The following is a 71,406-nucleotide window of genomic DNA, read 5'->3' as shown; positions in this document are numbered from 1 at the left end:
ACTCTCTTCAGCCAGAAAGAGAGAGAGCGTATATATTTTATTTTCCTTCCCCACTCATTCGGCCAGCAGATTTAAAAGTTGCCAGTCAATATAATATAAAGCTGAAAAGTTTAATCTGAAAAGTTTCGCATTAACCACGCGAGTGAGAGAGAGAGAGAGAGCTTTACATGCAGATTTGAATTATAAAAACACGGTTTGAGTGCAAATATACAGCAGGCAGGATCGAGTGCATGTCTTTTGTTGTGTGTATATTTCCCGCCGGGATTGTTGCCCGCGGCAACAGCAACTCTCGTCGCCACGACGTGATAATGCTCAAATGCAAATCCGCGGAATTAGATGCAAATCAAATTTATTTCTCCTCTAGATTCACTAGAGTGCCCTGCACAATGGTGCCGCAAAATTTATTAGAATTCATTCAAATTATTCACAAATTAAGTTAGGCAAATTTAGAACTTTACTGAATTTTTTTTAGATATTCTATTTTGAAATACTCTCTTTCAGCGGGGTCCAAATGCGCGATAAAATTGGTTCACACTGCGCAGATCCAAGGTGGCGTCTGAATGTGGGAAACAAAAAGCTCTCTTTGGATTCCCGTACAAGCGTCAAGAGTTTGTTTTTACGATCCAAAAGACAAATTTAGTTCAGAGTAATGCAAATTATATGTCACAAAATACTCGGTTCTTTTCGCGCATTTTCATGTGACCGTTTTTTCGCGCCATCCTCCACCGGACGCCATATCTGCGCGTCGCACGAATCTGGCCCCCGCTGCTCTCTTATAATATTTGGAAATTGATAAAATAAAATTCCTAGATTGCTGTTTAAAATTGATTTATTTCGCTAGTAGAAAATTTAGCTAACAACTCGCTCACCATAGAACAAAACGAATCAAAATGAAGCAAAATATCGTCAAAAATTTCCTTAATTATTTTTAGAAAATTGTCAAAATCTGAAATTGAACTATTAAATGGTCCTGACCTCGTTATTGCACGTTGCAGAGATTAATTGTTGCTAAATTTCACCAAAAAATAAACTTCATGAATCCTGGGCTGTCAAAAACCCGAATTTTCCTGAAAAAATTGGAATTTTCTGCTATTTAATTCTTGCTGTTAATCGTGCAAATGGGACAAAAAATCTTTTGCCTCTAAATTGCAGAAATTAAATAAAATAACCGTCGACACCATTAATCTAAATTATATAAAACTGTATTCTATTTTTTTTCATTTTAAACAAATTATTAACAATGCTTTAGCTAATTTGGTTTTGTAAAATTTTAAAACTTTATTATGCTGGTTGTAAACAGGTTTATAAACATATAGTAACTGTTAAAAAAACAATATGTGCATATCGTAGATTATCCCTTGATTTGATCAGCACAAATTTAAACAATGCAAACCATTCCTGATTTTCTCTTTCTAGATTTCATATTTAAATTCTTTGAAATTCCATACTTTTTTTCCGGATTGGTGAGTAAAACACAAAATAAAATTAGTTCTTGCGACTTTTCGACAGCTTTATTTGTTTTGAAGAGTCACAAAATCAGTAATTCATAAATTCCGAATGATTCTTTTCAGTCTTTTCTCCAGTGATAATTTAAATTAAAAATATTTAAAATTAGTTGCTCTATAATTGACATCTAGTTATTAATTAGTAAATTTAATGATAAGCTGCCACCCTCTTAGAAAATTAAAATAAATTATGAAAGATTTTTAAAAGGTCTGATTATTTAGATTCAAAATATTTATTGTAAATCAGACCTTTTATTCAATTTTTAAATGTTTTAGAATAACAAAAAATATTTCATTAAAAAAAATAAAGATTTAAATGGAATAAATTTTTGGATATTATTTTAAGAACTGAATTTATTTAAATTATTTAGTTATTTAATTTTAAGTTAAGTGTCCCTTGTTGATTTTGAAGAAGGGAAAGCAGTTTCTTCCCAGAATTACGAGCAAAACCCAACACATAATAATAAAACCCGCGATTCGCAGTGTAATAAACTCGTTTTGTAATTGAAAAAAGGCAATTATTCACCTGCAGCGTTTGTTGTATTTATCGAATTAGACGATTTTGACAGCTTGAAATTCAATTTTAATATTTCGCATCCATACTGCGCGGACCATTGGGGATTAAATAACACAAAAGAAAAAGCAGTTTAATAATTTTTTGCGCCTTGCGCATTTAAATTTTATTCCATGGGCGTATAGACATTCAAGAGGAAATGAAACAATTTCCATGACAATGAAACACGTAGAGTGCAGTGCACATTTTTAACAATATAAATAGCACCGGTGTGAAGTGTGAGTGTGAAAAGTATAGAGACTATTCCGCTTTTTATTTTATTTAAATGGTATATGCCGCGCGCTCGCAGCGAATCTCTCAGAGAGCATTATATTCTGAACAAAAGCGAATTCCACTCGGAATTGTGCACCTAGATATTATTGCACAACACTACTGCTAATTCTGCGAGCTAAACTAATCCAATTAAGCTGCAGCATAGTGAGGAATTATTAGCACAATGCATAGCGGGGTGGATTATTGAAAGGGTGCATTTACATCTACCCTGCTGATTGTGAGCTGCTTGATGTATTAATTTATTAAAGTGCGTCGCGAGTCTAGTCAATAGAATTCAAATGAAACTGCAATAATACGAGATAAATGGTGATGTACATTGGAGCTTGGCGGGGAAAGCGAGCGGTTTGCACGCTGGAGCCACGTTGTGAGAGAAAGAGTTAACTTCTCGAATTGCTGATTTGAGCGGTACCGTTTGAGCTCAGTTTAATTCTCCGTCTCGTTTAATCTTCAGAATATTATCAATCCTGTTTCCGTGAGTCTAATTTTTGTTTTGTTAATTAGTGCAAAAGTGTTATTGAAATTTTGTTAGAAGGAAAAAATTGATTTTCAAGTAACTTTTATTAACACCCTTATTTCGAGCCCTATCAAAGCTATTTATTGTTTATTTATGTTCTCATTAATTCAAGAAAGAGAGAAGAGGGCAGCATTTCTGACTAACATCGAGACATTTCTAATTTAATTTTCAGTAATTACAAATTTAATTCCTCTTTTCTAGGACACCATTTCATCTTTTATTGTAAGTAATTGCTCACACGGACGAAAGCACTACTTATTGCTTTTGTGTGCTATATATACGTGAGCCAAAGTGTCAAAATGTCATACCTCGGCGAGAACTCGATAAATTTCTTCTGTGGTCTATTATTTCTCCTAAAGCTAGGAATTTTTATAGGTTCATTGCACGCAATTTTGACTTGTGAGTGTGCCCCTTTTACGGAAATTGTTCCTTCAAGTACAATAATTAAGTGTTCTCCGATAATTCTTCTTGAAACACTCTCCTCGTCCTGCGAATAAATTCTAGAATTTGTAATTATTGAGTGTAACTTTTTTCCTTTTTCCGAGTGCTTAAAATATAGAGCTGATTTTTAAACGAAAGTACTGTTTGTTATCATTTCCACTTTGATAAATTGTTTCTGCTTTCCGGAATTGATGATTGCTGTTTCTTTGTGCCACTTTTTAGCTGTATCAGTCGAACAGCAATGCACTGCTTTCGAAGGAGTGCTCCCAGCAGTGTCAATGTCGCTCGAACGCGATTTTGAACACGAATTTCCAGGTGACAGAATTTCATCTTCATTAATAACTTTCCTTTCTTCCACTGATTTTGCGCGCACAAAAAAGAGAATGAATTCTTATACCTAATATATAAACTAAAAAGAAAGAAATATATTTCCTCTTCAAACTGACGCGCAAAGACCACCGCAAAATACTAATTTTACAGATGTTTTAGTTTTTAGTTCTAATTTTTAATCACTAATGGTTTAGAGTTTTTCTTAAATTATAAGAGAACAGGAGAAGGCTGCCTTTAGAGTGGTTAATAACTCATTTTATTCACCACTCACTGCTGCGGTGGAACGCGTGACCACCAATTGCAGCGGCTAAATGTATTGCAAAAAAAATTATTAAAATATTTAAACAACTTTTTTTAAAAAAATTAATACTTATTAAAATAAATAACAAAAAATAGATTTTCTATTTATTTTTAATGTTTTTAAAACTTTAAATAAATGTTTCATGATTTTTGTATGCCATTGTATTGCTAAATCAAATAAAAATAAATATATATTTTTGTGGCGTATGTTAAGACTTGCGAAGATGTTGACAAACGTCCAGTGGGTACGTGCTCGTTAGTTGAGTGATAGAAATGGGATTATGGTTCTAAAATTTAAATGCTTCGAAAAGTTGATTTTAAATTCTTACCCTCTGATGCAATGTGCAATTAAATTAAAAGTATTTCTGCTTTTAAAGGGGCCTCAGGATTATTAATTGAATTAATCTTTAATTGAAAATTCAAAAAAATAGTATCTCATTTCCCTTGAAGAACAATAAATTTATTAGATAAGTATGAACTGAAATTTTACCTTAAATTAAACCGAACTTTTTTATTTGGAAAACAAGTAAACAATTTCCTGTTGCCTTGTATGAACAAATATGTGCATTTTTTAACAGCGTTTAAGCCGATTTGGCGTTTTAACACTTTCTACATAAATGGTTTGACAGTTTTAGTTCGTTTAAATTGTTTCAAATCTTAAGATTTGTGCTCATTTTAAATTCCCATGACGATTAAAGGAAGCACAAATAATTCGATCGTCTAAAAATCAACAGAACAAGATGAATATTTCAGCACACTCATTCATTTTTAACAAAACAGGCATAATTCTTTTAATTTTAAAAATAAAACTAAATTTATCTCGGTTTATTCCAAAAGCTAGTGTTTAAAAATGATTTAGTGCATAGTTATATTTCATATATTAAAACGAAGAAAAAAATAAATTAACGTGAAAAAGAACCTGCATCCAGATTGAATCGCGTTGCCAACATTGCCGACACGCACGTCAACCTTCTGGACTCGCAACAATAAAGCTTTTGAGTTTGGGAGACCTACGCAGCGAGCAGTCGCCAGCCCTCGCTCGACACAATGATCGATTTGCTTTCTAAAAAACGTCGTCGATCCAGTTTTGCAGCCGTGCGTCAAAGGAGGAGCTTTGCTGACAATGGCATTCCCACACTGGTATTTGCTTAATGAAAAAAAAGGTTGCAAAAACGGCTCATTGCGTAACGAGTGCGCGCTTGTCGAATATGTACGCAAAATGCGGGCGAGCTGGTTTTATCGCCAAAAGCAAATTTTTTTACTTTCCAGGGGAAATTCATGAATTTGACTTTTCAAGTGGAAATTGTTTGCTCTTTGTCTAGGTTTGATTTATTTTTATTTAATAATTTAAGCTATATTTAAGGAGAGTTCTTTTTTAACAATTTGGAAATTTAAATATAATATAATTTTCTTTTGTTAAATCAAGTACTGAATTAATTTATCCATGCCATCGTTTTTAAATTAAAGTGTTCGCTATAAAAATTATTTGAATTTAAGGCCATCTAGGGGTTTTAATTTTAATTGATTTAAGGGTTACTCTGGGGATATGAAGAGTTTTTCCAATGAAAACATTTTCTTCTACTACAATAACCAGACAAATATGACCGTAAAAATCGTTTGAATTTTGTTTTTAAACGAATTATTTTCCACCCTGGTTTATGGATTTTACGGATTTATTTTTTAAAACTTTTCTTTATGGACAAAATCAACAAGGTAATTTAAATTTTGGTGATTAGCAAATTAGATTGTAACGGGACAAAATGTAGTGTGGCTTTTATGAGTCGAAATCCAAAATTGAAAATTTTTGTCTCATCTTGAGTGAAGGTTTTCAATTGGTGTACTGCAAAATTATGAAAATTAATTTTAGCCTTTTTATTTTAAATAAGTCTCTAAAATCGGTGAAGAGCCTAAAATTTGCACAGATTTAGACATTTTAAATTTTTGTGAAAATAATTTTTTAAAATTTGTGATTAAATCAAGCGGTGGGCAGGATTTTCCCAATTAGAAAAATCATAATTTGCCTTTGCAGAACTATTTGATTAGCAAAATTCTATAAATAGATATTTTTAAAGTAAATAGAAAACAATTTTTGTCTTTATAATTTTTATTATTAACTGTATATTTAAATTTAAGCTTTATAGAGCAAAAAAATAAATAAAATCTAAAAATAAATAAAGTTATCGTTCTAATTTAAAAATAGGGTTCTAGCCAAATGATATAAAGTCAAAATGTAATATTTATTTAAAAATTATTTTACTATAGTTTAATAAATTTGCCCTTTAAACCGATCAACAACTTTCGTTTAACTTTCAAATAGAGCGTATTCCAAGACAGGAAACTGAAACAGGAAACAAGAATTCCTGCTTTTTCCTGGAATTCCGGCAGGACAGGAAAATATTTTTCAGGAACAGGACAAGACAAGAATTTTGTTTCAAAACAATTCCATTCTTGGTCTATTTTATATCAAATATACCTCATTTATAGACAGCATTACTTTTCATTTTGATACTGCCTTACAATGTTTACTTTCTTTCATGAACTATAAATATTTTTCCAAAAAAACCTAACAATTATGACGATGTTTACAATTTTGCTCTAAAGCTTGAATTAAAATGCACAACTCTTTAATTATAGTCAGTGGTGTTTGAAAAAACAAGCGTCATACGGAAACAATCAACTGTATCAAAAATTAACATTTTTTTAGGGTTTTTCTGCAATTCTTTTTCATTTTAAGCACTATTTGAAATACTTTTTGTTGGATACTAAATTCTGTGCGGGGTGCATATTATTTTTTCCGTTTTGTTCATAAAGGGGAATTAGATGAATTAGAAATTATATTCTCTATCAAAATTTAAACACTTAGAAAATCTGTCAAATGGAAGTCTCAAATAATTAAAAGCAAAGTGCAAACAAAAAACAGGTATAAATATTAATATGGAAGAATTAGAAGACCATTTTGTAAATTTGAATTAAATTAAAGAAAAAAAAACAGGAAAAAACAGGAACAGGACAGGACCGGAAATCCAATTTTGGAACAGGAACAGGACAGGACAGGAAATTTTTTTCCCGGAACAGGTCAGGACAGGAACAGAAAAACCTTTCTTGAATACGCTCTACTTTCAAACCACAAACTAAAATATCGAGCGATAAACAATAAATCACGCGCGGCTATTAATTATTCTCTCTCATTGCTTTTGGCCTCTGTACGCACGCACGCCGGCTGTCACACGCCGAGAAGGAAATGCAGGGCTGCTTCTGTAAAAATCCAATCCACTTTCTCTCGCAGCCGGAATTTGTGAGCCGCGCGCGAGTGAATATGCTCACAAGTGAACTCAACTGGACGCACTCGGGAAAACGCGCGCGCTCGAGTTTTTTTTATATATAAATTTACATCCTCGAGAAAATTGATTTGCGCGTGCATATATGTTTGTTAAAGCGTGGCGGCGGTGCGCGCGGATCACTTGCCTTTTCGCTCGCATTTTTTCTAAAAGGCGCGTTTTCCTCGCCGACTGGTCAGACGAGTCGACCGACCCGACACACACACACACCGCTCTAGCTCCTCTCTCGCCAGTTCTGATCTTTAATTCATTCTGCCTCGCGCATCGAGAGAGTCCAGTTCTTTCACACCAGCACGCACTTGCCCACTCCACATACTAAATAACATTTTATACTAACTGTTTGTATTTTATCTTATCGTGTACTATGTAAACAACTAAAATGAACAAATCGAGTAACTTAATGTAAAATTTATAATCAAGGCTGTGAATTTATTCAGAAAATCGATGCTTTGCTGTGGGACCATCAAAATGAAATATTAAGCAAATTTCACAGACTTAAAATAAAAATCAACGTGTTTTTAAAAAAAACGATCTGTAATTTGGGATAGAGATACATTTTTCCCAGGCTGCCGTTTTAAATTTCTTGAATATACATAGCTACATAGATTACAATCAGATCACTCTTTCCCAAGTGAAAATCATGATTTTTTTTGCAAATATAATATTAATAAATATTAACTAGTTTAGAGAAAAACAAGAATTAAATTAATTAAATTTCCTTAATATAATACTTTCTTGCTTTTGGATTCGATTGTGATGCGAGAAATCTATATCAAGACTAGAAAAATCATTTGCAAATATAACTGTTTAATTCTGCAAAAAGTATTTATAAACCACACGTTTCTGTTTCAGCCTTGATTGAAATAAAGCTCAATTGTTATATCAAAATTGCAAACGTAAATTTGATCAAAACCTATATAATTGTAGACAAACAATTAAAAAAACTTCAACTGTGACTCTATACATATTAATAAACTTTAAACAGCAAAAGCATCTTATTAATTTTGGCTAATTCTAAGCAAGAATCCTTATACAGCATATAAAAGTGGATATTTTCAATTTTTTTCCCTCGGTTTCTTTTTTGTGGTTTTTTATGCCAAATAATATTTTAGATTATTCTTCAGCTAAAAAAATATACCTTTTGACACCCAGAAAATTGTCTCCGTTTTGGATTAATTGATAATTTTACACAGTTTTAATTTATATTCCACCAAAGACCATACATTTCAAATTATTCACATGGCATCCTGCCACGATTCGGTAAAACCGCTTTAATTTAATTATTTGAATGCATAGGGGACCAGATTCGTGCGACGCGCAGATATGGCGTACGGTGGAGTGTGGCGCGAAAAAATTGTCACGTGAAAATGCGCGAAAAGAAGCAAATTTTGGTCATTTTTGTGATTTAACTAATTGTGTCTTTCGGATCGTAAAAACAAACTCTTGACACTCGTACGGCAATCCAAAAAGAGCTTTTTCTTTCACACATTCAGACGCCATCTTGCATCTGCGCAGTGCGAACCAATTTTACCAAACATTTGGCCCCGCTGTTTGAATGAGCCTAAAATTATTTGTTTAAAGAAAATCCGAGCTATGTTCGTTTTTGTGGCATAAAAATTGACCAAACTAAAAAGAACCCTGGTTAAGAAACAATTAATTTTAGATTTTTTGAAATTCCTTGAAATATTATACGGTTTTGTCAATGATTGTTCAATTGATTTTGATCCCTCCCGTCGCAATCTATTTTAATTTTTAAAGGGATTTTGTCATAAATTTTCGATTATAAGCTTTATTGTAGTAAACAAAGATTGCTATATTTTAATTTTGAAAACTAAGGCACCCTTAAAGGGCCAAATCAGCCATTACCGATCAAATTCTCCTTTAAATCAATTTTTTTAAATTAAATTATAGAGTACTCTTGCGACTTTCCGACTGCTATATATGTTCATTAAATACTCAATTATTTTATCTTGAGCTGCCAAAATTAGCTTCAAGCAAATGAACAACAATTTATGTAAATTTTGAATGAATTTAAAAAGGTCTGATTATTCAGATTAAATTGATTTACTATAAAACAAACTGACATCTTCTTTAATTCTAAATGTTCTCAAACAAAAAACATTTAATTAGAAAAAACCAAATTAATTTAAATTGGTTTTGTTAAATTCTTTTTAAAACAATGCATTATAATATCAAAAATTAAATTAAAGAGGAATGATACTGGAAAAGCCTGGAAAATGCTTGCTGCCAATGCATAAACTCATCCCTTAGGATTCAGTTTAAGCCTAAATTGACCTAAGAAGCACTGTAATTTTTTTAGAAAATTGGCTTTTCAAATGGTAATGGCTGTCTCCTTACTTGAAATCCGATTTAATTTCAAAACCAAGAGTTACCCCAATAAGTGGCATACACAATTGGACAGATCTCGACGAGAGGAATCGGAATATGCCAAGAAAATATGTTCAAACACTGTAAATTTTTTGAGAAAATTGGCAAAATTTGAATTTTTACTGTTGGAAGGTCCTTTTTTATTATTGCAAATTGTTGAACAAATTGTTTATCGGTCAATTGTTTAAGGCATTCAACAATTTAAATAACTTTCAATTGTTACCCAGTATCATTCCACTTTAATTAAATCATTTAATTTAGAGTCATATATCACTCGTTGATTTTGAAAGCAGTTTCTCCCAGGAACTGGCAATCAGGAGCAGGCCGTCCTGAAATCACGTGCAACCCAACATTATAACCCACGCTGCCTCGCAATGTAATAAACTCGTTGGCCGGTATATATGTAATTTCGAGTTACGTGCATTGTAATTGAAGAAAGCAATTATACACCTGCGGCGTTTTGGCTGCTCTTCCGCTCTCCGCGCGCAAGAAGTGCAGCACACGGGCTGCATTTCAATGTTCCGAGCGTTTCGCCGGGCGAATGCCAAATTTCTCATCGAATGTACGTCTGCGCTTTTCCCGCGGCTTTTGCATAAAAACGCAGTTGACGTCAATCGCGCGGCGGCGGCCGCGCGTTTACACGATATATTGCGTGATAAAAATTCATTGTTTCAATTTCTCCCGAGGGTCAGAACAAAATACGCGTTTTTAATTAATGCTTTGCTGTGTGCGAAATTAATTCACGCCGCGGGCCGTGAACCCATTATATTGTGTCATCGGAAAGGTGTTTGTGCACGCCGGCTTAATTAAAGCAAACAAAATAGAATAAGAAACGCGTGTTTTGGCGCTGCAGACCATAGCATTAAATTTGTCACCTTCAGTGCTTTCTACGGTACTTTGCAAGCTCGTTAGGATGGTAATTAGCAACTAATTAGTGTCAAATTTTAATTGCTTTAATAAGGGAGTGCTGAGAAATCTCGTGGAATTAAATTTAATATGATTTTATACAGACGAAAATTATTTTTATGACTTGATTCTTGTTATAAAAAAATGTTTATAATAGTTTTTATGAATTTTTAATAATTATTGAAGATAAAATTTTTAATAAATTAAATTTTCTTTTAATCAGCGAGGTCCGGGTTGCGATCTGTGTTGGTTCCCGTCGGCCAGAAGTCAATATGGCGTCGAAATCTATAATTGTTTGAATATTCGCTCATTTCGAAGCTGCGCAGTAATTTTGTGCGCATCTTAAGCATGCGCAGTAGGTTCAGATCGCTTCTTGATCTCACAGGGAGGCTGAAACTCATCACTGCGCATGCGTGACCCAAATTAAAACCTTCTGCGCAGTCGTAATTCCCACCGGGGATCCAGGTTTCGATCTATGTTGGTTCCCGCCGGTCAGAATTCAAGATGGCGTCGAAACAATGGAGGCCAATCAGGAGACAGTCCAGCGGCCAATCAGAAGCGTCAAAAGAGAGGCGTGCCGACCTAATAATTTCATTCCCGCGTATTTTGTTACATTTCCATTACCCTGATGTGTCATCTAACGATCGATTCGCCAATTACCAGCTAATCAGCTGTTAATAAAGTTAAAAGAACAAAAATATTAATTGTGCTGAAGCTATTTTAATGATAAATTTTCCCGCCTTATTCTACCAGACGCCATATCTGCGCGTTACGTGAATTAGAAGAAAAATAAATTATTTCCTAACCAAAAACTAATTATTATTATTCAAATTTAGTGTGTTGTACAAGATAAGACTTGGTGCAATTTAATGCGGCGCTAATTGTGTGCAGTGTGCATCTAACCAAAAAGGAGGCGAGGCGTGAAAAAGCGCACGTATATACAATCACTCACTTCCTTGCAGCCTTTACCTTAATTACTTTCCCACAATAACAAACAAACAAACAACGCAGCGGTCATAAAGTTAAATAACGCGATGGGATGACTCCATTTCACTTTTCAGAACGATTTTCCATTCCATCCGCGACAAAATGCTTTCGTAATCGCCTTAAACGGAGTTGCATTACACGCGCGTAAGAGACTCTCGATCTCAATAATTAATACGCGATTTGTGAATCGGAGTGCGTGCCAGAGGATGCTGGATGGATGCTGCCTCTGCCCTTTCCCTGAATATGCGGCGCTTTCTACGCGCCTGCTTTTACCCGATCTGCTACTGCACTCGGAAACGTTTGACCAGCTGCGCCTCTTTATGCAACAGGAAATGCCATAATTTATGAAACAATAGATCGCAGCGTCCGATTGCCTTAGTTTTCGAATCTCGTTTCTCGGTACGCACTGTAATTGCTGGTCTTTTTACCCAACTGAGTGTGGCCACCAGCGAAAACTAGCGGAATTAAAATGATAAGTAGTGTTTCATTGCAGAGTAAAAGAAAGCCTTACGATTGCAGTGTTTTAATCTCGCTTGCACTGATTCATTGGAATATTTGGACTTCTATAAAGCTTTGATTTCAACGGTCATTATTTCTTATTTGGTTTTTTAATCATTAAAATTTTTGACAACCGGAGAATAGTAATATAAACTTTTTTTTGTTTTTCGTGTTATCCAAAGAATTTATTTGTAAACCAAATTTCAAATTAAGCCACGCATGACGTAATTAGCAGGCATGAAAAGATAAAAACACCGTCAATTTTTTCTTAAAAATAAATTAAATTGAATAAAAAATTCCTCCATAAGAAAATAAATAAATAAAATAACACGTTTTTGCAAATAAGAAACTTAAATTTAATTTAGGACGGTTTAAAGTCTTGTTTGTCATTTTAAAAATGTGCTTTTGCAAGAAGCTAAGAGACAGAAAAGCAAAATAACAGGGAAATTTACTCAATAAAGAAGAAAACACTGCAAAGAGCCCAGAAAACAATAATTGAATTCCTGTTTTAAATAAGATGAAATTTAACAAATTAAAACGTTTTGCCTTTCAATTATTGAGAAATTTAGATGAATATATTTATTGTATTTTAATTTAAGACTTATTTTCTTTTATTGTCGTTTCCGAGAGAAAATATCGTAAACTTTGACCTCCAGTTAAAATCAGACATCTCATGGGATAAATCAGGAGTGATCAGGAAACTATTTTGAAACACACTGCTGACATTTTATATTAAAAATTAATCAGAAAATTGTCAACATAATGTTATTAAAAAATAATCAATTTCGTAGTTTAATATTTAAATATTAAATGATATTATTAATAAACAAAATGATTTAATTTATGTTGAAAACAAATTAAAAATTAAATTTTATTGGATAATTTTACTCATAACTTCGAAAATGATCTAGTTTTACTATATAATCCAAGTAAATTATTGATAAATTACTGTAAAACTGTGGAGAATGTTTGTTGCTAATGCTTAGAATGCAGTGGAAGCCAAAATTGAGCTAAGTAGCAGGGTAAATTTTTTTTAAAAAAAAGTGGCTAAAAGTTAGCCACTAACCTATCCTATTTTATTTCACAACAAAAATTTTCCCTAAAAGATTTTAAACGCTAATGGACAGATCTCGACTAGAGGAATCGAAAATCTGCCAAGAAAATGTGCTCAAGTGCTGGAAAATATGGAAAAATTTTGAATTTTTACTGTAGCAAAGTCCACTTTTTGATTATTCCAAATTGTTTTTCGATCAAGTGCCAATTTAACAGCAAAAAATCTGTAAGAAAAAAATTAAATTTCTCAAGGATTATTATGTATTTATCATTTTTTTAAATTAATCAGCTTTCATTTTCCTAAAGATAGCAGTTTACAGTAAATGCAATCCGTGTAATGACCTCTCATTCATTCATTGCCGTAATGGCACGTTGCAATTGTCCGCACGGCAATTGCATCTTTTATTAATGAGGCGTCTGCGCCACTGCGTGCACCTCACACTCACGCGCGCAGACACAGAGAGAAGTGGCCTGTTATCTAACGTAAGATGTAAGATGCTCTCTCAGGCTCATAATTAATTTGATGCCATTGCTCACGAAGCGGCGCTAAAATTAAACGCGCGCTCAGAGAGGAAAGTTGCACGGAGAGAGAGAGATACGTCCAGCGTTGTGGGGCCGCTTCCCTGTGTTGCACCTGCATGTGTACAAAATTGCGAAATTGGCCATTAACAGACTGCCAATAGCTGCTCTGCTCACGATTGTAATTGTATCACGCCTGCTGTGTAATGCGAAAAATGTGGCGAAAAATAACTGGTTTTATTTTGTTTCTGGTTTTAACCGGATTTTTTTTTTGCTCAACTGTTGGAAATCCCACAAGTGTTTTTAGTGAGCGTCGAGAAGGTTGATTTGAAATGTAATATAGTCAGATAATAAAATTATTTAAAATAATTAGAGAAAGAGTTGGTGATTTGTTTAAATATTTACATATTTACAGCATTTTTTCCCAAATTACAAAGGGAGTCGGATTCACGCGACGCGCAGACATGGCGGCGGAAAGTTACAAACGTAAAATTAAATTTATCGTGAAAACACCTTCAGAAAAATGAATATTTTTGTTGTTATTTATTTAATAACAGCTGATTAGCCCGGTAATTAGCGAATCGACCGTTAGATTGCACATCAGGCTAATGGAAATGTAACAAAATACGCGGGAATGAAATTATTAGGTCGACACGCCTCTTTTTCGACGCTTCTGATTGGCCGCTGGACTGTCTCCTGATTGGCCTCCATTATTTCGACGCCATATTCACTTCTGACCCGAGGGAACAATCAAAGATCGCCACCCGGCCACCGGTGGGAATTACGACTGCGCAGAAGGTTTTAATTTGTTTCACGCATGCGCAGTAGTGAGTTTCAGTCTCCCTGAGATATGGATAAACGATCTTAATATACTGCGCATGCTTACAATGCGCACAAGCTTACTGCGCATCTTCAAAATGCGCGTATATTCAAACAGCTATAGAAAAAGTCAATTTGAGCACCTTGAAAGAGTAACAAAATACGCGGGATGAAATTATTAGGTCAGCACGCCTCTTTTTCTACTCTTCTGATTGACCGCTGGAGTGTCTCCTGATTGACTTCCATTATTTCGACGCCATATTGACTTCTGACTGGCGGGAAACCAACTCAGATCGCAACCCGGATCCCGGTGTCCCAAATAAAAAAGTTACGTAATAATTTTAGTTATCTTGTGGTAGTTAAAATTGAAAAAGAACTTCATAAAATTCAGAATCACGTGATAGATTTGTATGCAATTGCTGTTTTTATTATTTTACATCGGCTGTAAAATGTACTCGAGGGAACAGAAGCAATATTTTGTACCTCAATGTTTGTTTTATTGTCTTTTTATGAGTATAATATTATATTGTCTCGAATGTTCCTATACAGGTTCGGAATGTCCGGCTCACTACTTTCATTATTGTGTGCAGGAATATAAAAGTCGCATGCATTGTACATACTACATACTCACGCGTGAGAAGACAGGGAAGTGTTCTGCGTGCACGAAATTAGCATAATTAGCAGTCCAAGGAGTATTGATCCAGTTTTTTTTTGCAGATTGTGCAACGCGCTTTGCGAAAATCGTTAGCTGTAAAAAGCAGGCGCATGCAATAAATAAATAGAGGAGAGCAGTATAGTGTCCCAGGGCGTTTTCTTTCACTCTCGCAGGCAGCGAGGAATATTATACATACATAGCTACGAGCGCGGCAACTTTTACTCTCAGGCAATGCGGTAACATCTCGGCTCTCGGCCGGTATTACCCGCTTTAAAGAATGATGATTGATGAAAAAAGCAGGCGACCACGTGGTGCAGAATTCGATACTCGTATACAGAGCTGAAATATGTTTTATCATCATAATTTCTCTAGAGAGAGTATCGATTTGCGAGATGTGCTTCTTCCTGAGTGAAATGAAGAAAAATCACAGACGCTCTAATTGTTTCAATTAATTTAAATTAAAATGCCACCTGGCCTCAGGTTAAATTTATTCAAATGACGAAAATTGTGAATTAATGGTATACAATTTTTAACTGAGACGCTTAAAGACCGTTTTTGACGAAGTTTCTGAGCACACCAATCGATTCCTGAGGGTCGAATTAGGTAAAATGGATGTTTTTCCGACCAAAAAGTGCAGCGTGACGTGCGAACGTTTTTTCCCGCCAAAACAATATGAATGCGAGAAGTGCGCATGCGTCAAAGCTGGTTTGAGCACCAACTGTACGAATGACTTCTTTGTCACATCCAGCCAGCTCTGACGCATGCGCACTTCTCAAATTCATATTGTTTTGGCGGGAAAAAAGGTTCGCACGTCGCGCTGGACGTTTTGTCTGGAAAAATATCAATTATACCTAATTCGACCCTCAGGAATTGATTGGTTGGCTCAAAAACCTCGTCAAAGTCGGTCTTTAATGCTTGATTCGTAAGAATTGAATTGTAGAGTCTCGTTTAACTTTAAATTTGTGTTTGACAGATTTTTTAAAAATTTTGTTTGATTTTATTGACGTCGCGAAGAGAGGAATATTGCATCTAAAGAATGAATAAATGTTAATTTTAGTAAAATTTAACGACCAATGAACAGCAACTATTATTTGTGTTTTAAAAATCATTTAATTATGGTATTACACCAAAATGATAAATATACGTGCAAAGGAAAAATGATGAAAAATATTAAAGGTTTTTTATTCTTATATGTATTAATTAAAACTTTTATTAAAAGCCAAAATAAATTTTAACCAATTTTTTTTGCATTGCAAATCTGTAAAAAATTCTACTTAATTATGCCAATTATTCTCTCTTTCCACGACAGAGTGTCTCGAAAATGTCTCTTTTTTAGCGGATGTTTGTGTCACCTTTCTTAAGCATAATTCGCCTAGATGTCTAATTAGCGCTAGCTGTTTTCACCTATTTTAAAAGACTGACAATGAGCTGCATTCATTCTAACGTGTCAAAATAAACACACACACAGCCAGCCCACTGTATATAGTAAAGCTGCCGAAAGAAATTACGCACCGTGCTCACGCAATCGGCTTCGCCGAAGGAAGGAAGAAGCCATTTATTTATTTCGATCGCGCGCAGCTACCAAGTGCCGAAATCCTCGTTTGTTTGTTTTACGCACGCACTTTGCGACGCCCCAATGACCGCCAATAAAATGTTTATTGCACTATATAGTGGCTTGGATTGTTATTAATAGGCCTGTGTGCAATTTGGACACGATTGGCTATTTATTTTCTAGGCTTTTCGTTTTGTTATTATTAGGAAATTTTTGAACTAAAAATTAACGCTCTAAAAATTGATTTCGCAAACAAATGACATAAATACAGGAGATAATTTAAAATGGAACTGTTTAAAGAATAAATTTAAATCTATATAGTGAAACGGTCCTCGTCGAAAGAAATTTAAATTTATATTTACGCCACGCAAATTTCACTCTTGGTTTTTCTGAAGAAACAAAATCTATTTCTTTTTATAATTAAACTCTCATATTTATTGCACGAATCATAAAAATTATTTTTTTTAAATTAATACAAGACAAATTAAACAAACAGCTTTTGACAAAAGAAGCTAAAAAATAATTCAAAGTTTTTCAATCCATATGAATGATAAATTAAATAAATTAAAAACTCACTTTGTGAGAGACTGTAAGAAATTCTTTAAAGACATTATCGTTGACTGTTTTTAAAATTTAAAAATAAAAACAATAGCAACTCAGCTTTAACCATGATAAAAATTTAAACGAATTTTAATAATAGAGCTTAAAGTGGAATGATACTGGGTAACAATTGAAAATTATTTAAATTGTTGGATGCCTTAAACAATTGACCGATAAACAATTGTTCAACAATTTGCAATAATAACAAAATGTCCTTACGGTAAAAATTCAAATTTTGCCAATTTTCTCCAAAATTTCCAGTGCTTGAACGTATTTTCTTGGCATATTCCGATTCCTCTCGTCGAGATTTGTCCAATTGTGTTTGCCAATTATTGGGGAAACTCTTGCTTTTGAAATTAAATCGGATTTCAAGTAAGGAGACAGCCTTTTTACCATTTGAAAAGCACGCTAACTTTCCAGCCAATTTTCTCATAAAATTAGTACAGCGCTCCTTAGGTCAATTTAGGCTTTAACTGAATCCTAAGGGCCGAGTTTATGCATTGGCAACAAGCATTTTCCAGGATTTTGCAGTATCATTCCTCTTTAATTGAATTATTTTTTATTTCCAACGATCTATTGTTCAGTCCTGATTTTATTATTTTTCATTGTCGGAGTTAAATTTTTGCGTAATTTTGCCAAAAACCAACAATAAAATCAAATCATTGCTTTCCAGATCAAAAATTTCAATGATTTATTAGAATGAACATTTAAGAATGTGCTCTAGAAACTAAACAATCCAAAACGGGCAAATAAATAACGAGAACAGCTAAAAATTCATCTATTTTCCTTTTTAAAAAACTGACAATCTATAAAATTGTAAGCCAACAACTCTTTAAAAGAAAAAAATAATGTAATTTTCACTTTTCATATAATTTCTATTTACTCATATCAGGAGAGTCTAATCAAGTGTCGGTCTCACTCAATACGCACATTTCACGCACCTTGTGTGGTAGGTGGGCGCTCAGGAAAAGAAACCCTGAGCGAGCTGGCGCGCGCGCCCCACCCCGCACGCTTCTCAGTCAGGTATAAAACGGCTGCTCGCTCGGCACACAGCATCAGTCACTCGCTCAGCTGAGTTCAAAGGATTATTTCAGCTCAAACAGCAACCAAACCCCTCAACCTCAAAACAATGGCTTCCGTCAAGTTTGTCGTGAGTACTCGACAATTTAATTATTTTTCCAAGGAAAGGAAATATTTCATTTTGTCGTTTCTGCACCCACAGATCCTCCTGGTCCTCATCGCCGTCGCCATGGTCGCTTCCCTGCCCATGCCCGAACCTCTTTTCTTCGGACCTAAGCAGTAAGTGATTTATTTATTTATTTTTTATTTCGCTCTCATGCTGCATAAAATTTTTACTGTATTTTATTTATAAATTAAATTAATCCTGCCTATTTTTCATTCTCTTAAATAATTGATTAAGTAAATTTTTCTTTTAAAATGGACCAGAAATAATTTTAACCCTTTTTAATAATTAAAATTCCAATTTTCTCTCTTTTAGTGAGCACATCATCGTGCACGTGCCCAAGCACATCCACACCGTGAACCACCACATCGTGCACAAGGTGCCCGTGGCCGTGCCCGTCTACATCGAGAAGGACGTCCACGGTGGCTGGTGGTAAATGCAAACAATTTCCCCGTCGCAACTCCGGTCCACTGGCAGCCCTCGGAAGACAGACTGAACCTCCCTTCGATACGAATGATTCATCCCGAAAATTCTCCCGCAACCATATACACCCATCCTGCTGTAAATTTGCCCTCATCATTGCCAGAAACCAGTCTGATTTATAATTTGTAAATATTCTATTCTGTGAATTATGTGATTTTATAGACATACAAGTATTTTTAATAAAAAAAATTTATGAAAAAGAAATTCACTCTCGTTTCTTTTTTTATCACTTAATGAGAATCGAATGGGCGTTGCAGCTCACGCCTTTTGCGCTACCTGCTATATGCAGAATAAGTTGTTTTGCAACTATAATCTGATTTGCTGCTCACTTTCGTTGCTTGTCAGATTGAGCAGAGAAAGTATAATACTACTATTCATAAAGTGCTAATAATATTTCACTCTTCACTCGCTCTGTCTGAAGTCAAAATTATGCTCAGCACTCTGCAGATTTTAAATTTAAAAGCCGCTAAAGTAGATTCATCTGATTGACTTTTTTATGAAAGCTCTAACAAATTTTCTAGTTCAAAATTATTTTCTATTTGAACCTGTTTTCTTTAATTTTAAAAATTATTCTATTATTTTTAATTTTTTTAATACAATACTTAATAAATGCCTTAGGTAAATGGGACAGACGTTAAGCTTTAAATTCATTTTATTTCGTGTAAATTTATATTTCAGATTTTTTAAGTTAAACCCTAGAGTACAGTATTATCTAATTGATCTAAACCATCGATATACAGTTCCCTATTGTATTAACGACGATTATTTAACTAAAAGATGCAGTTATATTAATTAAATAAGTAAATCAATTTCCTTTCGACGCAGCCTCAAATAATAAAAATTTGAATCGCTGGGTGCGAATCCTCTTTAATATTTTTCGGCGTTGCGTGACGCGGTGCGCGCCCCTAACCGCTTATACCGCACTTTCTCCGCGATTGCCTAATTCTGCGGTCCCTCGTGGACGGATTATCTTGGCAGGTGCTTGTTAAAATAAAATAAGAGTGCAATTTTGTGGGTGTTCTCCGGACATACATCATTGTTATGCTTTTATTAAATAGATGATTCGCGGCAAATACAGACTTCAAAATAAAACATTAATAAAACTTAACACAATAATTAAGGTTTGATCGAACTGGTCATGAAAATTAAAAACATGTCTTGATAAAGAAAGCATAAAAAGTTCTTCAGTCCTACAAAAAAAATCACCAAATAATTGAATTTTCCACTTTCACCTCCCAAAATAGTATTAAAACTAATTAAAATAGATTCACAAGATTGGCTTGAATTTAAGAGAGCTTATTTTAAAATCACCATTTTAACAACTCAAATAAATCAACAATTAATTATAACTGCGAGCAACAAGGAATCAACAAGGTTTGGAACTTGAGACAATCGATTGTTACGTGCAAACAAAATAAACTAAAACCAACTTAAAGTGGTAAACAGGGTAACAATAGAACAAATTCATCAATTAAAATTGTTGGCTATATTATTTTCTTGGCTATGATTTCCATTTATTTCATTCCAACTGTTTGCCACTTTTTTGGGAAATAAAATAAGAATTCAAGTGCAGAGACAGGCCTCACCATTCAGAAAATAATATGCTAACATTACAGAAAATTTGCTTAAAAATTTAGTGTCAATTTTTTAGTTAGGGTTTTTTATGGTTGACGAGGATTTTGCAGGGGCTTGCAGTCACTCTTTAAAAAAAAACACTTCCATCTCATCTAAATAGAGTTTATGGCACCTTTTGAGCCTTCTAATCAGTCTGCCTACTCAATAAATAATAAAAATTTGGAACTGTTTCTTAATTTGGGAATTAAAGATAAATAAATTATAGCTGTTTTAGTCAGGTTATCTGGTTACAATTGTCGCTCAGAGATGCGATTTTTCTTTAACTCATTCTGAGGACCAAATTAAAACTTTGAATTTGTCTAGGTAGCGGAAAAATGCGCATAACTGAAAAAAATCACGAATTTCCTAATTGCAAGGAAAGGGCAACATTCAAACCAACAGGGAAAATTTGGTTGTTTGTTTGTTGAGCGATGCGTAATTTTAACTTTACAACAAAATTTTTAAGAGCTTTTATAAAAACAGCTAAAAATTCATTTTAGCAACGGATTTGTGTAAAACTATAAGAGTCTTTTGCAGAGCTTATATAGTTAGAGAACAATATAATTTAATTGTTTAATGAAATAAAATTCCCAAGAACCAACAAAAAATAGAGCAAAAAATAATGAAGTCCTGTCTCAAGGTTCCAAACACAGACATCAACCTGATCTCTACTAATTATTATAAATTTATAAACTATAACCGTGGTAACCAGATTCGCGCAAGTACGGCGTCTCCTGGGGTTCAGCGCTTACGGAATTAAACCTCCGAAAATACTGTGTTAAAATTAGCGTTTCAGAGTGGAAAAACACTCGTGACACTTTTACAGGGAGCAAAAGGCCGCCCAATTCCTGATCTGACGCGAATCTGGCACCAATTTCTCTATAAACTGTGATTTCTTCCGTCTCCCAAATACATTTAAAATATCTCTATACGTTAGCTATACACACCTTCAGAACAAACTGGTTGCGGTAATGGTTTGTGTGTGGTGTGCGTCTGAGGAATTAAATTGGGAGATTGATTGATTGATTGATTGATTTTGAACGTGGTCCTTTGGCTAAGTGCAGCAGCTTCTTGGTTCTTTCTAGCACATAAAACATCACATGCAGATTTATTTAAACTTTATAGATTGTCTCTTCAGTTTTTCACTCCCATGCTGGTGAGGATCTCCTTGGCTTCCTTAGTGGCCTGCAAAATGAATTAATTCAATAAAACCAACATTTTTTAATATTAAAATTCCTCTCACATTAATATCATCATCAGTCAGCGGAATATAGTCTCTAGCTCTTTTCAAAAATTCAACAGCCTTGTCCTTCTGGCCTAGTTTGTCGTATATCTTGCCAATGAGAAGGAGATTCAGGCTGGAAATAAATTATTTAAGAATAATTTCATAAATTCAGTGGAGAATCTAGTACCTGTAAAAGTTTGGAGATATTTTCTCTGCTCGCTCGCAGAACGAAAGGGCCTCCTCGTACGAGGAATCAGGGGGCTTGGCAAAAATGGTTGAGGCGATTTTCCTTTGGTACCAGGGCAGGACTGTCACTTCGTAGCACCACAGGCCAAGCATGTACAGCGTTGTTGAGTCTTTTGGATCGAGCTCCACGGCTTTCTGTTGAAATAATTAATTTATAATTTATTAGTTTATTTACTTGATGCAAACATTTAAAATAATTGAAATCACCACTGTCCTTGTGGCGAAAATTTAATTATTTTTGAAGAAAATATCCAAGCATAGAAGGTTCTTACCGATGGCCAATGGGGCCACGGACCCAACCGCCCTATCTTCCACCAAAAACGTGAATTTCGGAGCTAAATCAAATTAGTTGACACCTTTTGGTACATAATGAAGGAAAATAAATTTAAAATCGGCCTCCGGCCCAATGTTTCATTTTAAAAAATGAAGAAAAATGGGAATTTTGCATATTTTGGGGGCTTTTGGGGTAGAGGGGGCGGACGGGGGCCGCCTTTGGGTTCATTAGACGCAGAATTTTACGGCGAGTCAAACGAACTTTGGTTTTTCGCTCTACGATCCATAGGAGCAGAGTTATTAATTTTAAAGGTGAAAAAACGTGTTATGGATAATACAAAATTTCAGTGTTCGGGGCCCAGCCCAGGCCCCATGGGCCGGAGAACGGCGTTCAGGCACCATTCGATGCCCCTCGGTGGGACACGTCCCCCAGTGTTCAGTTTTCCAAGATCTGACCATTGTTCGAATTGCTACGATTTTTTTAATGTCCAATTTCCGGAAAAGCTCAAAATTTTAAAAAAAGTCTTTAACCAAAGCCCGAGTTATCCCCGGTATTGCCGCCTAGCCATCTCGGATAGGTATCGAATAAACAACATTTTACAGGATTTTTATCAAAAAAGAAATAAGTTTTCTATTTCAATAGAAATTATTCGTTTTTTGGGGTGTTTTCGGACCAATTTTTTTCCACCAAGACAAAAATTAAAAAAATCCACAACACGGGAACTCTGAACTATTTAATTTCACGTCTTTTAACACTAAATTGAACCATTTATCTTGAAAGTTGAGGAACTAGGAGTTCAAAAAACGTGGTTTTCGGACATTCTCAGGCGAAATTGGTTTAATTTTTGTTTAAATTCGACGGATTGATGATGAGTCACACCACTTTAAACAAAAGGTCTCACCAAGCCCTCCCACCTGACCTGCCCTGACGACCTTTTTCAGGGTAGCTCAACCTGATATCGCGATTTTTCCGACGCCACCACCCCTTTAAACTTTTTACTGACTGTTTTTCGTCAAAAACCACCAACCACACTTTTAAAATTTAGACATTTAAATTAAACTTTTCAAATTTGAGGATTTAATAATGAAAATAAACTCACAAGCATGTGCTCCTTGACTTTTTCAGTGACGGTGATTCTGGCTTTGGTGCCCTCAAAGTGGCTCTTGGCGTCGAGCAAGATGCTGTACCACTTGTGCACCGGGGAGACCTTTGCGCCTCGCTGCAACGCCCTCTCGACTACCGCAAAAGCCTCATACACCAGGTTCTTCTTATCGGTTTCGTTTGCAGCCACCTTCGAACGCTTGTACAGGGCCCTGGCGTACCTCCAGAGGAATTCCACATTGTCTCCGTCCTTTCGAAATAAAATTATAAATTTCATTTCATTAAACAATTTAAATTTAAAAATACGAACTTTGTGTGGAGCAAGTCGTTGGCAGATTTCCTCGAATTTATTCTGGTCGAAGAGTTCGTCGAGTGCCTTAATATTTGGCTCGTTGGACTGCTGCCTCGACCAGCTGAAAGTGTGCACCGTTGTCACAGTCGGAATCCAGAGCAGCAAATTCTTATTTCGGCCAGCACCAAGAAAGGCCGAGAATAGGGCCGGGATATTTTTTGCCTTAAAAATAAATACAAATTTTTATTAATCTTTAAAAACACGTTGCTTGAAATAAAAATTCTTGACAGGAAAAAACAATAAAAATCGATAAGCCGTCGACCGACCTTTGGTCTTTGGCTGGCGACTATCGAGGCCAGACTAATTATCCGCCAAAATTAAGGCCCAATTATTGATTTTTCGGGGGTTGTCGTGGCCAATTCGTGATTTCTGACTTACCGCATTGACTTGGCTGCGATACTGTCGAAAAACGTGGGCAAAAGCGCCTCGCAAGTGTCTCAAAATCATGACCTGATCGGCGGCACGTCTGCAGTCTCGTCTCACTTCTTGATTTGACAGTCACTGTGTTATGTGTGCAAAAATATAAACAAATAATATAACAAGTTTGTTATGTAAGTTCTGACCAATCAGAAAGATCAGAAATCAGATTGAACGATTTCACTTGACCTTCGTTAGGTGTCTCTCTATGCATCTTTACGGCGTAGTTTGTTGAAAGAGGAGTAGAACAAGGAGTAATAGAAACTTCATGCTAAAAAAGGGCCAGTTATGCGAAAAACAAATTTAATTATCAAATTTTACATTTTAAAACAATATATTACATAAATTTTAATCGTTTTGATTGTTTAAAACTTATAAAACACCCCTTAACATGAAGTTTATTTCACTCCTTGTCCTACCATCCTTACAGTGCAGTTCCCAGACCCCTCAAAGATGGCGCCTAATGTGAGAATTTCAACTAAACCTCATCTGTTCAGGCACATTGCTGTTGTTTTGATCGCGATTTTGCCGGTTTGGCCCAATTTTTTGACAAGAACTGCGGCGGCATGAGTTGTCAAAGGGCAGTTTTGACTCTGCTGGTTCGCTCGGGAACCGTTTTGCGGGCTGGCACCGTCTGCCAGTCGCAGAAAATCCTCCTGCGGCCGCAACTGCCAACGACCTTCTCGGTGCTGACCAGATTTTACGCCAAAGGCAAGGGCAAAGGCGGCTCCGACGGCAAGCACAAGAAAAAAGGCGCCGTCGCCGTCAATGAAAATGAATTGGCCGAAATTTTGGATGTCGACGCCATGAAGGCCCAGATGCAGAAGGCCCTCGTCGTCCTTAAGGACGAGTTTGTTAAAAATTTGTCTCTTCGTTCAACGACAGGTAATTTTAAACAAAATAATGTCTGATTTTTTTATTTTAATAATTTTTTCGAGTGTTTTAAATAATTATTTAAAGCTTTCCATCAGTTAAAAAATTATTAATCGACAATAAATAAATTATTGCGAGCTGTATTAAAAATTTACAGTTTGCTGTAAAACATTTCAAAGTTTCTTTCATTCATGACCAATGATTTGTACTGTATTAAATTACCTTCTTAGAACATTTAATCATTTATTTCAGGTTCCATCGAAACGATCAAGGTAAAATTCGACGGAAAAGACCACGCCCTGAACGAGCTGGCTCAGGTGGTGCGGAAAAACCCAAAAACGCTGGTTGTGAATTGCACGTCGGTGCCGCAGTCGATTCCCAACATTCTGCAGGCGATCAAACAGTCAGGAATGAATCTGAACCCTCAGCAGGATGGCACGACCCTTTTCATCCCCATCCCCGTGTAAGTCCGAGCCGAGAGGAGCGAAATAATATTTCCGTGGACAATTATTATTATTGCAGAGTGACCAAAGAACACAGAGAGGGGCTGGCGAAAAACGCAAAGGCGCTTTTTATCAAGGGTAGAGACGCCATCAAAGACGTGCAGAATAAACACATTCGAAGCCTAAAAAAGGCGTCCAACGTGCCTGAAGACACCGTTTTCGCAGCTCAGCAACAGGTGCGTTTTGTTGATGAAATAAATTTAATTTTAATGTGGTTGTAATGAATGTGTCTCCAGATTACTGCGATGGCGGATAAATACGTAGGAGAGGCGGAAAAAATGTTGCAAGTCAAACAAGCCGAGCTGATTGGCAAATAGATTTATGTAGAAGTGATGAAAGTAAATAAATAAAACGCTTAATTTTTACTAAATCTATTTAGTGTCGTACATTTACGCAGTCCCGCTTTACGCTCAGGTCGAGCAGGAAGACTAATTTACAGGCGTTCCTAAATTACGTATTTTTAATAGGAAATTTCAACTTCTCCCCTCTGTGACTTGGCGAAGCAGTAAAAATTTGTGCCTCTGATTGAATTAGTTAAATGGAAGGAGACGCTCTTAAAAATTTTACTGCCTTGACTGTAAAGTCGCAATTAGTCAATTTCGTTGTGCTAAATGAGCGGAGCTGTAAAAATACAGCTGAGTTCAAATTTTTATACAGCCTTCTCTTGCCTAAGATTTGAGTGTGCGACACGCAGAACTTAATTATTATGTAAAACAATAATATAATATTTATAGTTTGTTTGTTTCTTAAAATAAAATATTTTTTAACAGCTTAAAATCGAATTACTTTAATATAAAATCAGTTAATAATTTTACTTTAAATTTAAATGAATATTAAATAATTTTTAAGTTATTAAAATTAGTTTATTGCATTTTACTAAGAATAATGTTATTTAATTAATTTTACTAGCCCAGATTAACTATTAAATTTCTAATTATATAAAGGATTTGGTGTCATTTGTAGCGATAGCTAAATTAATGATTTTACAAAATTATCTTACTCGGAGATGTCATCTTCTGTTTGTCTGCGCCTTGAGGGTTGAAGATATGATCACAATGAAACTTAGCCAATCCAAATCAAATTTGATTTTATCACTAGGGAATTCATCTTCTTTTTAAAGAGGATTAATGCAGGGCGACAATTGCAAATTATTTGAATTATTGAAAGAATTTGTCCTACAATTTGCAACAATCAAAAAAGGACCTTGCCACAGTAAAAAATCCAATTTTAGGTTTCCGCAGTCTAAGCTAAATGAGCAATTTTAATTTTAACAAAACACGAAGACAGTTTTAAAAATTCTGGAAATTCTAGCCAAAAAAGAGATTTTAAAGTACTCGTGTTGCTAAAAATATTATTTTTTTTTAAAGAGGAATGATACTGGAAAAGCCTGGAAAATGCATAAACTCGTCCCCTAGGATTCAGTCAAAGCCTAAATTGACCTAAGAAGCACTGTAATTTTTTGAGAAAATTGGCTGGAAAGTTAGCGTGCTTTTCAAATGGTAATGGCTGTCTCCTTACTTGAAATCCGATTTAATTTCAAAAGCAAGAGTTTCCCCAATAAGTGGCATACACACACAATTGGACAGATCTCGACGAGAGGAATCGGAATATGCCAAGAAAATATGTTCAAGCTCTCTAAATTTTGGAGAAAATTGGCAAAATTTTAATTTTTATTGTTGGAAGGCCCTTTTTAATATTTTAAATTGTTGAACAAATTGTTTAAGGCATCCAACAATTTAAATAATTTTCAATTGTTGCCCAGTATCATTCCACTTTAATAAAATATGCAAAAAATATTCTGAAATTTCCCAGTGGTGTTTAACTGCTAGTATTAATGACCAAAAAGGGGTTAGAATACGATCAAATTAGGTCCAGGTTTAGTTTCCTCGCGATTAAAAGCATTTCAAACGAAGCCAGGAACGGAAAATTTCGCCACCGGGTGGCAGGACGTGGTTCTTATTCTCCAACCATGACCTCGAAAAGTCATTTCAATCAAACCATTTATTTTCAATCAAATTTGGGTGAAAGTCTGGATATATTTCCAAAAAAATCATCATTTTCATGTGCCAAAATTAACACAGTTTTCAACCTTGAAATTCGTTTCCTAAAAAAAGGTATATGAGCCACGCATTTTTGCTATTTCACCATTTAGTTGGTCACTACGGACAATTTGTAATCATCAGTATTATAATTAATTTAAAAATCTCAATTCTTGTGCAATGATTAATTATTCTTTGGCGACCAGGGACATAAATAAACACACATCAAATAATTTTTAACACAATTCTGCATTTGATCTATATCCCAGTAAAATTTTCTCCTTTCTAAAATAAATAAGAATTATTTAAAAATATATAAAAAAAATCGCAATCTTTGAGCGCCGCTGTAAAATAGGAAATTTCAGGAATTTCGGTCAAATATTTTAGGGTGCGCGCTACATAGGGTTACTAGGACAACCACTTCAGCATATTTATCGAACAAATCTGAGAATCCATGCCAACAGCAGGGTGTCAACAATGTTTCTTTCAAACCTTTAAGAGAAATTATGCTGCAAAATGCAGGAAAATGCCTGTTGCCAATGCATGAACTCATCCCCTAGGATTCATTTGAAGCCAAAATTGACCTAATTAGCAGCGTAAATTTTTTAGAAAGGTGGCTGCAAAGTTAGCACTGTCTCCTTACTTGAAATCCTATTTTATTTCACAACAAAGGGTTTCTCTAAAAGGTTTCACACGCTGTTGGACAGATCTCAACCAGAGGAATCGAAATCTGCAAAGAAAATGTGGTCAAACGCTGGGAATTTTGGAGAAAATTTGAATTTTTAATGTAGCAAAAGTTCCTTTTTTATTATGGCAACTTGTTTATTGCATCCAACAATATTTCAAATAATTTTAAATTGTCACCCCTGAATAAATCTAACTTAATCAGCTTCTTTCTGCATATTTTTCCCAGAAGATTTTCAAGAAACTCCAATTGAAGTGATCAGCGAAATCAAATGTTTATGAATGGTTGTCAAAAATCGGTCTGTGTTTGGAAAAGCGGCGCGCGGCGAGTGGTGCGTCGGCGGCGGCGGCGGCGTTTCTTGTGCGGCGCCTGCGAGAAAGGGGCGCCTATTTATTGCCGAGGCGTGGTTTGGGGTGAGAGTCGCCGCCCCCCGCGGCGCGGGCTGACATGATGGCGAGCTCAAGATGCGGGCAGGGGTGCAGTGGCGAGGCGAAGCGAGGGCGCACGCAGCATAAGGAGCGGCGGCGACGGCGACGGCGCCCAAGATGCTTTGATTTAAGCGCCTCGCTCTCACTCACACGCACGCATCCTCATCATTCACGCCCGCTCTTAATTTTCGGGCACGCATGCAAATGAGTGCGGCTGCTGGTGTCGTCGCCGCATCCACTCTTTGATCTGCACACCACGCGCGCTTATCTCGACGCCAACATTTCGCTGCAGCTGATCAAAAGGTGAGTTCAGACTGATTTTACGCCTGAGTTATCTCCTCTGAAACTGTCATGTCGGAATTAACACTAATTTGTCTGTTAATTCTTTTAAAAGATTAATTTCCAATTGACATTGTTGTTGCTTTTATTTTGTTGGCCAGAAGAACAGAGACATCACCGATAATTAAGAATGCGTTATTTGAATTAAATAAATAGATGTATTTTTCTCAAAATCGGGCTAGAAATTAAATTGTAACTATTAGATCCATTTTTATTGTTGCACTTTTTAAAGGTGACTTTTCATTTCTACTAGATTTCATATAGCATTGAAAAAAGGGTTTAATTGGGATCAAAATGCTTATAAACGTAGATTTTTCCCGATTTTCTTGGATTTTTTAAGGACCACTGATATAGTCGCTGATTTTTATCAGATTTTCCATTTATTTTCCATTTTCTTTTTTAACTAAAAACATTATTTTCTGTTGGCAGGTAGAGCCGAGTGCTCTTCACATTTTGAACAAATTTCTCAGCAACCTGGATGAATTTTTCAACAGTAGTTATTTTGTGTTGTTGCATTGTTTTGTATAATTATATTTGTTTGTTATAATCGAATTATTAGTCGTTTTTCTATAAACTTATAAAATGGCCGTGTTAAAAATTAATCTTCGGAAATTAACAATCGGTTGATCGGGAATTGAGCCAGCAAATAAATTTTTTGAAACCTCAACAATTGGAGGGTCAGAAAAATTATTGACATTTTTAATAGAAAAAAATAGAACAATTTTCATTCTATTTTCAAATTTTGTTTCTGGGAAAAATTACAAATTAAGTTCCCGCAGGTGCAAAAGCCTCATCTTAGTGTTCGAAACCGCTAATAGATGGCGCCTGCAGTTAATGCACTTTATCGATTGATTCGTTTCCACTGATTTTACATCAACAAAAGGTATAGGGAATAAATAGGATCAAATGCTTATTAAAGTAGAGGTTTATCAATTTTCTCGAATTTCTTTCAATCTTACATGGTTTTTCGGCCGATTTGTTCCTAATCTTCCATCATCCCTTAACAATTTTTTATTATTTCAAATAAATTATTTATTTTCTGTTGGCAGGTAGATCTGATTGTGAGTGCTCTACTCATTTTGTGGAAATTTTCTCAGGACTTTAAAGCTATGATTAAAATTTAAGTCGCCTTTATTCTTAATCTAAAAACAATATTAAAAAATATCTGAGTTTAATTTATTCTTTGGGAAATTAACTGAGATAGCGAGCGCTGGAGCACTCCCCGCGCCACTTCATTTTTATATTTTTCGTTTCCTTGCTCTCGTCTCCCTCCGGAGCCACATATATACTCATTTTAATTCAATATCAGCTTATCTTTCTCTTGTACACTTTCTCTTACATTAACAATCAGTGAGTGTTCTTAATCTGAACGAAAATTTAGCTATAGCACATTGATTTTTAATTAAAACCTGCTCTCTGAAAGAAGAAAATAATTGGGGGCTCAGAAAAAACTTAATTAAAAAATTCAATCAGAAAATTATTGACAATTTTAGGAAAATATCAAGATTGTCAATTTATTACCACATTTTAGCGATAAATTCGTCTCTCGCCATTCCCCAGTTGTGAAAGCCTCTTATTGTTAGTGTTTGAAACCGCTAACAGATGGCTCCTGCGGTTAATCCACTTTTATCGGTTGTGCGTTATGTTAAAAAAATTACTCCTTTTGGTGAGTTTGAAACAAAAACTGGTTCATCCAATTGCCGTAAAAACGACACCAAAGATTTTGTTATTTAAAAGAAAAAATCTACGCCGATTTTGATTTAAATAGCTAGAAATAAAAAGTAACCAGTGGCGCCAACTGTTGGTTGCACCAGACACTAAAAGCATTTTGCAATGGCGAGTTTTTATTTTTTAAGGAAACACTTGCTGTCTAAGGAGCTAAAAAATTCCGATATTTGACTGAAAAATAGCTTCAATAACTGATATTAATTGGCTATGCATTTTTGGTTACATTTTGTAAACAATTTAAAGAGAAACCAAGGCTATTCTTGGGGACACAAATTTAAATGTCTTTGCTGTGCGCGTTAAATGCTAGGTTCCTTAATTTAAATTTACAAAATTTACTATTTATTAATTTAAACTCTTCATTAAATAATGTTTCTACATGAAAAATAAAATATATAAACATCTAGCTTTAAAAAATACACATTTAATTGTTAAATAAATTTCAATAAATATCCAATTTTCTAATCCTAAAGGAAACCTGCCCATAATTTATCATAACAAAATTCAAAATATCGAATAAACATGATTAAATCTGAGTTTGCAGCTGCACAAAAATGCAAATTGAGAGATAACAAAACAGCAAAATCGCTGTTTTACATGCAAACTTGAGTTGACTCGCGCGCGCATACAAATTAACAATTGTCAGCGCGGTGTGTGCATGTGTTTGCGCGCGTCCGATCCGCGTTTAATTGGCTGGCTCTCTCTCTCTCTCTCTCTCTCTCTCTCTCTCTCTCTCTCTCTCTCTCTCTCGTCATGTCGCAAAAAAGCAGCGACAGACTAATGAAAACAGTTCGTTGATGCACAACATACATACACACACACACACGTGTCCAATAAAGTGAGCGGGGCGACTGACTGACTGGCTGGCTGACTGGATGGCTGACTGGCGCAGAGTGTATAAATATATTGAAATCGCGACGTCGCTCATCTGCAACGCGTGTGTATAATCAAACCGATGCACTTCACTCTCATCAAAAGCCAGTTTTAATGAAAAACTCGCGTGCGGTCACACAAACCCGCCTGGTTTTTTTGTCTGCGTTTAATCAATTTCTCATTTAATGAATTAGAGGGGCATTTTTCTTTTTTATGTAAAACAAAATCTGTTGTAGTGTGCAGAAAAATTTAAAACATTTAATAATTTTGTTTAATAATTTAAAGTCTTTAATTAAAAGGAAAAATTTGTAATTTATAATTTTTAATTTATTTAAACAAACTTTTTATTTAATTTCAAAAACTTGTAAAATAATTTATGGCATTTTTGTAAATGAAAAGTAATTTATTTAGACTTTAATACTAAAATTTTAAATAAATATATTCACTTAGTAAATACCATAGTATCAAACACACTTAATAATACATTAACTCCGAAATCGTGCTTCGTGCTGTTCTTTTCTAGTTATCATCGTTAGGAATATTTCCCTGCAATTTGTATACATTCAGTTAGTTTATACGAAAAATTAAAATACAGCTATTTAAAACTCTAATTTTCATGCAGTTTTCAATTCTACTTAATCTATATTTTAATTATATTATGATCGCTGTAGAAATAATTAATCAAACGAAAGCTATCAGTTTAATTAGTTCATTCCAAGCAGAAATTACTTATAAAATTAAGACATAATTAATGTCGCTTAACAAATCACTGAATGGTGGAAAATAAATCCCTTTGTTTCTTGAGCAGACTATAATTTATTTATTAATTAAATTAAGCAAAATTGCAGAAAAACACAGAAAAATATAGTTTTTTTTTGCAATCCAGTGGGTTTCGCCGGTAAAAATCGGGTTTATGTGAACCCTGATTACTTAATATTGTTAATTTTCCCTTGGTAAAGTAGCCAAATAATTAATAATTAGATTAAAACCGACACAGTTTATCAAAGGAATTCACCAGTTGTATAAATCCTTAGTGTTCGAAGCTGCCAACAGATGGCGCCACCATATACTTCCGTAATAAATTTAATTTTAAGGCAAATTCGCAGCGATTTCAGACTCCATCCTGCTATTGTGCATTTTCCACTTAATATGCTTCCTTTTGACGTGCTGGAAACCAAAATTAGTCCAGCCATTCGCCGTAAAAACTTTGGAAGTGATTTTCCATTTCAAAAAATAGTTTTCACGTTTTTACGGCGTTTGGCTAAACCGATTTTGGTTTCCAACACGTCAAAAGAAAGAAAATTAAGTGGAGAATGCGCAGTGGCAGGAATGAGACTAAAATCACGGCGGAAATGACTTAAAATTGAATTTATTATGAAAGTATACGGTAGCGCCATCTGTTGGCGGCTTCTAATACTAAGTGTTTATACAACTGGTGAATAATGACAAGACTATATGGCCCAAGAATGTCAATTTTTGTTTATTTGGTTTGAAAATTAAATTTCAGAAAATAAAATTTGAGATTTTTCTGAATTAATTACAAATTTTTTCCGCCTTTCCCAATTTTTAAATAATCTGGTGTTCGTCCTTATTCAGGGCGAAATTTTATTGATTAATTTCCAATTAAATTAGTAAGAAAGTGCCAACACGCCAATGAAAAACACATCAATTTCCAACTTAAACATCGAATTTTTGCCGCTTTCGGATATTTCTGCTTTTCCCCGAGGAGCGATGAAATTCAAGTGTGCGCCGGGTCGCGCGGTGGGGCTGAGATGTCAACGCGGGTCAGCTGCTTGCTCGCTCGCTGACTGCCCTGCCCCCGAGGGGTTGTTTGTCAGCAATCAGACGTGGCGGGTCGCGGCGTTTATTTTAGCTGGCGCGACACGCGCCCTCCAGTAAATAAACGCGCGCGCGCGGCCGCGCGCGCTATCTGTCTTTTCATGCTCTCGCGCTGTGCAAACACGTGGCCGGCAAATGAGCAGTTATTCCGAATTATTTTCCGCCGCGCTGCTTTATTTACTTTCTCGCGCGCGCACTATATGTCACTGCACTGTCGCCACAAAGGAATGGAAACCGTGAGAAATTGCCTCGGGTGTTTTGTGTTTTGCCACCGTGTTTTCCCCGTCAAAAAAAATCAATTCGGAATTTGTTGCTCTTTGAAATTTCTTAATATAAATTAATCCTAAAAATAAATATAAAATGAAAGATTAATAGCTAATAACCAGGAAAAGAATAAAGAAGTTACATTTGGAGCTATTTAGTCTCCTGCTTTCATTTTCGATTGAAAAGCTTCTTCTAAACTTGTTCGATATTTCTACAAATTAAAATTATAAATTTTAAGGACTAATTTTTATAGAATATCGGAACGAGGGAATAAAGGATGGGACCCCAAACGATTGATAAAACTCTGAAATTATTAATTTATTTTGAAGGTTAAACTACCAAACTGATCATTTTCAACAATATTGCTATAGCAAAAGCTTAAAATAAATAATCTAAAAGCCCTTAATTCTACAAAAAAATGGCTTCTTATAATTAATTATATTCATAAGTGTTGAAGAAATATTATTTGCGCCTAAAACTCAACTCTTAATAGTAAAATTAATTTAATCACAATTTCCTGAATGGGTTTTTGTTAGATCCCTTAAATTTGTTCAAATTAAAATCAATTTCAAAGTAGAAAGCACAACAAGATGTTGTAGGGTTAAGATAAACCAACGAGAAAAATATTTTTTCTGAACTTTGTCAATGAAATAGACTACGCAATTTGAAATTTACCAGAAGTGTCGAATTGTCATATTTTGTGAAAGTAGGGCAGCTTTCCTAGAATTTTGAACTCCGCTAAGAAACTATTAGTTTTATTGTGCTTCTAATTTATTTACGTAAAATAAATGTTAAACATTTAGCTTTTTAAATTTAACGAGTTTAATTTTTAAACATTTATTAATATTTATAAATAATAAAGCATATTATTATTATTATTTATGTTTATTTTTGAAAAATTCAATGAACTGCGTGGAAACAGGTTATAATATGTTTTTTTATCATGCAGTTTATTCTTAATAAATAAATAAATAAATGCTGATCAAATATCTTTACGTTAACGGTTACTGTAATCATTTAGTCCGCAATTAGTTTTTCCGACCTGTGTCTATGTAGTTCAAAATTTTAGCAATAAATAATATTAAACTTTCAACCAAATTTTATTATTATTAAATGCTGAAAATTGAAAAAATTCAATGGGTGAAAAATAAATCAGCTGGTTTTACTTCATCTGACTAGATTTTAGGATTTTTTTAATTTATTATATTAACCCTCTAATAGCGATCAACTCGCGATAACACATATATTATGGGCTCACGGGCCTCATTGGAGGAAGCTCTGTCCAGAAATGGGCCAGCTCCTGTTGCTTCCCCTGCACCGAGTTTTTTTTTTGCAACGCTAGACATTCATCCCGTGAAACTAAATCACGCATGCGGAAAAGGTGTAAATAACCAGCAAGTAGTGAGTCGGAAACCTTTCGCAATCAGGGTTCGCGAATAAAAACCCGAAACACATGCATTTTTTATTCAAAGTAAAATATTCGCATGATGAATGACTGAATGACCGTGCAAAAATAGGGATTTTTACAAAATCTGTGTAAATACCACTATGGTTTCATATAGAGACCAAAATTTTAACACTTTTATGGTAATTTCTGACCTTTTAGCGCAAGTTTTCACTTTTTTGAGGTTATAAATTCGAAAAAAAAATGCCAAAAATCTAAAAACTGGCGGTTTTTTGCACGTGTGGTGCATTTTGAGCTTTCCAAAATTGGCGAACCCTCTTCGCAATCATGCCAATTCTGTATGTACTCATCACTGTATTTCAAAATAATCAAATTTAAGCACCAATCAGCCCGCACTCGACCGCAAACATCCGCTCAGATTCTCACGCAAAGCAGCATAAAACTAAATTAAAATAAATCTTGAAAAACCTCTTCAATATCCAATAAATCATAAAAGCAAAAATACTGTATTAATTTAGGGCTGTGAAAATGAGGTTATTTTGTGCAAAATATTTAACTCAGACAATTCATTATCAGTTCTTGGTTTGGAGTAACTGTGGCACAAGAGGTATTTTAATTTCCAGGCAGAATAAGTTTTCAAAATTGACAATGTTTGGTAAATTCTGTGAGAGAAAATAGAGTTTATACAAATTAATCAGAAATATTTTGTGAGCTTCATATAATATTCTTGTCTCGAGATAGACTTTGCTGTTTAATTTATTTTCATAAAATAAAATTGACTTTACAATTGCTGTCAAGGATTTTTAAACAGAAATAAATAAAGAGAAAAAGAGTGCCATACAGAATGGAAGGATTTAAAGTAATTTTAAAAACCAAACAGATAAAAATTAATTTAAAATAAAAATCATTATAAATTGGGTTGATACCTTGGATCAATAAGATATTTTGACCATTACTGAACACAATTCTGTTATATTTTCTAAAATGTTAAATATAATCAACTTTTTTATTTCCACTGGAAGGATTTAGACGGTTTTATTGGAAGCTCGGGAAAGAAAAAATATTCGATCGTGTAAATTTCCCAGCCCTGAAGGCTTGGGTGAAATTCAGCAGAGGCAGGAAGGTAACACACACGCACGGCTGACAGGGCGACACCTCTCGTCTCATTCCTACTTTGTGGTGGTGCGGCTGGCTCACACTCCTACACTCACACACGCGCATCACACTTGCATACGCGCGCGTCTTGCACCCTACTTGGGGCTGCTATCTTTTGCTCTTCCCTTTGGCATTTAAGCGAGCGAGCGAGCGGGAGAGCGTGCCTGCTGCGCTCTGCAAAGGGCCTATATACGTATACGTACAATATGGACTGTCACGTCATCATAATGGCATTTTTGGCATTGCGATGTGTCGACTCAGCCAGCCGTCAGATGCTGCACAGCACGCTTAAAACGCCCCCGAACCGACGGCGCCCACCCCATCCCCTCGCTCGACCCTGCGTTTCGGGGCCAGCAGAACGGACGGGAGAGGCGCAAAAATCGCTGCGAAGGAAAATAATCGAGATACAAATGATCTAACTGGGGAAATTGATTAATTTTTTGAAATTTGTTGCATTTTTATGCGAAAAAATGTATTTTTGGAGTGGAATTGTAGAATATATTACAAAATTGTGCTCAATAATGGTCAAAATATCTTATTGAACCAAATTATCAACCCGATTTACATTTATTTTTTTATGTGTTTGGTTTTTAAAATTATTTTCAAAATCCTTCCATTCTCTAAGGCACTCTAAATTTTCTTTTTTTTTCTTTAATCACTTATTTATTTCTGTGTAAAAATGCTAGCTAGCCATTGTTAAGTAAATTATTGTAATTTATGGCAATGAATTCAAAACTAAATTGATCTCGAGACAAAAACGAAGCCCTTTGAAACTCAAAAAATATTTCTGATTAATTTATTACCTCTATTTTTTACAGAATTTTGCAAACATTGACATTTTTGAAAACGTTTGCCTGGAAATATCAAAATTATTAAAAGAAATAAGAGCATCATATTAAATAAAATAAGTAAAACTGCTCTTCATCAGGTGCACTGATTACTGATTGTTTTTTTTTTACTGTCTGAGTTCATGTTTTCGTTATCCAAACAAGGATTTTTTCGTTAAATGAATTGAGTCCTTACATTCAACATTTTAAGCTTTTCTTTTGGTAATTTATAATTTGGAAACAAAGCTGAAAGGCTTTTAACGGTTTTTTAAACTCATGTAATTCATAAATTCAGCATTACTAACACGTATTAAATATAAAAATATATTTTATAATTATTTCAATTGTAATTTCTGTTTATTGTTACCAAAAATTTATTTAATAAATCAATTGAATAAAATTTGAAGTAATTAAATAAATAATAAAAACATAACAAATTAAATAAAATAATAAATTTATTTGTAAAAGTTTGTAAGTAATTAAAAAATTTATTTATTTTTTAATTTTAAATTTCTTTTTACAATGTTAAATAAAAAATAAATGTTTCAAATATTTGTCTACGGTTTTGTAGTTGAATTATAATGTATTAATGTCGTATTGCAAATTAAAAATCACTCTTTCAGGCATTGAAATTGCCAGATTTTATTTTAGAAAAAATGGCTTACTGTAAAAAACACCTATCAACAAATTTAATTTAAAGCCCTTATTTAAAATAAAAACCACTTCCAAAATATCCGATTTTTGCGCCTCTCTCTGTTGCCAATTGTGCCGCATCCTTCAGCCTGTTGTGCTGTTGTGCTGCTGCTGTGCTGCTGGGGTGGCCGGGCCGGCGCGGCGCGATCTTTGCCTCTGCGCTGATGTTTGTAATCGGATAGGGGTGCACGCGGACACGCAGCCAGCAGCTTATTTATTGCAAGATCTGATTCGGATTAACTCGGGCATGATTAATTGATTCACAACGAGCCGTGTAATATCATAGACACAGCGAGCGAGCGGGAGAGCGAGCGGGAGAGCGTTCAGTACAGGTGTCACCACCCTCTTCCCCCCCTTCCACCCTTGGTTCTCTTTTGTGCGAGATGGACACGCTTTTTGTGACGCCGGAAAACAGCTTTAATTACACTACTCATTCGATCCCCCAAAGGGGATGCGTTTCCTTTCAATTTGGCCTGTTTTGACACACATTTTGCACGCACTTCCGCATCCCTTTCTAGTCTGCGTTCCACTTAAGGAAAGGGTTGGAGTGGCCTTTTGGGGGCTCTCAAATGCTCAGCTGTTTTGCGAAATTTTACTAAATTTAAACCGGTTTGAGAGAATGCGTGGGAATAATTGGGATTGGAATATAATAAAATGAAGCGATCGATATATTTGGACAATTTCAATATATGATATATTATTTTACTCTTGTATACTGAGATTTAAGACAGCAAATTGTAGTTATTTGTTAGAATGAAAAACGTTACATTAATACTTTGATTATATAACGTATTAATTTTTTATGATAACCATTTATAAACATTTAAATTATTTTATTTTAAATTCAGAGATTGATAAATTTATTTAAAATTAAATAAAAGTTTATTCTATTTGTTTTAATCTTTTGTTTGTAGTATAAACAATTGTTTTCTTTTTAATTATAAATTTTTGCAAAACAAATTAAGTAACACTTTGTCTGCAAATAATTTTGCACCTGACTTGACTTTCTAATATAAAAAAATTCGTGATTCAGACATTCAGAGATAGCAAAATATTTTAAAACAATTTCTACGTACATGAAATACATATAATTAATTTAAAATGATAGAATAAAATTAAGAAAACATACACAGGCCCTAGCAAACAATTCGCTGGAACTATGGAATCAAATTTAAAATGAATTTTTAACGTGGTGCTACAAGTAACCTATTTTCATTATTTGTTTTTAGGAATGATAGTGAATTTCTTAGCAAAATCCATTAACGAACATACAGATTTTAGATCTTAAGGATCATGCATAACAGTTAAAAAATACAAAGTGCGCGCCCTTCCCGGTCCTTAGACAGGGATAATAAGAAAAACAAATAAATTTTCTGAAAATAAATTAGTTTAATTTAATTTTGACTTTTCCCAAACAAATTTTAAAGGTTCTTTAACGGCGAGTTAAAGTTTTCAAACGAAAATAGTTAATTTGAGAAAAAACTGCTCAATAGGAAAAAAACTGGAAATTTAATCAGCTTTCTGAATTTATGCAGTTTTTGACGCTACCTAAAATTGGTGAATTTTAATAAGGCCAAACACACACCCCTTTCAAAAATCTGCAATTTTTGAAATAAAATAATAAATTACTTTCAAGACTTAAAAGTTCTATTTTTTATCTTCTCACTATTAAATTTTCATAATTTTTCTCACCCCTGAACAAATTCCTTTGCTAAAAAAGTGAGCGTTCGAAAAATTGGATTTTGGGCCACTTTTGGTCAGAAGAAAATAAAAAAAAATTGCCGGTCAGGGTTAAATTTTCATGTTATATCATTTTCTTTTATTTTAATAAAATAACTACCATTAAACAGTTGAAGTCCTAATAAATAGAGTGCACAAATTTTAATTCCGAATAAACTGCGGTACACGTTTCTCCCTTTCTCCCTCTCGCTCGCATATTACTCGAGGGATTGAGCGGCTGCGGCGGGAGTGTCTGTCTGCTCCATGGGTGTGGGGCCGCGCCGGTTGCCGTAGATCAGAAATAATAATAGTAGTTTTGCCAAGACTGTGAGCTGGAATGTTCGTTCACCTTCTCGGCCGGGTCTTAACAGACTGCGGGCCCGTCGTTTAATATCATTTCGCTGCGCCGCAATAATTTCTACTCAAATACCCTGCTTCCCTGGCGAGAGCCAGACAACGTCCCAGCTATTTCGGCTCTATTATATTATATTATGTGTGTGTGAGTGTGTGTGTTCCCCGATCCTGCTTAGCATGCCGAGAGCACAGGGAATTCCGTTCTCTATCTCTCGCGCTGTCTGCATCAGCTCCACCAGGAATTCAAACCGGGATTTCTCCAGCATTTCGTGTATGTTTTAAATTGCGAAAAAATAACGACAGCAGTTGTTTTAATTTATTTACAAATTTATTTTAAAAAATGAGCTGAGACAATTCACCAGTTGCATAAACCGTAAGTTTTTGAAGCCGCCAACAGATGGCGCCACCGTAGGCTTTCGATTTTAAGGCACTTCCGCTGCGATTTCAGACTCAATCTAGCTACTGTGCATTCTTCAATTAATTTGCTATTTTTTGACGTGCTGAAAACCAAAATCAGTTCAGCCAATCGCCGTAGAATCGTGAAAAACTATTTTTTGAAATAAAAAAATCTTTTTCAACGTTTCTACGGCGAATTGCTGAACCGATTTTGGTTTTCAGCACGTCAAAAAAAATCAAATTAATTAAAAAAAAGCAAAATAGCTAGATTGAGTCTGAAATCGCAGCGGAAATGCCTTAAAACCGCTTAAAACAAAATTTTTAAGAAAGTCTGTGGTTGCGTCATCTGTTGGCGCCTTCAATAACTAAGGGTTTATGCAACTGGTCAATTCGCTAGATTAGATAATAATAACAAAAGCGGTTATTTTAACGATTTCCTAACTTGTGTCTACACAGTGGAGATTTATTTTAAAGAGAGAAAATACAAAATGCAGAGATAGGAAAATAATTGGAATAAACAAGCACGTGCTCTTATAAATTAAACAAAAATTAATTATTAAAGTTTATAAAATATTTATCTGCATTTTTTATAGAAATGCCAATAGAATCAATTATTTAATCATGCAAATCTAGCATTAACTTTTTGCTTTTTGTTTTCAGGGCTGGGATGGTGGAGGACCGTCTGCAGTTGCCTGGAGAGTGTGCCGCGTGCCGGCGCAGCATCTGCGACCGGTACATAATGCGAGTGGCGGACGCCAACTACCACGAACGCTGCCTTCTGTGTTGCGCGTGCGGCTCGCGCCTCGCTCACTCGTGCTTCACCAAAGACGCCAAACTCTACTGCCGCATCGACTATGACAGGTAAAAACCCAAAAAATAATAAATAGTGCGATTGAAAATTCGTAGAAAAATATTCCCCGTCAGTTTTCGTAAATTTTTTTGCTTGAAAATTCAAAATAGTTTGACCTGAAGACGACAATGATAGAAAAAAATCCGAGAGAACAGTTTTAACTAGTTTGCTTCTTGATTTTTTCATTGACATAGATTTCTAAGTTTTCAAAAATTGTTTGTAAGACTCTAGAATGATTTTTTGCAACATTTTTGCAAAGCACATTTTCACATATTTCTAATAAAACCTCCGTTCAACTTGTGAAATTTTGATGCCATCTGAAATAAAAATAAAACATTTAATTATTTTATTGAATTAAATTTTTATTAATTGACCAGTTGCATAAACCCTTAGTTATTGAAGCCGCCAACAGATGGCGCAACCACAGACTTTCTTAAAAATGTTGTTTTAAGCGGTTTTAAAGCATTTCCGCTGCGATTTCAGACTCAATCTAGCTATTTTGCTTTTTTTAATTAATTTGCTTTTTTTTGACGTGCTGAAAACCAAAATCGGTTCAGCCATTCACCGTAGAAACGTTGGAAAATATTTTTTATTTCAAGAAATAGTTTTTCACGATTCTACGGCGATTGGCCGAACCGATTTTGGTTTTCAGCACGTCAAAAAATAGCAAATTAATTGAAGAATGCACAGTAGCTAGATTGAGTCTGAAATCGCAGCGGAAGTGCCTTAAAATCGAAAGTCTACGGTGGCGCCATCTGTTGGCGGCTTCAAACACTTAGGGTTTAAGCAACTGGAGAATTAAATTATATATTTTTTCACATTAATTTACTAGTTTTGACATGCAAACTCATATTTTAGATTAAAATATAAATTAAAAAAGTAGCATTCGATTATGTACTCAGATGAATTGTAAAAACTTTGCATAATATTGTGTCTAGTATGGTCTCTATAAAAAATATATTTTTAAGTTAACATGTCTAATATTTTTGCTGGCGAAAAACATTTTTGTTTCAAATTTTAAATAAATAGATAATCTGGAAGGTTTTAATCACTTCAATTTTATTCTAAATGGAAGAAAACTATTAAAATCAAATTTTATGGGTTGTAAAAATCATAATAAATGTCCCGTAAATTTAAAAAAACAACTTCATTGCTCAATTTAATAAAAAATAATCGTTCCTGAGACCAGTTAAACTTGTGCATTTTTTTTTATTAATTTGCTAGGAATACGAGTAAAATTAGTATAAAATTCCTATCGTTTAGATCAAACAAATTTTTTTACCATACAGACCAAATTAAAATGCTTTTCAAATGGTGAGGACGGTCTCCTTACTTGAAATCCCATTTTATTTCACAACAAAGAGTTTCCCTAAAACGCTGTTGGACAGATCTCGACCAGACGAATCGAAATCTGCCAAGAAAATGTGGTCAAGCGCTGAAAAAATTGAATTTTTACTGTAGCGAGGTCTATTTTTCAATATTTTTATTAATAATTAATTTTTTTGCCATGGACAAAATTGCAAAACAGCGCAAAAAGCTAATTATTCCACGTGTCCGAGAGCGCAGATGTGCGCGCGTTGTGAAAGGGGAGCGGCAGTTTAAAGGGTTGTTGGACAAAAACGAAAGTGGTCCGTCATCGTCATCGTGTCGCGGCATAAATTTCGGCTGCACCTGCATATAAGAGCTACTACAATGTTATTTGGGGCCGCAAAAAGCTGTTTAAAGCGGGCCGCGCGGCGCATGAAGTCATCTAAATAACAAAGAGAGAAGCGGACAAAAAGTGTTAGTTGCCATCTTGTTTTTGCCGCGCGCGCGTTCAGCTTTTAATTCCGCGCGCGGTGCATATGTGCGGTCGGTTGTGCGCTAAATGGCCCGGAATAATGTATTAATACATTATAAGCGCCCCACTCGCTCACTCGCGTGCTGCATCAATGATGTGCGGTATTTATATCAATTTATTATCCATTTGCCGTCGACGGCGCGTTTATAAAACGCATGACTGCCCGCTTTCACCCTTTATGCCCTGTGCATACGCGCCATTTAGCCGGTGCGCGAGCGATTTTCAAAGCATTGCATGCGCATCAAGTGCGCCCTAATTGTTTTCCGCCCAGTGACTCGTGCAAACAAGTGAACTGGCCGCCGCACCCGCCAGTGCAATCCGAATGACGGATAGTTTTTTTTAAAATAAGTATCCGCGTTTCTGCCACTTGACATTGTTCGTCGTGCGCACATTCACATTTGCTTTTTAAAGAGGAATGATACTGGAAAAGCCTGGAAAATGCTTGTTGCCAATGCATAAACGCATCCCTTAGGATTCAGTTGAAGCCTAAATTGACCTAAAAAGCGCTGTAATTTTTTCGAGGAAATTGGCTGGAAAGTTGGCGTGCTTTTCAAATGGTAATGGCTGTCTCCTTACTTGAAATCCGATTTAATTTCAAAACCAAGAGTTTCCCCAATAAGTGGCAAACACAATTGGACAGATCTCGACGAGAGGAATCGGAATATGCCAAGAAAATATATTCAAGCACTGTAAATTTTGGAGAAAATTGGCAAAATTTGAATTTTTACTGTAGGAAGATCCTTTTTTATTATTGCAAATTGTTGAACAAATTTTTTATCGATCAATTGTTTAAGGCATCCAACAATTTAAATAATTTTCAATTGTTGCCCAGTATCATTCCACTTTAAGGGATACAAATTTTGACAGAAACAAATAATTAAAGTAATGATTCTTCAAAGCTCTACAACACCAAGTTTTTTTTCCTCTCATGTCTTGAGTTGAAGCCGCGATAGACTTTATAAGCATGCAAATTGCTTGCCAGCGATAATTCAATTTCGCAATCTAGCCAAAGCCAAGAAGTTTAGGTCGCGGTCGCTTTCATCTCCGCAGCATCCTCTCTCCGCTTTCAATGGCTGAAACTCGAAACTGCTTTAGCAGAATATATCCATCCCGCACGGAGCCCCAACCGCAAATATGGCTCGGCAGCGAAGCGATTTCAAGGAAGAGCAATAACAGTTGTCTTTGTGCACAAGCAGCCAATCAGTCATTCCTCAAAGGCGGCGTGTAATAATAATAATAGTAATAATATTGCCAATCAATCCGCGAGCGAGCGCATGTGTGCAAATTTTGCAGATTGCGTTTCGTTGCAAATTCTCTGAAGCCGAGAGCCGAGTTGTGTGTCAGCCCCGACGCTGCCGCCGCTGCTGCTGCCGCTGTGGGGGTTGGATATTGATCTGTGGCCGAGGTTATTGGCTCACGTTTAAAGATCCGACCCTTGCGGCCAATGTTTGCCAAGAACTGCACGGCACACGCGTTTCCCTCCGAGCCGGCAGGAAAACGCGCCGAGCTGCACCAGCCGCTACATCGAATGAGAGCAGGCAAAGAGAGATTTGAACCCGAGTCTCTTTATCCCCCGCACCGACACGTTCTCATTGCAATTTTTTATACCTCGACTTACGGATTGAAGCCAAAGAATTTCACAGATTTTTCTGGACTGGTTTTTAAATAAATTATTTCTTTGTAATGTAGATGATTATCTGAACATGAAATATTCTACATGATCTTGAAGTGGATCGATACAAGGTGACAATAAAAAATTATTCGAATTATTGGATGAAATAAACAATTTTTTAAATTAAAAATTGACCGGACGTCTGTAAAATTTTAAAATTTTCTCGAAAATTTACTGCGCTTGAGCACATTTTCTTGGCAGATTTCGATTCCTCTCGTCGAGATCTGTCCAACAGCGTGTGAAACCTTTCAGGAAACTCTTTGTTGTGAAATAAAACAGGATTTCAAATTAGGAGACAGTCCTCACCATTTGCAGCCACTTTGCTAAAAAAAAATGCAGCACAATTTTTGCGTTAATTAAATCCTGAAGAGATTTTCCAGGGTTTTGCAGTATCAATCGTCTTTAAAACAAATATTTTTACATCTAAATTAACTCTGAAGTCCTTAATCGATAAGATATTTATGTTATATTTCTGAAAACAGTGGTAATCCTTAATAACCTTTTTGTTTTTTCATATGAAAGGTTCTGTTTTTTCTACAAATTATATATTCCGAAATTTTTAAAATACCCTAACGATATTTGGTATAATGTCCAAAAATGAGTAAATTTATTGATTTTAAATTTTCAAAATGAAAAATGCATTTTCAAGATATTTTTAATGGAATAAATTATTTTAAAAATCCTCCTCAAGCCAATATAATGAAACTAAATTAACAGACGATAAAGCAAAAACAAAACACGTTCTGAGTTAGAATTAATGATCAAACAAAAAAAACCGTCTAAATTGGCTCAATATTGACTATTTTATTCACAAACAAACATCTAAAATTAATCAGATCGAAAAATTCATTATATTCATCGTTCATTTAGCCCTCTGATTTTACCTGCTATGCGATATTTGACTCCAAATCTCGAGTCGTAACCAACAGAATTGCTAAAACTTAAAACTGCACACCGTTTTTGTGACCAGCTGAAGGGTTTAGAGGGTACCCTTTCAACCACCCTCTGTTAGAGTTTTAATTTAAATTCTAAACATTTCCTCGGGGCTTTAAAATGTTTTACATTATCATAAACTCACCATCCCATATAATTAAATGAAAACAGTTTATATGAATTCAAGCGCATAAAATAGTTTTCCTTTGTTCAAAGGGGATTAATTTAAATTATATTTTAATTTGGTGGTAAAGGTTAAGCATCCCTGAACCCACCAAATAGTCAGAGGAGGTCCACGCGAGTCTAAAGATGTGTATTTTTTGCTAATCTGTTGGTTTAGAATCTAAGATTTAAAGTTGGCAATATTTGCAAAACTCAGAAGAGTAAAAACGTTTTTTTTTTTCAATTAGAAATCTAAATTAGCAGTAGTTTTGACCTTGGTGCTACCGGGCTCGGTGAAAGATATTCCAAATCTTATATTTATTTTCATTTTTCGTCACTCGGAGATTTCAAAATGTTCAAAAACTTTGTAAATTTGAGAGCAATTTCTTATAACATTTTTTAATGCAGTTAAACAAAGTGTTTTAAATAAAACTTACGTTAATTTTGTAGTTTAACTCGACAAATTTTGATTTTAATTCAAATTAATGCAAAATATAGTTAATGATTTTAATAAATTTATTTTTATTTATTAAACTATGTATATAAATATTTTTGTTTTACATTAATTTACTAATTTTGATATGCAAATGGTGGGAAATTTATATTTTATTTAAAATTTAAAATAAAAAGTGTAGTACGCACTGTTATTCTTATGCATCGAATAAACTTTTCATTATTGACTTTGCGGATCTCTATAAATTTCATAACTCTTAACACCTAATTACTAATGAACTGAATCAAACTAAATTTCTAACGGTGAAAAGCGAGACTTAATTCCATAGCTTTTCCTCTCTTCTCATTGATTTTGTTTGTTTCTCAGCACAATCAGAATAAAAAAAGCAGAAGCCCACTCTTGATGCTTGGTATGAAACGTTGAAAAATGATTTTCTGGCTCGCGTGAAGTGTTTATTCTGCACTCTATTAACACCTGTAAGGGGCACGTGCTAATCTCGCACGCACCACGATTGATTGAATTGGTGTTGACAAACTGCGCTTATCGCTCGGCGAGCCGTGCAGGGAAGTGCTATTATATAAATATATATATATATTTATTTATTCGCGGCTATAGCCATTATCAAACTGCAATTATTTGCCTAGCAAGGTGGCGGCGGGTGGCTGAAAAAAAGATATCGCCGCGATTTATTGAAAAAGTCGTGTTCCAGAAAAAAATAATCAACACTCCGGCTTATCTCTCTCTGTGTGTATACCCGAATTTAAATGAGCTCTGGCTGCATTAACGCGAGTTAATCGATGCAAATTGCTTCCTCCCCGCGGATTTGTAAAAATGCCGCGATAAAGAGGCGCGCGATAAAATCGGTCATCAATCAATTCGGCGCCTGACACTTTGTGTCGCAAATAAAAATAGGCGCGAGAGAGCATATGGCCCGCGCGGATTAACTGCGGCTTACGCTGTCACTCAATCCGGCGAATATAATATAATTATCTCTCTGCTCAATCCTGCGTGTTCTCTGTTATCGCGCCGGGGGCAGGTTGTACGCCAAGAAGTGCCTCGGCTGCTCGGAGAAGGTGAGTCCCGAGGAGCTGGTGATGCGGGCGCTCGACAGCGTCTTCCACCTGCGCTGCTTCGTCTGCGTCGTCTGCGGCGGACGCCTCCAGAAGGGCGACCAGTTCGTCATCAAGCAGGGACAGCTCTTCTGCCGACCCGACTACGAGAAGGAGGTGGAAATGCTCCAGGGATACGCACCAGGTATGGTAAAATATTTAAATTTACTTCAGATTGATTTTAAAAGGATGGGGATTTCGATATTTTTCTTCTGTTGCCCTGATTTTTTATTCCTTGCCGATTTTCTGGTTTAATTAGCATGAATAACAAAGGGAAATCCAACTAGCAGCTTTACAATCGCTTCAAAAATTGAGTCATCCTTATCTGATATATCCTAAGTAGTGCGGTGACGTCACACAGATCTTCAGAATTTACATCTCCGTCTGAGAAAAATATTTCTGATTTTAAGAACATGTTCTTCAACACAAGATCTATTCGATTTCAATATTTTTATAAAAAAAATCATCGTCAGCGACTGAGAGCTGCAAAATTAATTTTTAAACCTCATTTTTAGCCCATATTCCATGCTAAAACTGACAAAATTATGCTTTAAAAAGTGTGGTTTTAGCAAATCAAAAGAAATGATTTTTATTGCATAATGCTTGGCAGCGGAAATGAGTCCTCAAACACAGCAGGAGTGCCTTAAAATCGTTATTATATGGTGGAGCCATCTATTAGCAGCTTTAAAATCTAAGATTGGTTTATATTTGCATTAATTTTCCCTTAAAATAGTTAATTTTTTATTATTTTTGTGCACTGGAGGCCGGGTTTTGGTCTGTGTTGGTTCCCGCCGGTCAGAAGTCAAAATGGTGCCGAAATAATGGAGAATTTCAAGGTGCTTAAATTGACTTTTTTATAGTTGTTTGAATATTCACCCATTTTGAAGCTGCGCAGTAAACTTGTGCGCATCTTAAGCATGCGCAGTATGTTCAGATCGCTTCTTCGTCTCACAGAGAAGCAGAAACTCGTCACTGCGCATGCGTGACCCAATTTAAAACCTTCTGCGCAGTCGTAATTCCCACCGGGGACCGGATTGCGATCTGTGTTAGTTCCCACCGGTCAGAATTCAAGATGGCTTCGAAATAATGGAGGCCAATCAGGAGACAGTCCAGCGGCCAATCAGAAGCGTTGAAAAAGAGGCGTGCCGACCTAATAATTTCATTCCTGCACATTTTGTTACATTTCCATTAACCTGATATGCCATCTAACGGTTAATTCACCAATTACCGGGCTAATCAGCTGTTACTAAAGAAATTACAACAATTTACGTTTGTAACTTTCCCGCCGTACTCTACCAAACGCCATATCTGCGCGTCGCGTAAATCCGGCCCCCTGTGATATATATCTTAAAACTGTAGGGATTTATGTATATCAATGAAACTGTTTTAAAAGATCCAAATAATTAGTAGAAAATTGAAAATTTTAATGTAAAGTGGGACAAACTGAAGTTATTTTTTAAGCATTTCTGTCCTATTAAACGGCTTAAGTTGGCACTCAACCGCGATCGTTCGTTGCACCTCCTCCATTCGCTTGACGAGCTGTTGCTGAAAGTCCCACATGCGTCTGTCCTGCACGGTGGTCGCGTTGCAAAACGTAGAGTCAAAGTCGCAGAAGCGATAATGCCGGTTGGACGCTTCTTTCTCGTCCACCTCGGCCTCCATCTTGAAATTCCCGATGGCGTGGTACAAATTGTGGTTTCCCACCTGCTCAGTCACGTCGGCCCGAACGACGTACTTGGAACGCACGTGCATCGCTAGGAAGTTCTGGTTGCGTGTCGTTTTCCTCAGGGTAATCAGGTCGAAAGGCCCCTTGTAGTCGGGGTCATCGGGCCGGTGCGTGAAGTAGAAACTGTTCTTGAAGATGAAGGCGGCAGTGTCGTTGTGCCTGGCCTCCAGTTTCTCCATGAACTTTGTCAGGGTTAAATTTTCCTGGGGCACCAGGAACTCGTCCACGTCGTGGAAGGCGAGGTATCGGAACTTGTACATTCCTCTGTAGAGACACTCGTTCAGGGCGGCGAACAGGTTCATTATCCTGATATTCCGTTCGTGACGTTCGAGCATTAGGACCTCCTGGTTTTCATGCCAGTCGAGGATCGTCACCAAGCCCTGTTTGGCGTAATTGTTCAAAACGCAGCTCACGTTTTTCGCAGTGCTGTACACGTATAGGTGAAAGTGGTCATAGCCTAGAAGTCTGTTCACTTCGATCCACTCTATCAGGGTCCAGGGCTGGAATAAAAAAAACTGGGTTTATAGCCTTTAAAGTCGGCGCCGAGAAAGTTGAAGGAGTTCAGTGGCGGCTACAATCTCCACCACTGGCCCCCTTCAATTATTGGTGACTGACTGACGTCAGTGTGACGTCAGAACCCTTAACTGCAAAGATGCACAAAATTGTATGGTTCTAGAAATTTGAAACTAATTAAAAGACTTTCTTTGACCAAACTTTCAGAGCTGTTTTAAGCACTTGCAGAGAGACCGCCTGTACGAATGAATTCTTTGTCAGAGCTCAGACGCATGCGCAGTTCTCGCATATACGTTCATCATAGTTTTGGCGGGAAAAAAAGTTCGCACGTCGCGCGGGACTTTTAGGTCGGGAAAAATATCCCCTTTACCTAATTCTACCCTCAAGAATCGATTGGTGCGCTCAGAAACTTCGCCAAAGACAGTCTTTAAGCGATATTTTCTATTCTAGCTAAGGAAAAGTATTGATTTACATTGCTGTAGTTGTAAAGTGGTGCAACACACGCTGCCAATTTCGGAGCTCCAGTTTGTACGACCCTTTCGCTCTCCAGCCTGTTCTGAACCTTGATCTTGGGAAATTTATCCATATTTCTGTGAAAACTAGAGACGTTTTGACTGAAGGTGGTGTAGAGGGACACGCTTGAAGGGATGGTGGTCAGGTTTTTCAGCGGGCAGAGAAAGTAGCTCGCTGAGTATACGCGGCCCCAGTTTTCTTGAATCAGATCTTTCTCAGCTTCAACCACCTCGAACCTGTGATAGAGATTTTTTTTATCATTTTTTTGTACTTTTGACTTGGATTTTTATAAAAAATTGAATTGTAGTTTTTCAAAACAACCACGGGAATGCTTTTTAATTGATGCTGCAAACGAGGATATTGGGACGTCATTGATGTTGGAGCTTGTCAAGATTATCTGTTGGTTTCATTCCAACAGTTTAAATCAAAATTACAGAGTGATAGATAAAAAGGATGACTTCAAACTTGAGTGGCAGCTTCCTCTTTCATATTCAAACTATATTATCTGCTGTAAATTTTCTAGCCTCTTTGAAATAAAGTTTTAAACGGAAAATTTTCGCACCTTCCAACGCCATCATCTTCAAACCAAAGTTTGCAGAAAATCTGGTCAGTTTTGTCCCTGTGTGACGTGCCAATCAGTCTAATTTCCGCTCCCCCTTTCCTGCTCTCAACGTAGGCCGAGTAAATTAAATAGTGTCTGCAAAATAATTAATCAAACAAGTTTCAATCCTTCAAACTATAATATTATACTCTGATCCAAAAACCGGCTTCCAAACAGCATCAGTGACGACCAACGTAGAAATATTCAGTTTCGAATCAAAATTCACGACAAAATAAAGCGGAGCAATCGTTAAGAACGCGAGCGTAATAATCACGGTGGAAAACGCGATGAAGTTGAGCAGGGAGCACATTTTAAAACTAAATCAGCTAGCAATAAAGCGAACTCCAGCATGATACTGAATTTAATTGGTACAAATGTGACGAAACAGGATGTTATTCCAGTTGCACTGCGCGCACGGTCGGTGATATTCATTTAACGGAGAGAATATATGAAATTTCAACAGGTGAGTTTCCATGTGACGATTTGATCACCACGTCGGCTCGTCCGCACGATGGACGCCGCGGACCCAAGCGACCGCGGACCATCCTCACCACGCAGCAACGGCGGGCGTTCAAGGCCTCGTTCGAGCTCAGTCCCAAGCCGTGCAGAAAAGTGCGAGAAACTTTGGCCAAGGACACGGGTCTCAGCGTCAGAATTGTCCAGGTAATGCCTTTTTCTTTTCCTTCAAATTGTTTTTAATGCAGGTTTAATACACGTAGATTTAAATGGAAATAATAATTTCTAGCGATGGATTAAATTATCCGAATTTTTGCAAATGAAATGTATCGTTTTATTGATTTTATTTTGCAAATTTTTGGTCTACGTTAGAAATGAGATATTACTTGCTTGTCAACGTATCAAACCTCTATTTGTAATTAAAATGGAAAAATCTCTTTGGCCAGCATTCACGTTAATATGATATTTTTTAATAAAATAGCCACATTTACTAGTTAATTAATTTTATTTTTTTACAACAAATTAATCAGGGTCTTTCTTAAAATTTTAATTATTACTTTTATTTAAAATAAATCTTAATTCCGTCATAAGCAGTCTCATAGCTGGTCGCTCTCTTCTTCAAAAAGTATTATTCGATACTTATAAAAATGAATTTTTTGTACCGAAAGCTCGGATTGTTATAGGCAGAATTGCAAAAATTACATCTCATTTAATTCGTCTTTTACCTCTTATGATTAACAGGGTATTTCTCACCCCAACCCCTAAAAAATGAAATTATCAACCACCTTTAATATAGAAGAAAATGTAAATTATAATGGCTTTGTTGCTATTTTTGGTTCCAAATAAATTCATATTTTGGAGAAACGAATTATTGTTAGTGATTTTAACCATTATCTCAGCAGTAAGTTAATTTTTTGTGGTTGAAACATTCAAAGAGAATTGATGAATATGCAGCCAAAAATGAAGTAATATTCAGAAATCCATTGGTTTTTAAAACAAAATTTAATATCATGTTTAATTCATCAAATTCAGAGAAAAAAGCAGCCCGTGTCTAATCTCAGTGATTTTTTGCGCAAAAATTATACTTTGATTGAAATTTGGTGCATGATAAAATTGTATCTTCAATATTTTGTCCCGTTATTGAAGGTGTGGTTCCAAAATCAGCGTGCAAAAATGAAGAAAATGCAGAAAAAGGCGCGGCAGGACGGCAAAATCCTGAAAGACAGCGAGGACTCCGAGCCGGGAAACTCGAGCAGCACGAAAAGCTGCAAAATCAAAGAGGAGGATCAGAGTGAGTGCCTTTATTGAAATGTTTTCTCGACAATTATCGGGAGGCCGCACACGCACGCACGCACGCATCTCCCGGGGGATCGTTTCATGCTACCCCTATTCATTTGCGGATAAATTCCTCTCTCGTGAGTAGTCGACCCAGAGCGGAGAGACGGACGGACCCCTTGTCAGCATATATTGAATATTCGCCCCGCGCACTGTTGCGTTTCTCCTCTTCTTTTATAATATATTTAAATATGGATTAAATCAAATATGCATGACTTTAGGGGTGGGATTTTTAGACAATCGATTTTTGCTCCGCGTCTCATTCACTTTTAGACACCGGATGCGCACAAATAATGAAAATTAAGGACTTGGGAGGTGCTAAAATTTATAAATATCAACCCTTATTTTAATCTCAAAAAGAAAAATATGCATAAAATCAATAAATTCCAAGTGCAATAATTTTTTTTATCGCAAACTTGAATTTTTTGGATGATTTCCGTTGGTTAAAAAAATTTTATACAAAATTTCATTGAAAGAGGCAAATTTTAACCCCTTTTGGTTTTTTGGTGGGAGGTCCTTGTGCACCCCAAGGGTGGTTTTTAGGCGTAACTTCGCGAAAAATTATGCAAATAATTTTAAGTTAATTATTTTGGACCCGCGTGTAGGATTTTAATGTTTAAATTCACCCCTTGCTATTTCCTCCCTCTTCACCACCCCCTTTTTATAGTTAAAAACGATGGAATTTAATTAATTTTTTTAAGAAAAAATTGATTCTCAAGTCTAATTCTATATATTTACATAATTTACAGCATATTTAAATCTGAGGGATGAATTTCGTGTTTATTCCAACCCCCTTATCAATTTCACCCCTTCGAAATCCACCCCATGAAAGAATTTCTTTTAATTTTTTATATTCCGGGGTGATTTTATTTTTTAATAAATCATAAGAGCTGCAATTTTTATTATGTGGAATCATCCCCTGTAAATCCCCAAAAATCAACCCTTTAACTATTTTTGAGGCACATTAATGCCTCTTGTCTGTAGCTCTTTTAATTAATTTGTTCCATATTATCGCCCAAATTTTATTTCCTACATAAAAATCATTTTTCAACACAAATCCACCCCCTGAAAACCATCCCTTAGAAAGAATTTCTAGTGTCCGTTTATTTTCATCATAATTTCTTCAAATAAAACATGACATTGGTAGCCTGGACTAATTTTACCGAACCAGATTCGGTAATTCAACCCCCATTTTTATCTCAGAAATAAATTTATTCAATCAATTCGCAATTCAAGATGTTATTTTATTAAAAAACGATATGCAAATAGTCTTTTTTGTCGAAAATCCCACCCCTTTGAATGCGTTGCTGACCGAAGCGAAATTCCCAAGACCACTATGAGGGGTCGCAATGAGACTGAATTAATTTGCGTTTGCACTACGCTCTGGAATTCTTCAAGGTCCGCAAGGGGTGGGCTACTTGAACGAGTGCAGCAGCGACACGGAGGCCGGAAGCCTGGCCATCGAGGGCTACGGCGCTGAAGTTGATGGAGCGTCTCATTATTTGCCCCTGAAAGAAGACCCGCCCGGCACGCCTGACCCCGGCGAAGTTGCTTCCCTCTTCTTCAAACACCAAGAATTCGCTGCCGCCCAAGGTAAAATCATCGCGCTCGTCTCGCATGCTTACTCTCACTTAACACCTCCAGCAACTTGCGCATAATTTACGTGCCCCCGCACTTCATTTGACTTGAAACTTCTCACTCAGATGAGTTTATTGTTTCCTGCAAGAGCGGGAATTTCCATACAAGTTGAAATGTGCTGGACATTCCTCTTGTTGGAGGTCGACTTCTATTTACCTTCTATGTTTTGGCAGCCCTATTTCTTCGCAGGGTTTTTTAAAACCAGCATTTTTCAGGAAAAAACCGAATGCATTGCAAAATAAAACCTTTTTTGCAAGTTTTTCTGTAATTTTGTGAATTTTTCTGATATTTTTTCATCATTTGCATAAATCTTCAGTGTTCGAAGCCGCCATCGCATAATTTCGTAATAATTTTAAGGCAATTCCGCTGCGATTTCAAACTCAATCCTGCCACTGTGAATTTTTCACTTTATATGCTTTCTTTTGACGAGCTGAAAACCAAAATCGGTTAAGCCAATCGCCGTAGAATCATGAAAAACTATTTTTTGAAATAAAAATTCTTTTCCGACGATTCTACGGCGAATTACTGGATTGATTTTGGTTTTCAGCACGTCAAAAGAAAGCATAATAAGTGAAGAACGCACAGTGGCAGGATTGAGACTGAAATCGCAGCGGAAGTAATTTAATTTCGGACGGGAGGGAATTTCACTGGTGCGCGATTCGGAAAGAAAACGAATTCAATCCGAGGTCAGGATAATCAGGGATATATAGAGATCAACGTTTACTGCTTTTTTTCGTTTGCTACTTCAGACGGGGCTAAATTCTTCTGATATCAGTCTAGGACATAAATAGTATAACTAAACTTTTAATACTGGGAAAATTAGCATTCGCCGCATTCACAATCCTAACTTACGACAGAGGCCCCTTTTTACAAATAAAAAATTGGAATAGTCCTTGTTCCGTAAATTTATTTGAAAATTAAATAGCAATATTTTAATACAAAGTATTGAACATGAAATCAGTTAGTTAATTATTAAAAAAAAACTCTTCTCGCTTAATATAAGTCAGAATCATGGATTTTTAGTGCAAAAAGGGTTCATTTAAATCAATTCTTTAAATAAAACATTTTTCATGTAGAGTTGAAATGCCAGTCATCTTCAAATTTCTGGCAGAAAGTCGGTAGCGCATCAAAGGTAAAAGAAAAATTTCAAATTTAAAAAATAGATCTTTATCAGACTCTCCAGAAAAATATATTTTTTCAGTCGATTTGAAAATGAAGAGTAGATATTTCTTAATTTTAAAGCAATATTTTACGAGTTATACGCAGCTATTTCAGATCCCCTGCGTTCTTTTCCCGATTTGACGGGGTGTTTACTTCTCGATTCCGGGAACATTATTGAGATTTAAGAGTGGCTCGGCGGGCGAGAACGGAAAAATGATTTGTTCCCGGTGCGTGAGAGCGGCTTGGCTTTTCTCGGCTGGCTCGGCTGGGGTGCATATCATGTGTGTATGATATGTGTACCCACTAGTGTGGTAAAACGCGCATTTATCACTCTCTCGGCGCGCGTGTTTGCTCTCTTGCAGGCGAACGGGATAAGCAGCAGCAGCGCCTGCACAGCCTGCAACATTATCCGGAAATTTCCCCGATATTTTCCTTTTTTCTTCCTCCTCCCCGGCGAACGCACGCAGTGTGTTGCAAATCGCTTAATGTCCGCGCGCAAATCCCTGCAGAAAATGGTGAATCGATGGCCCGCCGACAAACGATTTTTATTTTATGTCTTCCTCATCGCATTCCCTTTTTTTATCTCCCATCGAAGAGCCCATTTGGTTTAATTGAGCCATTCATATCGGATCTCGCGCGCGCATCTGCGGAGCTCAAATCGTGCCTATTATTGTTTCACTAAATTACTTGTGCAAATGAACAGCACGCCCTGCTTCTTGGTTTTCCGGCTCGGAAATTGGAAAATATTTTGCCGTGTATAATTCGCAAGCACAGTGTGTATTTGCATGGATATTAAATTCGATACTGTTGTGAGCACGCAGATAGGAATTTCACCGCCATAAAATCTCAGACTGCTCGTTTCGCGCAATACACACACACAATAGAAGTTCTGCAATTGCCTTTTAACGGGAATTTTCTCGCTAGTCTACAATGCCAGAATGGATTTGTGCGTTTCATTAAATTGTGCGAAAAAGAGTACTGCGTGGAAAATTTTTCTTTTTCTTTTTTACAATTCACCAGTTGCATAAAGCCTAAGTGTTCGAAGCCGCCAACAGATGGCGCCACCGTAGACTTTCGATTTTAAGGCACTTCCGCTGCGATTTCAGACTCAATCTAGCTACTGTGCATTCTTCAATTAATTTGCTTTTTTTGACGTGCTGAAAACCAAAATCGGTTCAGCCAATCGCCGTAGAATCGTGAAAAACTATTTTTTGAAATAAAAAATCTTTTCCAACGTTTCTACGGCGAATGGCTGAACCGATTTTGGTTTTCAGCACGTCAAAAAATAGCAAATTAATTAAAAAAAGCAAAATAGCTCGATTGAGTCTGAAATCGCAGCGGAAATGCCTTAAAACCGATTAAAACAAAAGTTTTAAGAAAGTCTGTGGTTGCGCTATCTGTTGGAGGCTTCAATAACTAAGGGTTTATGCAACTGGTCAATTTAAAAAAAATATTTTTCTGGCCTATGCGGATGAAAATGTAATTTTCGCATTAATTTTATAAAAATATTTTATACTAAAGTTCAACATTCAGGCCAAAGTGATTTTTATTCACTTGATTAAGCTTTCCATCCACACCATAATATATTGAAAATAAAAATTAAAAAAAAAACTGCTTGAAATTTGGGTGACATTTATGTTTCAGTTGGGCCGCACCACCACGCCAAGCTGGCGGGGAACAACGGTCCCTTCATGTCGGCCTTCCCGTACGGCAGCTGCCCCCCGGAGGCGGCGATGGCCGGGGGTGGGCCGCCGGCGGGCATGTTCGGCGGCGGCCACCAGCACCCGATGACGCCGTCGCTGAATCCGATCGACCGTCTCTACTCGATGCAAAACTCGTACTTCTGCGGAGAGGACGGCCCCACCCTCGCCGACCAGTGAAGCCGTGCTGCACCCTGCACTGCACCCTGCTCTGCACCGCGCGCTTCACAAAGACTGACCAACCAAAATGATTGATTTCGCCCTCGATCCGAGCTTTCTTGTTTCGCCGCGCGACGAAATTTAAAAAAAATAAAACGGTAGATCGATGGTTCTAGTCATTTAGTGAGATATATAAATACATAAATTGGATTGGCGCGTGTCTCAGCGTGCGGACCCGTTGATGTCGATAATATGGATTTTTGAATGTTGCTCTCGTAGGAGGAAGTTTCGTGTCTTGGCTCTTCGCTACCTTGATGTCACTGTCAACGCAGCCCAAGGGTTGAATAAATGTTGAGAAGCAAACAAGAAAAACTTTTGGTGTGTTTATTCATTTTATTGCTACAGTTCCTCAACCTCACCAAAAATTAAATTGTGAAAATTTCTAAAGGCCAAAAAATTATAAGTTTAGTATTTTGTTCAGAAATATATCAGTCCAAAAACCATTTAAATTTTAACGAAATTTAACATTTAATCTTTTTATAGATTATTTATACATTAATTTATTTCTCTACTGTTTTTTTAAACATTAATCCACTTTTAAATATTTTTTATATAAATTAGTAATTTTATTTTAGTGCATCTGTATTATTTTATATTGTTTTCAGAAAGTTGTCATTTACTATAAATTTTATCACTTGCATTATGGATCAATGTTAAATTAATCAATAATTCTCTCTTGAGATGGTATTTTTAGCCAATGTACATAAAATAATTAAAATTGGTGGTCCCCTATTTTTAAATAATTTCTATACTCAGTACATTACAAATAAAAAATTGATATAAATTTTATTTTAGACAGTCCTTTTTGACCTATCTTAAAGTCTAAAATTAAGCTTCCAATCCAATCGGTTCTCAAATGAAAAAAAAAAATTGTGCAAGCTTAATTTAGCTATAGATCATTTATTTAATTTGTTGATTATCAATAAAAAATTATATATTGCTAACAATCCTAACTGAAACATAATGAAATTAAATTTCACTCCCTCACTGTGTTTTGAAAGCATTTTATTTAAAAATTGTTGGTTTAATTATTTTAATTGGTTTAAATTTTAATCTCAAATACTTCAACAAATTCAACTAAATATTATCGGTTCAATTTTGTGAAATATTAAATAAAATTAAACTAGATTTGCTTTACTTTTATTTATTTTTGTAAAATATTCATTTTTACAAACCAATATAAATTTTGTTACACGCAATCATTTTCAAAGCTACAAGAACAGCGTTCAGATTAAGTTTTAAATTATTGTAAACTGATTATTTCTCCCTGTTTAAACTTTCAAAATTCAATTCAATACAAACAATAGAAAAAAATTTATATTTTAATACAGTCCTTTTAAGACCTATCTCGTTCTTTAAAGTACGGTTCAAACAGCATAAAATTGCATGATTCATGCTCATTTGATGGTTCCGCTATGATTTGAAGCTAAAAAAATAGTCAATCGTCTAAAATTCTCCACTGAGTGAGGCGGTTTCGCGTTAAGCCACTTTTAAACTTCACCCTCGCCTTCAAGAAATATAGTTTTTTACGGAATTTAAAATTTTTTAAGAATTAAACGCTGTTTTAAATAATTTCATCAAAGCAAAACGGTGTTCATTAATTGTACTCGGCGTCATGAATTCTTGATGCAGACAATTAGCCGGCGTCGGGAAGTGGAGCGATTAACGAAACATGCAACAAACTTATGCTCACTCACTCAGCGCACAACAGCAGTCGAAACATAAAGACAAATGCGCGACAGGGTGCTGACACGAGGAGTGGCGCCCGCCGCTGCATGCAGAAAGCAAAAGGCAAAAAGCCAAGGGTGGTGTTGCTTTCCTTTCCGTGTAATATTCCGCTCTGCCGAGGGGGAAAGGAGAAATGCTGCTGCTGCCGGGGTGCTGCGGGGGTGGCGAAATTCGGCGAACGACCAAACAAGGGCGGCATTTTCTCCACTTTATGACGACGAGGGTGGGTGGCGCGCACGAGCCGCCAAAGCGAAAGCAGCAAAAACAAGCGCAGCAGCCAGCGAAATGTTTGTACACGCACACATAAATATACTCGCTCGCTGCAACACTAAATAGCTGAAACGCGTTGTCTGCAAACGCCCATAGTCAGCCGAGCGAGAAAGCGAGCGAGCGTGTGTCGTTCTCTTCTCTCAGCCTGTCGTAAACTTGTGTGTTTGTTGCACGGACAAAAATTCACGCACCCTTGCAACGGCAGTAGGGGCTAGTTTGCTCCACTTTTATTTTTTCCAGGTTCGGCTTTCTCGTGTACTGAAAATGTCAAAGTTTTACTTTTTTGCTTAGTAATTTATTTAAAGGAAAATCCATTTAGGTAATTTTTTAACTTTTTTTTATTTTTGATCTTTAAGATAGTAAGGTTTAATAATTAAAATTTAAACAAATAAAAATAATGAAACCAATTTTTTTAAAATAATTGCAAAACTCAGTGAAGAAGCTTCACTAGTGAAAATTCAATTCTATGATTCCTGGTTTAGCTCTATGGCAATATTAAATTTTTCTATTTAAAAATTGAATGATCAATATTTAAATCATGTAAAAAATTAAATGATAGATTATTTAAATTGTAAACTTTAAAAAGTTAAATTTTAGACTTAGACCGTCTAAAGCTGCCAAAATCATCTAATAACCGTCTAAAATTGACTATTAAGTGTTAAAAATTAACCAACGGTGGGTAGTTTTTTCAATTCTGAGGGTTCGAACCAAAGATTTGGCAATGATAATATTTGCAAAAAATAAATCTTTCGAATTTTTGCCAACATTTCAATCGCTAAATCTCGGGTTCTAATTGTCAGATTTGCAAAAACTACGCATCATTCGATTTGTCTTAACCTCGTCTACATAGTCAATGGAATTTGGGGCAGATTTTTTAATTAAATCGCGTTTTGAACAGTGAATAATTTTGCTGAAAGTGCAAAACGACGCGATTTTTCTCGTTACTTTAATACACAGGGTGGAAGGGGGATGAGGGTTGATCAACCTTAAAACATTTTGGCTATCTAGGGAAGGTTAAGACGAGTTGAACGGTAGGCAGTTTTTTTAGTTCTGACAATTACAACCCGAGATTTGAGGTTGTAAAAATAACGATATATTTGATAATGATAATTTCCTATTTTCCCTGCGTGCGGCGCTATTATTTAGAAAGTTTTGAGCATTTTAATATAGTACATGCAGTGGAAAATAGAATTAAAATAAATTTATCCAAAAATCCGTCCTCTATTTTCTCGAAAGTAACTGTCTAAAATTTACAAACGGAGGACGCTAATTTTGACAACATGCTAAATGTTGGCTTAATACTAAAGAGCTCTAAATAATTTGTCTGCGGCTCTAGCTAAAAAATTGGGCAAAAAAGGCTCGCTCGTACCTCTAGGCAAATGCAAACGCCAACAATAAAATTCATCAAACTATTTCAAAAAAGCTTTAATTGCAAATACAAAGCTCATTAAGGGATTTATTCTCTCAGCTAATGTGTTTTTAAACAAAAATTAAGTATGACGAAATAATATTCCCCTGGTTAAATTTGGTTTTCAAAAACACCATTCATCTCACAAACAGAAGCATCGATATCACCGAGTTGAGTCGTTTGGCGTGCCAGGAGTGGGTCTTCATATTTATATCTACTACCGAATCTGCAAAAAGAAAAATGTTTTCATCACAGTACGATCAAAAAATCAACCTGCCACTTGCTTGAAATCAGTTAATTTCGGGAGAAAGGCACACGCACTCTTCAAAACATTAGCCAAAGATTTCAATTTGCCAGCTTCGTCGATGGGATGAGTAAAAAAGACGTGTAAAGTGTAAAGCTTATTTAAAATTCGCTTTTCTTGAATCAATGAGTTGAGAGTCAAAAGATCATTTTCGTTGAAAATCTTCGCTTCCAATTTGACCTTTTCAAGTTTTGGCGCTGGTAAAATGATGGACAAATCCATGCGTTCTAGACAAGGTATTCCACCAAGAAAGTCGTCGTAACTATATATTTACAAAATCGGTTTAGTATTTAAAGAGCCTGTCTGATACTTACTCGAGATTTGCCCATTCGAGTTCCTTCAGCTCCGCGAAAAATTCAATTTTTGATGATGGCTTTTGTAAACACACGTTGAGCAGTGACAGTTTTTCAAGTTTCGGACAGCACTTAAAAATCGATTCCAAATTTACTGTTGAATTTTCAAAACTGTTTCCCAAATAAAGTGATTGTAGGTTTTTTCCGTAAGCGATCAAATACTTCTCAACTTTTTCAATGTCGTAAGGATCCAACAAATGAAGTTGACTAATATTGTCGAATTTTGGCATCACATTCTCTTCCAAAGATGGCGTCATAATATTCTTAACCTTTATTGAAATAAAAAATACTGTTTAAAGACCGTCTTTGACGAAGATTCCGAGCACACCAATCGATTCCTGAGGGTCGGATTAGGAAAAGAAAATATTTTTCCGACCAAAAAGTGCAGCGCGACGTGCGAACGTTTTTCCCGCCAAAACAATATGAATGCGAGGAGTGCGCATGCGTCAGAGTAGGCTGGATCTTACAAATAAGTTATTCGTCTCTCTGAGTGCTCAAACCAGCTCTCACGCATGCGCAGTTCTCGCATTCAAATTGTTTTGGCGGGAAAAAACGTTCGCACGTCGCGCTGCACTTTTTGGTCGGAAAAATATCCGCTTTACCTAATTCGACCCTCAAGAATCGATTGGTGTGCTCAGAAACTAAATTAGGAATAAAAATAAAAGAACAATCCAAAATTTCCAAATATACTTACCATGAGACAGGTGACTTTTGGAAACAAATTGGGCATTGCTTTAACTTCTTTTGCTTTATCCTTTGATGGGTCCAGACAAATATTTCGTAGATTTGAGGTTCCAGGGAATTCCAAACTACGATATCTATCGGCATCCATTTTCGTTAAGCCAATAAACTCCGTTATTTGGTTTGGATCACATTCAACAACTTCGATGTTTGGAAGATTTCTGGTGCACAAAGAACCCAACCATTCATTAAAGGGGAATTCGAAAATAAATTCCTTCAGGTTGCAAAAACTGCTTGATACGTCTTTAGGGGTTGGCTGGTTTTTGCTCCTGTGACATATTAACCCGACATTGAGGTACTGTAGTCTCGGAAGTTTGTTGCATATTTTAAACAAATCGTTTAAATTGAAGCAATACAAGCTGACGTTTAGCCTGTTTAACCTTTGCATTTTCATCAGTGACTGCACCATATCCTGATTGAACTCGACATTTGTTCCATACCAGAAATAAATCTTAGTGTAAAATTTTTGGGTTCGTTTTATAATGAGAGTCTCCACTTGCGGTGCCCGCGTTTCTATTTGTTTTAAAAGTTCGACGCACCATTGTGTCACCTATAATTAAATGTTTATATTTTCACTTAACGGTTATGAATGTGATAATAATAATAATACCTTGTCAATTTCGCCGTCTTTATAGCGGTAAGGACAAAAGGACAAAATGCCATTCAACTCGATGTAGCGGGTTCTTGAGCTCAGCAGCAATGGGAAGATTTCTTTCAAATTTTCAAACTCAATTTCCCGTCTCTGCACATCGAAACCCTTCTTTTTCATTAACACCTGCAAAATTTTGTCTCGCAAAACGGCAGCTGCAAAAGATTAACTGATTTCGATCCGTTCTTGAAACATTCGAATCAAAACGAGCACTCACGCAAACTTTTCAGTTTCTCCAGCTCATCAGGATGTGTTCTATAAAAAGTCAGTTGATTCGAAATCGCTCGAGCAGCGAGTTGCTGCAATCCGAGGCTTCTACTTCGCAGATTTTGCAGCCGCTTCTTGGTCAGCTGCAACTTGTCCACCGTAGACATCGTAGCGAATGCCACACAGTAACAGAGAGTTCAAAAGAATTCAAAAGAAATGTGTTATTTAATTTCCATTTAAACGTTTTTCCCCTGCCACATGATTACTTATTTTCATGAACATTTTAAGTACCCAAACTTATTATTTAAATAGCTAAATTTGTTCTAAATATATTTTTAAGTTTTTAATTACATTTGTATTAAATGAGTTATTTTTATAAATTACGTACAAGAGGAATATATATTCCTGTGCTATCCAGCGGGGGCCAGATTGGTGCGACGCGCAGATATGGCGTCCGGTGGAGTACGGTCAAGTGAAAATGCGCGAAAAGAAGCAAGTTTTGGTCATTTGCATTACTCTTAACTAATTGTGTCTTTTGGATCGTAAAATCAAACTCTTGACACTCGTACGGCAATCCAAACGAGAGCTTTTTGTTTCCCACAAAACGCCATCTTGGATCTGCGCAGTGCGAACCAATTTTACTACACATCTGGCCCCCGCTGGGACTAGATTTATCTTATTTATTTTAATCATTTCAAAATTTAGTTAAAAATTTCTAATTCAAGGCCTAAAACTGTTATAAAATATTTTCAATCTAAAAGTGGCTTGCTCTTGTTAGGATATTACAGCTGAAGGGTCAACCAGGCTCGCTGAAGGGTAGCTACCGACCGCTCTCTCAATTAAAATAAATTGGTGAAAAGAGAGCGAGGCGTGCGGCTTGTTTTCATGGAGCGGCGGCGTTGGCGTTGGCGGCGAGAGGGATGGTGCGTGCACTCCACTCGAAAAAGAACAATAATTTATTACCTGTGTGTGCGCTGGCAAGCAGCAAGCAGGCAGGCAGCCCGCACAACTTTTCAAGGGCTTTTTTCGGCCATTAACGCTAAGCTCTGCGGCGGCGGTGGCAGCAGCAATTTCATCATCCGATTTTCATTTCTTCGGCCTGCTTTTTTACCTGCCACAAACGCAGCGATGACACGAGAGAGAGAGAGCGAGCACTCTCTGCTCTGCACACACGATATTTTAGCAAAATTAAAAGCAATTCATCAGCAGCAGCAGCATAGCACGGTCGAGAGACCTGCTTGTTGCGCGTTTTATTTTATATCACGTGTGTAATTTAATGAAAGCAGCAGACAGTGAAAAGCAGGCGAGCACCGTGTTTTTTTATTATTTTTATTATTATCTTCTGCTCACGGTGCAATATTAAACTTGATAATTCGATAACATATTGATTTACAAATTAAAATTAAATAGGAGATTATTAATTCTGAGCTCTTGATCGATCTGAGGTCATCAAAGGAGTAAAATTCGTTTGATGTAACTAGATTTTGTCAAAAAAAAATTTTTTTTAATAAGCAGCATGATTTTTGGACAGTTGGATATTCTTTAAAGGCTATAGGAGTTTTATTTATATTTTTAACTCTTCTCTGGACTTAAAGACCCTCTTAAATCACATTTTCATACGTTCCAATCGATTCCTGAGGGTTGAAATAGGTGGGTAATTAATTTTTCCGACCGAAAAATGTTTTTGACGTGCGAGCAGCAGCGCAAAGCAAAACGCACGTTCCTTTGGCGCGCAAAACGTTTGAATCTTTCGGTTGCTACTGCGCATGCACCACCCCTATGACGTCACAGCTCTCTCAGCTGCCAATGGCAAGCACGAAGCATGGCTGTGACGTCAGAGGGGCGACGATTGCGCAGTAGCGACCAAAAGATTCAAACGTTTTGCGCGCCAAAGCAACGTGCCTTTTGCTTTGCGCCTCTCCTCGCATGTCACAAAATGGTTTTTGAACTGAAAAATAATTTACCCCACCTATTTCGACCCTCAGGAATCGATTGAAACTTTCAGAAATGTGGTTTCAGTGGGTCTTTAAAATTTTGAAAATATTTTTTTAATTTCTCGCGCCCGTTGGGAAGTCAAACAAATTAAATGTAGGCTAAATATTATTTTATTTTTAATTTTCTTCAAAAATAATAATAACTATTGAGTTAAATCATAAAATCAAGCTTTTTTCATTCAATTTCAACATGCTATTTAAGGAAAAAGTAAAGATACAAAAATTTGGAGTTATTAAAACGGTTGACTGAAAATTAAAGCTCACCCGAAATTTAGCGCTTGAAATGTATAGATAAAATGTGTTGGTGCGGCTGCAAGACTGCAGTTGGGCCGGGCGTGCTCACTCAGAAAAGCGATAATTCCTCTCCTTTTTTATAGCACGGAAAATTCCTGCGGCTGAAAGTTTTATGGGTTTGCAGCAGCAACTGCAGTAAAACTGCTGGAGAAAATACCGATCATTTTTCATATTATAAACCGTCGGCGCGCGCGTGTGTGCCGCCGCTGCTGCTGCAGATAAATAAATAAATAAACACACACACACACAAACATTCGCCAGGCGCCATGCAGCAGCGTGATATCGGCACCCCGAGTTTTTGCGGTCTCTAATAAAAATTACCGCGTGCCAACGCCGGCCCTTTAGCATTTATTTATAGTTGCGAGGGAAAACTGTGTGAAAATGCTGCTGTTTTGCCGCAAAATCATGCGCAAAATGAGTTATAAAAAGAGGGCACATTCCCCCTCGATGCATGTGGTTTTCAGCTTCAGAGAATTTCCGTAAAAAGTGAAATTATAAACACTATCGGGTTAAATTAAATTTGGTCCTATTTCAACGGAGTTTTATTGAAATTGTAAGGGTGAATTTACTCAAGAGTGCTTTCAGGGATAAAAGAGCGACGCTTTTCCTTATACTTATTTAACTGCTTGCAATTTTTCTATTAGTTTTGAAGCTACATCCATTTACTTCCAATATCATTTAGGTTTCCAATGCAGAGGATTTATGTATTACATTTACTTCAGATCCCACAGCGAAAGGGGAATAATTTGTACAATTTTAAAATTCATTCACGCAAACCAAATATTATATATTCTTTATTTAAAAAAAATTAGTTGTTATAAAATGTAGAAATACACACAGTAATAATTAATAGACTTAAAATAGGTTAAAAATAAAATAAATTTAGTTATATAAATTTGTTAAATAAATAAAAACTTTGTTAAAAGTAAAAAATTAATGTTAAAAATTAATTGGTAGAATAATTTTAATTTTGTTTACATAAACTTGCTTATTTTATTAACGAGGAATTAAATGCCAAGTAAATTTTCCGGCCGAACCAGTTTCATAATTATAGATGAAAGGTAGAATTTCTTTGATTTATTTTTACTTTCTCAAAGTAATCGCAATCAAATAAAAAATACTAATTTCCTGAACATTAGAATTAGAGTGAAATTATCTTCCTGGCCATGGGAGTGTGATTTGGACTTTGTTTAGCGTGCTATCAACAGTTAATTAAGTGTTTTTTTCCAACAATTTTTCACTCTGATAAAATAATTATTTTCTACCTTATTACCACTTTCTCGTTTATTCCAATCCTTTTTAATCCTTTGAGTAGATTGGAACGAAACTACTTTGACTTAGAGAGTAATTAAATAAGGCGTTCCATTTTACAATATTATAGTTTAATTTAAAACAATCTGAATAATATTATAAAAGTTGCAATTATTAATGGATTTTTCAATTTTGGTGCTTAGAATAAAAATGTAAAAACCTTGATCGTCTTAGATTTAATTTCGGGGTCAGTGGAAAAAATCTAAATTTTTAAATATGGTTCGCATTCTCTGCTCTCAAAATTGAGAAAAATGATTAATTGGCAATTCTCAATTTTTTCTTTTCCTGAGGTATAAAGTTATTTAATTTTTTACAGTACGAGAGTATGTGACGTTATATTTTATTTCATAATTCTTTCGATTTTTTTAGTTTTCAAAGACTTTTGCTGTTCAAAATTGTTGCCAAAAAACAGGGCGGTGCTAAAAAAACAAATCAAACTCTCACATACACGTAAACACCCATTTTTTATTATAATTATTCACCGATTACGAATGCGGAGTTGTGAATCGACTATTTGATTTTTGAGACGAACTGACAACCATTTAATGTCGTCTAAAATTGCCAAAATCATCTTTAACACATTTGACAGCCGTTTAAAGAGGAATGGTACTGGAAAAGCCTGGAAAATGCTTGTTGCCAATGCATAAACTCGTCCCTTAGGATTCAGTTAAAGCCTAAATTGACCTAAGAAGCACTGTAATATTTTGAGAAAATTGGCTGGAAAAATACCGTGCTTTTCAAATGGTAATGGCTGTCTCCTTACTTGAAATCCGATTTTATTTCAAAACCAAGAGTTTCCCCAATAAGTGGCATACGCCGTTGGACAGATCTCGACGAGAGCAATCGGAATATGCCAAGAAAATATGTTCGAGCACTGCAAATTTTGGAGAAAATTGTCAAAATTTGAATTTCTATTGTATGAATGTCATTTTTTTATTATTGCAAATTGTTGAACAAATTGTTTATCGTTCAATTGTTTAAGGCATCCAACAATTTAAATAATTTTCAATTGTTACCCAGTATCATTCCACTTTCAATCAACAAAATAATATTTAGAACGTGCAAGAAATGTTTCCAAATATTCCGAGGTACAATTTTTCTTTATTTTTTGAAACAAACATCTCAAAAATATAACAGAAAATCTAAAAACTACGAGGAGAGCGGAATTTTCGCAATAAATTTCTACGAATAGAAATGAGAGAATCAAACACACACACAGGGGATGAATGGCAGCTTTTCCTCCCCCGTGCCCCGTTATGCACGATGCATATAGCGAGTCGAGTTCTATCTCGGCGAGAGAGTAGAGCAAAAGCAACACAGCATTGTGAGCAGCCATCGGAGCGGATGATTCGATTAAACATCATCATCAGGGTAGAAAATGAGACGTAACAAGACCTGCTTAAATTATTTGCCGCCTCAGTGATCCGCTCGCGCGCGCGCGGCTATACGGGATGCTTGCTGGCTACGAGGGTGGGTGGGTGGGTGGGTGGGCGGAAGCATTGTGTTGTTGTCGACGGCGGCGGCTTGTGCGCGACGCAAATGTCTTTGTTTCGCCGAGACCAGCCGAATTCCTGCTAATTTCATTTCGAGTGCGCTCAAGCAAATTTCAAGCACCAACGAGAGTGCTCCTCGCTTTTATCCTACGCTAATTAATTAATATACACGGAAACCTTAATTGAATGGAAATATTTTTTTCATTTTCTATTTAAGGGAAATTTATGCAATCGTAGAAAAAACGCTAACCAGTGGATCGATACAGGGCGCGACAGTTGAAAAATATTTGAAATTATTGTTGGATGCAATAAGCAGTTGATAGATAAACAATTTGTTCTATACTCAAAAAATGACCTTGCTACAGAAAAAATTCAAATTTTCTCCCAAATTTCCAGCGCTTGATCCTATTTTCTTGGCAGATTTCGATTCCTCTGGTCGAGATCTGTCCAACAGCGTTTTAGGGAACCTCTTTGTTGTGAAATAAAATAGGATTTCAAGTAAGGAGACAGTCCTAACTGTGCAGCCATTTTTCTAAAAAAAATACAGTCCTACTTGGGTTAATTTTGGCTTCAATTGAATCCTAAGGGATCAGTTGTTGAGACACCTTTCACCCCTATTTCCGTAATTGTGCGATTTACTAACCTTTTCAGTCCTGTTTATAGAGCATGCAACAATAAAGCTTTGCCAAATTAATTTCCGGCGAAGAATCACCTGTTCGGATTATCACACGTGCTGAGCCGCGCATCGCATTTTGTGATTGTCGAAGCACATGTCGCGGGGCCAGATATACACACAGACCATTTATCAGATTATCCGCGCGCGCCAGAGAGTGTTTGAACAGGGTGTCAGTGGAGCGTATGGCTTGCATTCGCACCACCACCACCGCCGCCACCCCCCTAATTACGGGCCTGTTACAACAGGTCATAAAATAATTAGCCCTTGCTTACATTTATGTTTGTTTAGCTGCACAACGAGAGAAGAGGCGACCAGCTTGCTGCTTTTATTTGCGGCTTGCCCGCTCGTGTCGTGTTATAATTGTTATTGTCTTATTGCTCTGCAAATGCAAACACAAAGCAAAAGCATCGGCGTGGTCTATAAAATTATCGTGCTAGAGAAGCTCGAAACGTTCTCAATCTGTTATTTAATGTTTTAATTATTATTTTGGCCTTGAAATTAATTGTAAACAAAAGAAAAGGTAAAATCGCATGTTCCTATGTACAGCAAGCAAATATAAATTCTGAAAATTGATTGCAAGAATGTTTTTTCCGACCAAAATGTCCATAAAAACGTGCGAATTTCTTTTCCCGCCTAAACAATTTGAACGCGAGAAGTGCGCATGCGTCACAACTGGTTTGAGCTCTTGTAGAGCGACCACCTGTACGAATAACTTCTTTGTCAAGCTCTGACGCATGCGCACTTCTCGCATTCAAATTGTTTTGGCGGGAAAAAAGGTTCGCACGTCACGCTGCACTTTTTGGCCGGAAAAATATCCACTTTACCAAATTTGACCCTCAGGAATCGATTGGTGAGCTCAGAAACTTCGTAAAAAACGTTCTTTAAAAAGAATTTCCAGCTGCTGACCATTTTTAGCAGCAGTGTCATACAAAAGAAGTAAAAAGTAAACCTTGAAGCAGCGCCTCGAGTAAAAATGGCGAAGATATGTACACGCGGGGTGCGCAAGTTTGCAGTAGGAGCTAAAGTTTGGTCTTATTAAGACGGCAGTCCGTCCGTCCGTCCGTCGAGCCAGGCAGCCAGGCAAGCTCTTCTCTTCTCTTCTGTACTTTTAAGTGCTCATCAACTTTTCCATAAGCGAAGAAAATTTTCTCTGCTCTCGTCGGCCGCGCGCTTTTACTACGCCGCGCGCGCCGTATATTTTTCGCTCATAACACACAGAGACTTGGGGTTGGAACGGCCGCTCATCCCTTTCCTCGCCCGTAATACTGCCGCCGTCGACGCCGCCGGAGAGCATAAAAGAAAAGATTTTACTCGGGGCCAGCAGCAGCAGCAGCAGTAGCAGTGAGATTTTTTCCTCGAGAATCCCAACAGCTTTTCTTCTTATATCTGCGCTGCGTTGTGCGTTGGAGAGCTTAGGGAATCTAATATCGGCCGGGCTGATCCAGCACAACATTCTCTCGTCGCTTTTTATTCGGCTCCGAGAATAAATAGAGAGGGAAAAAGAAACCGCCCGCCGGAGGAATTTGCAAAAATGCTGCTGCTCCCGGCGAATTTTCTTTGCATCCCTGGATTTTCGTCGAAATTTTTTTGATATTTAAAAAAATGGATTGCAGTATTTTAAAAAAAAATAAATTTGTCAATTATTAATTTTTAGTTAGTAATATAAATAAATTAAAATGCTCCCTGACAAAACCATTTTCAAGAACAAATATGGAAAAATAAAATAAATATATCTGATTATTCGGGATAAAGTCTCATTGAGTGCTGTTTATGCAATTCTCTTATTCCGACCAAAATTTCACTCTTTATAATTCACCCAAGTTCACGTGGTCCTCGAAACAAAAATAAAATATTTAAGGGTGTTCCTCAAGAGATTTGATACCGTTGTCTTTTTGTTGAGCACCATTAGTATGCTAAAAAAATAAACAAGCTAGACAGAACAATGTGAAGCCGTTTTAGGTGAATCAGGGTGAAATCTGAAAAATCGGCCGCTCGGCAGACCGAAAAAATAGGGTATCTCGAAATATAATTAAGCTAGAATAATTTGATATTTTATTTTGATAAATCAGGATCAGTTTTAAAAATTCGACAATAACTGCAATCGAAATTTTAAACAAAACTATTAATAATTGCAAGTAATAATTTTAATTTTAAAAAACTTAAATAAACAATTTAAAAATTTACAATTTGCAAAAATCAGATTTTAGTTTATGACAAATTTATTTAATTTAAATTTTAAGCATTAAATTTATCAAAATGCTTTTTTTTATTTACTTTTATCTCATCTTTTAATATAATTAGAATATTTAAAAGAGTTATTATATAAGTCACAAACAAAATGTAATAAAATTGTTTATATAATTGAAGTCCTAGAGGGGCAGAGCGCCAGGTAAGAAGCGGTCACGTTGCGAAGCAGCTGCAGTTTTCTTACCTTTTTCCCCGGATTTTGGAATTGTTTCAGTTCACTGTCGGGCCCAGGAGGGCCGCGAAGTGTCTCCTCAACCCTGTATTGAGACATTTCGTCCCTGGACCCGATTTTCAAAGCGAAATCTGACAAATTCCTGCAGAAAAATCACTGTTTTCTGACGTCAGCCGGCCAGAGGGAGCAGCGCAGCTGCCACCTAAAGGTGATGTCGCCGAACTCAGGGACCAACTCGCGGCGTAGAGGCGGGCAACAGGGTAGCCCAAGGACCTATTCAGCGGCCACGGCAGCCACCATGCGCCTGCCAAGAGACTTTGCACCTAGCAAACCGCCCCCACGTGCCGGCGCGTCCGGCACGTTCGGCCGCATGCAAACTGCTAACCCAGAAGACGGACCAGTAGAGTCTCTGC

At 36.1% G+C, this 71,406-nt stretch overlaps 4 protein-coding genes and 1 long non-coding RNA gene across 5 annotated transcripts; 3 read left to right on the top strand and 2 right to left on the bottom strand.

The window, feature by feature from the left end:
- Window positions 1-18,265: 18,265 nt before the first annotated feature.
- Window positions 18,266-19,107, top strand: LOC135947366 (uncharacterized). The gene is made up of 3 exons (XR_010575621.1): window positions 18,266-18,402; window positions 18,475-18,551; window positions 18,751-19,107. It is a non-coding gene; the product is annotated as an uncharacterized LOC135947366 (long non-coding RNA).
- Window positions 19,108-19,925: 818 nt separating this feature from the next.
- On the bottom strand, window positions 19,926-24,247 carry LOC135947361 (regulator of microtubule dynamics protein 1-like). Its single transcript, XM_065496187.1, has 6 exons — window positions 24,109-24,247; window positions 23,689-23,892; window positions 23,377-23,628; window positions 21,945-22,138; window positions 21,776-21,890; window positions 19,926-21,717 (listed from the first exon to the last, which is right to left on the bottom strand). The coding sequence occupies exons 1-6, from the start codon at window positions 24,175-24,177 to the stop codon at window positions 21,667-21,669; spliced, it is 885 nt and encodes a 294-aa protein (XP_065352259.1). The 5' UTR covers window positions 24,178-24,247; the 3' UTR covers window positions 19,926-21,666.
- Window positions 24,248-24,614: 367 nt separating this feature from the next.
- mRRF1 (mitochondrial ribosome recycling factor 1) lies at window positions 24,615-25,897 on the top strand. Its single transcript, XM_065493323.1, has 4 exons — window positions 24,615-25,032; window positions 25,273-25,483; window positions 25,543-25,699; window positions 25,760-25,897. The coding sequence occupies exons 1-4, from the start codon at window positions 24,714-24,716 to the stop codon at window positions 25,838-25,840; spliced, it is 768 nt and encodes a 255-aa protein (XP_065349395.1). The 5' UTR covers window positions 24,615-24,713; the 3' UTR covers window positions 25,841-25,897.
- A 2,884-nt stretch (window positions 25,898-28,781) lies between these two features.
- On the top strand, window positions 28,782-57,451 carry LOC135946862 (LIM homeobox transcription factor 1-beta). The gene is made up of 7 exons (XM_065495297.1): window positions 28,782-28,978; window positions 40,925-41,125; window positions 47,212-47,429; window positions 51,101-51,300; window positions 52,240-52,384; window positions 53,827-54,021; window positions 56,872-57,451. The coding sequence occupies exons 2-7, from the start codon at window positions 40,932-40,934 to the stop codon at window positions 57,105-57,107; spliced, it is 1,188 nt and encodes a 395-aa protein (XP_065351369.1). The 5' UTR covers window positions 28,782-28,978; window positions 40,925-40,931; the 3' UTR covers window positions 57,108-57,451.
- Window positions 48,728-51,074, bottom strand: LOC135946861 (uncharacterized). Its single transcript, XM_065495296.1, has 4 exons — window positions 50,787-51,074; window positions 50,599-50,733; window positions 49,996-50,272; window positions 48,728-49,510 (listed from the first exon to the last, which is right to left on the bottom strand). The coding sequence occupies exons 1-4, from the start codon at window positions 50,945-50,947 to the stop codon at window positions 48,734-48,736; spliced, it is 1,350 nt and encodes a 449-aa protein (XP_065351368.1). The 5' UTR covers window positions 50,948-51,074; the 3' UTR covers window positions 48,728-48,733.
- Window positions 57,452-71,406: the final 13,955 nt, after the last annotated feature.

Source organism: Cloeon dipterum, chromosome X (genome assembly GCF_949628265.1).
Source record: "Cloeon dipterum chromosome X, ieCloDipt1.1, whole genome shotgun sequence".
Lineage (NCBI taxonomy): Eukaryota > Metazoa > Arthropoda > Insecta > Ephemeroptera > Baetidae > Cloeon > Cloeon dipterum.
The sequence above is the reverse complement of the archived record's forward strand: the minus strand, read 5'-3'. Positions and strand labels throughout refer to the sequence as shown.

What these genes read in the sequence shown, in the direction of transcription:
- LOC135947361 (XM_065496187.1), bottom strand. Translation starts at nt 24,177, where the DNA reads ATGATTTTGAGACACTTGCGAGGCGCTTTTGCCCACGTTTTTCGACAG. An exon ending in ATCGCAGCCAAGTCAATGCG is followed by an intron (nt 23,893 to 24,108) that starts GTAAGTCAGAAA and finishes TTTATTTTTAAG; the next exon opens with GCAAAAAATATCCCGGCCCT. An exon ending in AAGTCAAGGAGCACATGCTT is followed by an intron (nt 22,139 to 23,376) that starts GTGAGTTTATTT and finishes TTATTTCAACAG; the next exon opens with AAAGCCGTGGAGCTCGATCC.
- mRRF1 (XM_065493323.1), top strand. Translation starts at nt 24,714, where the DNA reads ATGAGTTGTCAAAGGGCAGTTTTGACTCTGCTGGTTCGCTCGGGAACC. An exon ending in GTCTCTTCGTTCAACGACAG is followed by an intron (nt 25,033 to 25,272) that starts GTAATTTTAAAC and finishes CATTTATTTCAG; the next exon opens with GTTCCATCGAAACGATCAAG. An exon ending in TTTTCGCAGCTCAGCAACAG is followed by an intron (nt 25,700 to 25,759) that starts GTGCGTTTTGTT and finishes ATGTGTCTCCAG; the next exon opens with ATTACTGCGATGGCGGATAA.
- LOC135946862 (XM_065495297.1), top strand. Translation starts at nt 40,932, where the DNA reads ATGGTGGAGGACCGTCTGCAGTTGCCTGGAGAGTGTGCCGCGTGCCGG. An exon ending in TGCCGCATCGACTATGACAG is followed by an intron (nt 41,126 to 47,211) that starts GTAAAAACCCAA and finishes CGCCGGGGGCAG; the next exon opens with GTTGTACGCCAAGAAGTGCC. An exon ending in TCAGCGTCAGAATTGTCCAG is followed by an intron (nt 51,301 to 52,239) that starts GTAATGCCTTTT and finishes CCGTTATTGAAG; the next exon opens with GTGTGGTTCCAAAATCAGCG.
- LOC135946861 (XM_065495296.1), bottom strand. Translation starts at nt 50,947, where the DNA reads ATGTGCTCCCTGCTCAACTTCATCGCGTTTTCCACCGTGATTATTACG. An exon ending in GAAGATGATGGCGTTGGAAG is followed by an intron (nt 50,273 to 50,598) that starts GTGCGAAAATTT and finishes TCTCTATCACAG; the next exon opens with GTTCGAGGTGGTTGAAGCTG. An exon ending in CACTTTACAACTACAGCAAT is followed by an intron (nt 49,511 to 49,995) that starts GTAAATCAATAC and finishes TTTTTATTCCAG; the next exon opens with CCCTGGACCCTGATAGAGTG.